General features: G+C 32.1%; 1 protein-coding gene across 1 annotated transcript; it reads left to right on the forward strand.

The window, feature by feature from the left end:
• The first annotated feature begins 40439 nt into the window (after nt 1–40439).
• Nucleotides 40440–45991, forward strand: LOC100819571 (putative copper amine oxidase). Its single transcript, NM_001358538.1, has 5 exons — nt 40440–41312; nt 42080–42458; nt 43277–43390; nt 44258–44796; nt 45649–45991. The coding sequence occupies exons 1-5, from the start codon at nt 40528–40530 to the stop codon at nt 45848–45850; spliced, it is 2019 nt and encodes a 672-aa protein (NP_001345467.1). The 5' UTR covers nt 40440–40527; the 3' UTR covers nt 45851–45991.
• The last annotated feature ends 6465 nt before the right edge of the window (nt 45992–52456 follow it).

The following is a 52456-nucleotide window of genomic DNA, read 5'->3' on the forward strand; positions in this document are numbered from 1 at the left end:
TTAGACCATATATACACACATGCATGCATATTTACTTGTCATTGATAATTTGTAAAACATTTAAACTAACAAACATACACAATATTTATTTAAATTTATGATAATATATATTATTAACATAATAATAATCGATTGTTGTGCATAAAATTATAAAACAACAAGTTATAACCATAAAAAATAAAAAATAAAAAATAAAAAATAAAATTATAAAAAATATTTTATATTATAATAATAAAATATTATTCTGACTATTAACTCCGTAACATGTTTTTATAATATATTACATCAAAGGTAATATTGTGTTTATACGTGGAAGAATAATTTATTTATTTTCTTGGGCAAACGACAATAGAACATTACAAGTGGGGTTAATTTTTGACCCAATGGTTGGAGGACATCCGTAATCTCTAACTCAAGACAAAAAAATATTTCATCAAGCATATTTATTATTACACCGTAAAAATATATTTTGGACAATTACAATTATTTAGATACTAACTTTATTTTTAATATTTTATTATAATTTGACTATACACATACATTGACTTGATTTAAAAAATATTATATTATATAATATTATATTAAAATAATATTATATTTAATTATTTTCCTTAAAATTATACAATATTATTTTAGATTTTAAAATGAGAGGGGTACAAATTTTCATGTTACTATCCGAACACCTACAACACTAAGATACATTTAGGGTATGTTTAAAAAATATTACTTCAAATAACATTTAAAAAAATACTAAAAACTACTAAAGAATTACTAAAAAAATATTTATGGAATTGTTAAACAAGTTTTTTATTTAATAAAAAAGTTAAAAGCTCACTAAAATACCTTACCACACATAACCTTATCAACAAAGTGAGGATTTCAAAGTTGGGTGAGAATCACAAAAAATAAACGAAAATAAACAAATAAAAAAAGTACCAGATGCCAATTTAGGATATTTTATATTAAAAATAAGTAAAATTATTATTTATTTATTTATTTATTAATTTCTCTTGATCTGTTTAAAATAATCTAAAAAAATACTTATTTTGTGTGGGTACTCTTTAATCAAGTAAGTTATATCCCTTCAATATGATAACGATAATCTATATTAAATATTGTCCCACGAATGTGGTTCGATTTTAAGAAAATGATTCTTGATACACTTCTTGTGTGTCTATACATTGAAAGATATAGGGAACAAAAAGGAAGGGAAAAAAGATTTATTTTATTGGTGATACAATATGAGAATACAAGAGAGAGAGAGAGAAAGTAAGAGATTGGTGGAGTGTTTATAATTTATGGATGCCCAAAAATATTATAACCTAAATTTTATTAGTTGAGTTATTTTGATACACTCTAGTAAGGAGAAAGAATGAGCTGTCTACTAGATCTGAATCTATAAACTCGTGTAATGCATTAAAGTAAAACATTAACAAATAAATAAAAAAAAATATCTCTATTTTAAGTGGCAAAAACAGTAGGTGCTTTGCAACTGTGCTGTACTGCACGAGTCGGAGCTTAGTTGGTGCGATAGTGATGGCTGTACGAGGTGCGACGCTTTTTGGTCTGGAGCTAGAAACAACTGCGCGGCTTGTTGGGAAGAACAGTCCCTGTGTGTAGGGCATACCAGTGGGTATGAACTCAACTCTATTCTATTCACTATTACTATTTATTTAAAACAAATGTCGTGTTATATACACGTGACACTTGCTGATAAAAACACTTTTTACTATTTATTTAAAACAAATGTCGTGTTATGGACACGAGACACTTGCTGATAAAACATTTTTTACTAAATTATTTTTCATTTCCCGCTCAAAAAAAATTCAAATAAAATATTAAAATTTATTTAAGGGATCAATTTTTATTAATAGATATTTTTTTATACATACAAACTAAGGATTGATATTAAACATTTACCCACACATATTTAAGAATCCAACAAGAATCTCTATTAATAGATGTTTTTCTATATATACATAGGAAGGATGGATATCATGTCAACATCGACAATGATAATCATGTTAAAGAACACGGAGACTGTGGTAGTGACAATGATAACACTCATAATCATGATAGTCATCAACTCATGGTGTGATGATTAATTTGAAATATATTTAAGATGTGATAATTTAGACCTTTTAGAGATTTGATTTTCTTATTAGATTTTATAATTACACAATGTTTTAATTTGATTTAAAAATATTTTAATTTAGATTTTTCATTTTAATCTAATGACTTATGTTAGACATTTTTATTTTTTTGTGTGAATATGTTAGACAATGTTTGACAAAGTATTTCAACTAATTTTTTTTATTAGTTGAAAAAAATTATTTGACTATTCAATAAATAAGTTTTTTTTAAGTGTTACTTGAAGGAACATTTTATCTATCTTTTTATATTTTATTTTGTTTTTAGGCTTAAAATATTTATGAAATTTCTTTACTACTATTTTTAAATAAAACAGGGTTTTAGTATTTATATATTTTTTCACTCATTCCTCCTAAATCTTTTTTATATTACACTATTTATTTTAACCATTATATTATTTATAATATTTAATTTATTACTTCAACACTATATTTCATAAAATTGACAATGATAAATATTGAAAAATAATATAGTCAAAGTATAATATATACTTAACTATATTTTTTTTATTTTAAATTTGATTAAAAATATTTTAAGATATAATATAAGATTAAATAGTGAAAAATAGTTGTAGTGAAATAAATGTTGAAGAACAATTTATTTATACATAAAGAATACAAGAGTTTAAAATTAATTAAAAAAAATAAAATTATAACACCTTAAAATATATTTTTATCCATAAAATAAAATTGATTTTTTAATAAAAATAACATATAAATATGTCCATTCAAAATAAGATATAATGTTCTAGCTTTATTTGTCTCAATGTCTATTTACTATAAAAAAATACTAATCCTTATTTAATGAATATAGAAAAGAAAAAGATAATATAAAAACATTAACTTTTTATTATTTGTTGAAAAAATAGGAAAAAAAATTGGGAACTAAAATACCTCCTCTCCTTGGGTAAGGTGGAAAGTACGGAGTAATGTAAGTCTTTTTGTTTTAACTTTCTTAAAAATTAAATATTTTTTATGTAACATAAAAATAAATAAATATTAACTATTTTATGCAAAAAAATATAATAAAAATTTTATATAAGAATTATTTTAAACTAAGTATACAATTAATAATTATGAGTATAATTACAGGAACATAATACATTTTATGAATAAATTAATTTAAGGTTAAATGATTATTTTGATCTTCTTTTTTTTATCTTATTTAAAAAGGTTCAAAATGGTCTTTTAACTATTTAAGTATATTCAAAATAGTCCTTTACCTTGAGTGTTATTGGAAAGACAAAGTTGTTGAATATATTTAAATAATTGAAGAATTATTTTAAATCTTTTATATAAGATAAGGTAGCAAAGTGGTTTTTTAAAAGATAAAAGATTATTTTGAACCTTTTGATGAACAAGATAAAGATTAAAGTAAATTTTTTAAAAGATAAAAAGATCATTTTGAACAAAATAAATGAGATAACATACTAAAATGATCATTTAGCCTAAATTTAAATATCTATTATAATTAAATTTGACAGGTAATTTCTTGTGGCTTTGGAATTTACTAAAAATATCATTTTTTGTATGGGACAATTTTAAAATTGAAAAAAAATGATTATACATTGATTAGTGGCAGAGCTTGACAAAATAATTTTAAAGGGACAAATATAATTAATTTTATAATATATAAATTAAATCTAATATTTTTTACGATATTATTTCTTAAGAGTAATTATTAAAATTTCGATGATTTTAAGTAAATATTAATTACTATTTTTATTAGTTATGCACTTATGCTTATGATATTTGTTTATCTTTTTTTACTCAATTAATAACACTCTTCAGTTTTTTTATGAATTTTATAACCTTGTATGCTACTAAATTAAAAAAATAGAGAAATTATTTTAAATAATTTATATAAAAAACCTGCAAGACAAATTAAGATATTTTATACAAAACAAAATTTGTAGGAGAATGCAGAGAAAATATTTTAACAACCTAATGGATTTGTCAACAAATTTAATCATATTTTTTGCCAAAATCATAGCATAATTTGAAGAAAAAGTTGGTAAGAAAATCATAAAATTTATAAAAAAGAAAAGAAAAAGAATTTGCATAAACAACTTACAAGAAAAATGCGCAAGCAAGAAAAATTTGCAATGTAAGTTATTTGTATAAAATTTTCTATACAAAATGAGAATATAAAAGTTTTGTTGAAAACTAATAAAATTTTCTATTCAATGACTTAAAATTATTAATACTTAGTAAACTAATAAATAGCTTTAAAAATAGTTTAAATTAATATAGAAATTTTTGTTGAAAATTATTAAAATATAGATATTAATGTATAGTTTAAAACACTATAATTTTTATTAAAAGAAATTAAATATAAATTTTTTTAATATATATGAGAAGGGATTAAATTACACTGATATAACTCTGATAACCGTTACACCATTTTTATACCTTGATATAGATATAATTTTTATTGAATCAACCGTTGAATTATATTTACATATTACCAAGATGGCTTGTGCTAAAATTTGTTAAAATTGAACAACAATAAGATAACCAAATGATCTATGTTTTAGTATATTTTAAAATGTTTATATTAAGTTAATTTTAATCTATATGAACAAGTAACAAATGATTTTAGATTAATATGAAATTTTGCATATGTAATCTATGTGAAAGAAATTTTCAATACAACGATAAATTTTAAGAAAAAATTATATATTAAAAATTATTAAATAATATAATAGTTGTCAAAATTATACCAATATAATTTAATCTCATATATATATATATATATATATATATATATATATATATATATATATATATATATATATATAAAAAGACAATTGTGAATATTTTAAAATGTTTGACGTCATTGACCGTGACAATATAAATTTTTTTATTTAATTATTCAATTATAATTTATTATATATGATAAATTTATTAATTTTTAAAATAATTATTTTAAAGTAATTCAAATAATTAATTTGTAATTGAATAATAACGTAAAACTGTGTTACATTAAATTATTTAAAATTATGAATTTTCCTTGTCTTTTAATTTGTCTAGTTTCCAAGTCTCATTATCCAAATAACACAAGTATAACTAATTTTAACAATAATAAGTTACCACTATGTAATCCAAACCATTGATTCGTTTTGTCTATTGTCATACAAAGTCTGGTGACCAACTGACCATTAGAAAGTCACCAAGCTAAAATCCACAATGACACATTGACTAATATTGATAACTACAAACTAAAGAGGGTCGAATCCTCCTAGGCCAATATATTCACAGTACCTATGGGCCATTGCACTCCTTTGTCACTTGGCATAGAAATGTAAATTTTGAGGTACTAGTAACACAATTTTAACACGTGTTCTAACATTTAGTATTTTTCATTATTTCTTAAAATTATTAAAAAAAATATAAAATTACTACTGTAGTCTTATTTACGTTTACGGTGAAACTTACTCACAATCTTATTAAATAAATTTAATCAATATATAAACAGTATATTAAAATAAAAGTCTTGTTAACCAATGCCTAAAGAGTACTAATTAAGATTTTTAATTTTTTTATTATTGAAATTCACATTAAGAATGTAAAAATATACATATACTGATCTAAACATGCAAATCAATTTAAACAGTATATTCAGATCAAACAACGGAAATTAAAAATATTACGAGCGTATCTCCAGCCATTGCAAATTAAACGCGAAGCGGCGCACACACGAACCTGAAAGACAGTTTTGTTCTTCCAGACCCTTACTCACTCTGAATAGATGGTGTATTTTTTTCTGAATAGAGAAGTGAGTTTGGTGATACAAAATTGAGAGCACCCCATCCTATTTATAGAGTTTGTCCATCACAGAGCTCAACTTGTTATCAGAACGTGAGATAGGAAGTTATCAGTATGTGAGATAAAGGATGGGTACGTGATTTGTTACTGAAGGTGGTTGCAAATATATTTGTAAAGATATTGATTGAATATGGATGAAAAATGGACCAGATTCAAAATAACTAAATGTTCCAAAATAATAAAATAAAATAAAATAAAAGACTTGGAACGTGAACGTGAGCGCTTCCAACATTCTCCCACTTGGTCCATTTAACCCAACATCAACCGTAACAAGAAACATAATATATGAGTCATGGTGATAGGTCCTCTGATGATGAGTAGTATCTTCCATGTATCACAATATATCAAGTCTCTCAACACTAGCTCTCAACTTAATGAATAAACCATATGTTTATTCTATATCTAAACCGAATGATTTTGGTGATACAAAATTGAGAGCACCCCATCCTATTTATAGAGTCTGTCCATCACAGAGCTCAACTTGTTATCAGAACGTGAGATGGGAAGTTATCAGTACGTGAGATAAAAGATGGGTACATGATTTGTTACTGAAGGTGGTTGCAAATATATTTGCAAAGATATTGGTTGAATATGGATGGAAAATGGACCAGATTCAAAATAACTAAATGTTCCAAAATAATAAAATAAAATAAAATAAAAGACTTGGAACGTGAACGTGAGCGCTTCCAACATTCTCCCACTTGGTCCATTTAACCCAACATCAACCGTAACAAGAAACATAATATATGAGTCATGGTGATAGGTCCTCTGATGATGAGTAGTATCTTCCATGTACCACAATATATCAAGTCTCTCAACACTAGCTCTCAACTTAATGAATAAACCATATGTTTATTCCATATCTAAACCGAATGATTTTTCTCGAAATAAATAAATATGTGCACAAAACCATATGAGAAAATATCTAACTGAATAAGAGTTTCATTGAAAATAACAAATGTACGTACAATGAAATTACATCATGGAACCAAGTCCCATTCGTACTACATGATCCTTAAAATTCTTTGGTGGCATGCCTTTAGTTAAAGGATCAACTATCATCAACTCAGTGTTAACGTGTTCAATGACCACTTTCTTTTCTTTAACACATTCTCTTATGGCTAAGTACTTGATGTCGATGTGCTTACTTCGACTTCCACTTTTGTTGTTTTTAGCCATAAACACCGCAACAAAGTTGTCACAATACAACTTTAATGGCCTAGAAATAGAGTCCACAACTCTAAGGCTAGACATGAAACTCTTCAACCATACACCATGCGAGGTAGCCTCAAAACAAGAAACGAACTCAGCCTCCATAGTGGAAGTAGCATACAAGGTTTGTTTGGCACTTCTCCAAGACACAGCTCCACTGGCTAACATAAAAATATAACCAGATGTTGATCTTTGTGAATCAACGCAACCAGCAAAGTCTGAGTCAGAGTAGCCAATCACTTCCAGACAATCTGTTTGTCTGTACATGAGCATGTAATCTTTTGTTCCTTGAAGATATCTCATCACTTTCTTTGCAGCTTTCCAGTGGTCAATACCTGGATTACTTTGATACCTTCCCAAGACTCCAACAGCGAATGCAATATTAGGTCTAGTGCAAACCTGAGCATACATAAGGCTTCCAACTGCTGAAGCATATGGAATATTTTTCATGTGTTCCCGCTCAAAATCATTTTTGGGGCATTGACTCAAAGCAAGTTTGTCACCCTTCACAATGGGAGTTACACTTGGTGAACAATCTTTCATATTAAATCTCTCTAAAACTTTGTTGATATAGGTTTCTTGAGACAAGCCTAAAATGCCTCGAGATCTTTCTCTATGGATATTTATGCCTATGACATAAGATGCCTCTCCCATATATTTCATATCAAAGTTCTTTGAGAGAAATTGTTTCACCTCATATAGCATACCCTTATCATTAGTCGCAAGTAAAATATCATCTACGTATAATACAAGGAAACAAATCTTACTCCCACTGACCTTCTGGTATATACAGTGATCCATGACATTCTCTTCAAAGCTGAATGAAGAAATGACTTCATGAAATTTTAAATACCACTGGCGGGAGGCTTGTTTCAATCCATAGATGGACTTATTAAGCTTGTAGACTAAGCGCTCACCAACACTAGATAAGAATCCCTCAGGTTGTTTCATGTAAACCTCTTCTTCTAGATCACCATTCAGGAACGTCGTTTTCACATCCATTTGATGCAACTCAAGATCAAAATGAGCTACTAATGCTAGAATTACTCGAAGAGAGTCTTTCTTAGATACAGGGGAAAAGGTCTCTCTGTAATCGATTCCTTCTCTTTGAGTGAATTCTTTAGCAACAAGTCTTGCCTTATGTCTCTCAATGTTGCCTTCTGAGTCTTTCTTTGTTTTGAAGACCCATCTACATCCCATGACTTTTACACCAACAGGAAACTCAACGAGATCCCAAAATTGGTTAGATGCCATAGAATCCATCTCATCCCTCATAGCATTATACCACAAATTTGATTCCTTAGAACTCATGGCTTGTGAAAACGTCTCAGGATCATTCTTGGCTCCAATGTTGTAGTCTGATTCTTGCAGGTACACTCCATAATCACTAGGAATTGCTGTCTTTTTTACTCTAGTAGATCTTCTTAATGTTGTTTGGTCATCTTGCTGAGAAACTTGTTCAACTGGTTCTTCACCAGTTTGTTCAATATCATCATGTTGTTCCTCACAAACAACTTGATCTACATGATCACTTTCAACAGCTTGTGGAACTTCAATCACTGGTTGTCTAACACCCATTTTAACTTGAGGGGTGGGAATGACTACCAACCTATTACTTGTCCCAGAAGGTTCAGCTTCATAGTGATCCCTTTCAGAAGAAATGTTCTGAAATAAGAAATGTTATGAAATTGATCACTCCCACTAATCAAGTTATTTTCAAGAAACTTTGCATTCCTTGATTCCACAATCCTAGTGTTGTGGGATGGACAATAGAACCTATACCCTTTAGACCTTTCAGCATATCCAATGAAATACCCAGTAATAGTCTTAGGGTCTAGTTTCTTCTCTTGTGGATTATAAATTCTTACTTCAGACGGGCATCCCCAAACGCGTATATGTCGCAAACTTGGTTTCCAACCCTTGAATAACTCAAAAGGTGTCTTTGAGACAGCCTTGGTTGGAACTCGGTTTAATATATACGCAGCCGTCTTAAGAGCATCAATCCACAAAAATTGAGGAAGCTTTACATTACTCCTCATGCTTCTCACCACGTCTAATAAGGTTTGATTTCTTCGTTCTGCCACACCATTCTGATCCGGAGAACCAGACATAGTGTATTGGGCAACAATCCCATGTTCTTGAAAAAAATTTGCAAATGAACCTGGTGCTTGTCCATCCTCTGTGTATCTACCATAGTACTCCCCACCTCTATCTGATCTCACGATCTTAATTTGTTTTCCACATTGTTTCTCAACTTCAGCCTTAAAAACTTTAAAGGCATCTAAAGCTTCATTCTTAGAATGAAGTAAGTAGAGATACATATATCGTGAATAATCATCTATAAAGGTTATGAAGTATTCCAGACTATTTGCATCCATGTCTGGACAACATATGTCTGTATGTATGATTTCTAATAAATTAGAACTTCTCTTTGCACCCTTTTTAGACTTGTTAGTTTGCTTACCCTTAATGCGATCTACACAAGTCTCAAAATCAATGAAATCCAAAGTACTAAGTACTCCTTCATTTACTAATTGCTTGATTCTCTCAATAGAGATATGTCCTAATCTCCGGTGCCACAACATAGAGGATTCTTCATTCACAATACATCGTTTTAACCCAACAAAAACGTGCATAGAAGTAGCGTCATTTTTCAATTCAATCGAATAAAGACCATAAACCAATTGACCACAACCAATAATTTCAGATTTATTTAGTAAATTAAAACCAAAGTCTGTAAAATTAAAATAAAATCCCAAAGGTGCAAGTTTAGAAACAGAAATTAAGTTTTTACAGAAACTAGGAACATAAAAAACTTTCTCCAAATGTAATTTAAAGCCACTACTTAAAACTAAGACGCACGTTCCAATGGCCTCTACATGCGAGCTCATTCTACTCCCTGAGTAGATGCACTGCTCACTTCCCACTGGCTTCCTTAGGCTTTCCATACCCTTTCTTCTCAAACCAACTTTTAAATTTGGGGCAGTCCTTCTTCATGTGTCCTTTCTTTTTACAGAAGAAACACTTTGACTCCTTTTTAATTGTTGGTTGAGTCGGAATCCTTCCTTTATTGATGCCTACAGACTTCTTCCTATCCTTTCCAGAAGTAGAAGTAGTCAAATTTACCTTCTCACCCTCTTCCATCATCAATCTCTCCTCTTCTTGAACACACATGGTCATCAATTCATTAATAGACCATTTATCCTTATGTGTGTTGTAGGAGATTTTGAAGGGTGTATACTGTTGAGGTAGGGTGCACAAAATGAAATGTACCAGGAAGGATTCAGACATGGTAACTTCCAGGGTTTTCAATTGAGCCACTATGTCCCTTAAGCGCATGATATGTTCACGCACACCCCTCGTTCCAGTAAGCTTAATGGAAGAGAATTGCATAATGAGTGTGCTAGCAAGCGACTTCTCAGAGGTCGTAAACTGTTCATCAATGGCTTTCAACAGATCTCTGACCTTATCATGTTGGTCAACTGAACCCCAGATACTAGTGGATATGTTGGTTTTTATGAACATAACGGAGAGACGATTAGATCTCTCCCACTTTTCATAAAGATCAACAACATCAGGTTCGCTAGTTTCAGTAATAACCGGTGGCTCATCCTTCCTTATAGCATAGTCAATATCCATCCAGCCCAAATGAAGGAGAACTCTTTCCTTCCAAACCTTATAATTATCACCTTTCAAAATAGGAAGGTCACAAGAAATATTCATAGATTGTGAAACTGCAAACAAACACACATGCTCATTAAGAAAATTTGAGACTAAACAAATGCCATGTTTTGCCAATGTAAATCATGTCTCAATATATGAATCTAGTGACACAAAACTTGTCTGTTGGCTAAAGTCCTACTCAATTAGATTCATCATGCAACTTTATGATAAAACTATTAAATCATGTTCTTTTCCTTAATTCCTGTGGATAAATTAAGAAATATAATTTAATATTTTATCCTAATTAATCATACAAATATAACAAAATTCTTGGGGGTAGATTTCATCACATTACATATGATTAATCACAATTAATATTTCTAATGTGATTATAAATTTAGCATATAATTTTACTCAATTAAAGATGTTGTGGCTATTCTCTAATTTAATAAAATTATATTAATCACTTAACATTCAAAAATAATCTTTGCATAAACATACTTAATAATGCAAATGTGCTCAATATTGAATCATAAAAATTACATTTATACCAATTCAAAATAACATTGTACGTATATTCATTCAACATGTAATAAACTTTAAAGGATCAAATCCAATGCATACCAGTATTTAACATAATATTGCATGTTCAGCATAACTTAGAGACACACAATTTTAAACAATTTGTGCATAAATGATTTATCCTTCAGAAGTTATAAATATAAGTGAACTGCATCTAATACAAAATTAAATTGTAGTAGCCTAGCTGCAAAGGGAGTCATTTCATGCTTGCAAGGCAAGGGTTCAAAACAAGCCCAAAATGTTTTCGCGTTCCTTTTAATTAATTAAAAACGAAAACAAGGAAGAAAAAACTTCCATTGAGATTTGAACCCACAACAAAGAGGTAATATAAACCACATCTACCACTGAATCAAGTTACACTTTATTTAATATTGTTAGTTTATAATGTAGATTAACAATTCCAAGACAGTAAACAAAACCCGCAATACTTCGTCTTCAACCTCCAGCCGGGGTCATAAAAAAAATAAAAATTATTACCTCAATTTCGAAAAACCCACACCATTATATACAATTTAGACACCCAAAAATACATTTTAAATCATAGAAAAATTAGAAAACTCATATCATTCCTAATTTTGATGTTATTTTGAATTAACGAGGCTTAAAACATAACATCCATATACTCAGAAAATAAACTCCGTATAGGAATGACCCAATAAGCAAGACAAAGGTACAAATAGGCTCTGATACCAAATGTAAAAATATACATATACTGATCTAAACATGCAAATCAATCTAAACAGCATATTCAGATCAAACAGCGGAAATTAAAAATATTACGAGCGTACCTCCAGCTATTGCAAATTGAACGCGAAACGGCGCACACACGAACTTGAAAGACAGTTTTGTTCTTCCAGACCCTTACTCACTCTGAATAGATGGTGTATTTTTTTTTTCTGAATAGAGAAGTGGGTTTAGTGATACAAAACTCAGAGCACCGCATCCTATTTAGAGAGAGTCTGAACTGAAATAAAGGATGAGTACGTGATTTGTTAGTGAAGGTGGTTGCAAATATATTTGCAAAGATATGAGTTAAATATGATGAAAAATGGACCAGATTGAAAATAACTAAATATTTCAAAATAATAAAATAAAAGACTTGGAACGTAAAGGTGGGCGCGGAACGTGATCGTGAGCGCTTCCAACAAAGAATACATTAATAATCATAGCAAAATCCCTCAAAAAAAAAATCATAGCAAAAATGTATTAATGACACTTTTTAATAAAAAAAATCTATTTTAAACTCTTAAACAATGTTTTTATGAAGGATAAATGAATATCTCCTATGAATGGAATAAGATTCTCGTACGAAAACAAATGTTACGTCTGTTGAACTTTAAGAACTCCAAAAACACAAAAACACAGGTCTATTTGTCCAAATTCCAATAGGCTTTTGTATTCCTCGTGATCTTTCTCGTTTTGACCGTACAAATTGCTAGTATAATATCCAACATAAAAACAAAGATAAGGACAAATTAAATATCAATATAACTCTTCAAAAGATTTCAAACTGAAATTGAAGGATCTTTTATTGTTGCCACCAAGGTCTTCATCCTTATCCTTAGTTCCTTACCCGCGCGTGAATAATATTAGGAGGTTTTGAATCAAATCATAGTTGCGATGACACACTTTTCAAGCATCACGTTGGCTATTACAAAAACGAAACATAATCTTTAGGACCCCTCCTTAATTAAAAGGACCATTGCTGACACCACAAGTAGGAGACAAGACAAGTAGGAGCTGGGGTGACATTCCAATTCATTTTTTAATTTTTAAATGATTGTAAATAATTTTTCATACACAAAGATATATTTTTTAGTATATCATTTAATTATTTTGGTGTCCACAGAATATTCGATCAAGATGTAGTACCACACTAACTAGGATGACTATCCAAAACAATGCATTAAAGAAAGTTGAATGTCTAAACTTTGAGACTGAAAAAAAAGTTTTATATTATTAATTAATCATAAATTATATGACTTTTAAGATAATTATGATAAAAATTAATAAATTTTATTTTATATGTCAATTTTTTATTGGATAGTGATAATATAAAAGTTCTTTATTACAAACGTTAGTACATTTACTATTTTATGATTAAAATATAATATAATAATATATAGATAAATTTATAGAATAAAAAAAATCATATTGACTTTTAAAAATGGAAGGCTAACCACATGTTTAGTTTTACGTCAAGGCTTCCACAATCTCGTTGAAATACCAGCTAATATAAGTTTAGCTAAATGTTTACGTATTAAAGAATTGATTTTGGGTAGAAAATTAATTTTGGCTTGAGCAATTTCAGATATTTTTTGTTTTAGATAAAAAAAAATTAATAAATTTTACTACTGATTAAGTTTTAGAATAAAAATATCCAAACATAAATCAATTCATTTTGAAATCCATTTTAATGAGAATTAATTTTGTAAAATCAATTGCATTCAAAATTAATTTTGTAAATACTCATCCAAATACATACTAATGATGTATTTGGTTTAACTCCAAGGTTGGTCGAGTGAGACAAGACAAGATTTTGTATCTAATTAGTAATAAGTTTGAGTTTTTATTTTATTTTTTTTATTTAGGAAAGATCCAAAGGATCATCTATAAAAAGTGAGATAAGATAAATATAAGTATTTTTTGAACTTGGAATCATTTATTGTCATGGAACAAAGGATTATCCACTCCTCCTAAATTTTACTTTTTATAAAAAAAAAATGTTTGATTGCACAGCACATTTAACTCAGATGGATTAAATTTTCCCATTCACCTTGAAGCAACTCCTTGAGGCCGACTTTTTCTGTTTCTTTTTTATTAATATGATTTCTCAAAGTACAACACTAAACCAAACACAACATATAACTATCTCTAACTTTCATTGTTAGAGAGTGGCTTTTGTAACTACTGAGTGTATGAGATAATTAATATAAAATTATTTCAGGTTAATCAATAATATCGAATTTGAGTTTTAAATATATAAAAAGATGATGCTTGTGTTTTAGATAAAATTAAAAGATGATGATTTTGGTTGGATACAAAGAAGGCAGGTTGTTGTGTAGAGGAGCGGTACTTTTTAATTGATTAATGGGACATGACTATATTTATATATTAAAATATTAGTATATATTTATTTATAAAATCTAGTTGCTATAAACATTTAAGATGATTATTAATTGTTAGTTTATATTTATTTATATTTTAATAGTATGGTTTCAATATTTTTATTTTCATTTTTTATAAATAAATATATTTATTTAATATCTTTCAAGCTTATTTTTCGCATTTTAAATTTCAAAGTGAAATATTTTTCATGTTTTATTGGTCACTTTTGATTCTCTGTTAACCCATCATTTTAGACTATCACTATAATTAAATAAGTAGTTTAATGTCAACACATTTTGTAGTATAGTACCTTTTCTACCGCTATAATAATACAGACATAAAATGGTTTAAAAAAACATTAGTTTTTTATATATATATAAAACACTCATGATAAGATGGGATGAATCCTCTTTATGTTGAAAAATTGGAAAAATGGTAAATTTAACCCTCTCTTTTATTCAGTGTGTAATCATAATTAAAAATTAAACTTAAATATTATTTTGGTCTCTCAAAATATAGCCATAAAAAAGTGAACCTCTTACTACTGTCTTTAATTTTCATATTACTAGTTCAAAAATTTATTTGATTGTTTGATAAATAATTCTTTTTAGTAGTTTTTAAAAATACTAGCATACAACTTTTAGTTTTCTATATTTTTTTTTCAATTTTTATCTTTAATATATTTATGAAATTTCCTAATTACGCTTTTTAAATAAATAATAATTTATTATTTTTCTGTCATTTTACACTTTTTAACTATTTTAACAACTAATTTTACTAAACACTTATAATTTGATAAGTTAGTTTTTCAACTTTTAGCTACTAGCTAACTTTCGACTATGACTATGTTTTACAAGATATTTTAACTAACTTCTAACTTGTTCTACTAGCTCAAAAGTTTGTTCCATTTTTATATTTTGTTCCAATTAACTTCCAACTTTTTATATTTTGTTCTATTTTTATCAACAATACATTTATTTAATTTTCTTATCACCTTTTTAAAATAATCATAATTTTATTATTTTTCTATCATTTTTCATTTTTCAACTACTTCATACACCTAGTTTTATTAAACATTTATAATTTAAAAAGTTAGTTTTTCAGCTTTTAACTATACCAGCTACCTTTCCAGTTTTCAGTTAGTTTTTTCAACTTCCAGCAAGTTTTGTCGAACATACTCTATGTTGGGCAATGCATTTAAGCTAGCTTTTGACTTTTTTTTACTAGCTAAAAAGGTTGTTTGACTATTTGTAAACAAGTTTTTTTAGTAGTTTCTATCATTTTTTAAAATGATACTTGAAGTAACATTTTTCACTACTACAATTTTTAGATATAACATCAGACGGTTAACATCAGTTATTCACAAAACCGCGGTGACATTTTTGTAAATAAGTAGACTTAGTTAACATCGGTTTTTCCGAAACCGATGTTAACTACTCGATATTAACATCGGTTATTTTAATAACCGATGTTACTATGGAGTAGTTAACATCGGTTTTAGAAAAACCGATGTTAGTATCTCGTTGTTAACATCGGTTTTTCCAAAACCGATGTTATCGAGTTGATGTTAACATCGGTTTTAAGAAAACCGATGTTTCGTAGTTGATGTTAACATCGGTTATTTTTAAAAAACCGATGTTGTTATCATTATATATTAAAAATATAAAATTGCACAACCCGTGCGCTTGAACCCTATCGTTCTTCTTCTTTCTCCTTCTGCCTGAGTTCGTCTTTGTCGCAAACTGGCCTGCGCTTCCGTGACTGCAACCACATTGTGGAGTTCGTCTTTGTGGAGTTCGTCTCTGCCACTTATCGATTGAGGTACGTCCTTTCGTTTTAACATTAGGCGTTCCTCGTTTTAACATTTGCTCACTTTCACAGGTCGAAGAAAACTAGGAAAGGAAAGAGTCCCGGAAAGGGTACTCCCAGGGCATTCTTCTTCTTTCTCCTTCTGCCTAAGTTCATCTTTGTCGCAAACTGGGTTGCGCTTCCGTGACTGCAACCACATTGTCCATTGTTCAATGGTTTGTCTCTGCTGTGATGTTTCGAAACCTTAGTTAGACTAACTAATATGATTGATATTTAACTAAGCTGAGACTAGGCAATATGATTATTTTTCCAAACAATAGGTTTTGTTACCCGTTCATGTTACTGTGAATTTGGAGATTTAAATTAGACTAAGACGATACTAAGTCATTATAGTTGCTTACAAGTGCTATGAGACATGCTGGAGGGATTTCAAAATGGGGTCCCATTCTCCTGTCCAGTGTGGTGCCTTGTCTGATAAAGAGTGTGGTGGTTTAAGCTATGATGATGCTTGGAATGCATGTAGTAATCAAAACCGGAACCATTTCATCATTTGGTTGGTTTCCTCAAGTTGAGTCACAAGGCAAAGCATCTATGGTGATGTTTGGCCTGTCTTTACTTGTCAAGGAAGCTGCAAAAATTTGTCAAGGTTATAAGATTGTTGTGCTGTTCTAGAAGTTGCACTGCATCAATTTGGTGGCTTTGATACTAGTTCTATTAATCAATTTACATCCTTTTCATATTACAAAAATGAATTTAATCATTAACTTTTAAAATTTTCAATTTAGTTTGAGAAATTAATATTTAGGTAAATTTATCCTTAATATTGAAAAATAAAGTTCTGAACCAGTCAATTTGGTTGCCTAATACACACCAACTTGAAGACCAAATTGCTTAAGTTAGTTACCAAATTTGATTGATATTTATTTGTGATGATAATAACATTTTTACTTGCAGCTGCGTTCAATATTGTCATAAAAAATTAAACTGAACTCAAATGGGTATAATTATTTATTGCTTTACTGATAGCTTCTTTGTTCATAGGTTACAACCACTGGAATATCTTAACCTCTATCAGCGTCAGAAGTAAGATTGAATCCTTTAGCCTTCGTACAATCTGTTCCTTCTAGTGAAAAAGTGAGGTGAGTTTATATTTCCTTTTTTTTGTCTTTATCTTTGTTAGTTTGTTATATATTTTATATTTTATATGTTTGAGTTTTAAACGTGTAAAAAATAGAAATAGAAAGGTTTGTTGATTGCTTATTAAATACAAAGTAGGATATTTTGCTTGTAGAGTTTTTTTTAAGGCAGAAAATATAATATATTATTAAGATAATGTAAGCAATACAAGGGGTACTGAACGAAAGGAAATACAAAGCACCTCTGGTGTTGCCCTCCAAAAGAAAACCCAAACTAACCCAACAGGAAAGGCAACCCCACATAGATTAACCAAAGGAGTCCGATATGTTGGAAGACCAGTGGTTAAAACTAGTGTTGAAGCCTTTCTCTCTAACTTTTAGCCAAGACTAAACTAGAAACATAGCCTCTTCCATGACTTTAGAGGAATCAAAAGGATTTCCTTGAAAGATCAGGAGGTTCCTATGCTGCCATATAGCACTAGTTAGAGCAACCCACCACCCACACCATCTGCTATGATTTATTTCTGCACCAAACCCATCACAAAATTGGGCAAAATGGCTTGCTGGGGAAGCTGGAAGAGGTCCTACAGCCTGAATCCATCTCGTGGATTTCCACCACAGGCCTATTGTCCTTTTACAATTAAAGAGGAGATGACCCACTTCCTCCTGCACTTGACCACAGAGAGGACAAACAGCCTCTTGGATAGCCACATTTCTTCTTATGAGATTACCCTTAGTGGGGAGCCTGTCCTTGAGGAGCCTCCAAGTGAAGACATAGCCATATTTCTTGGATAGCCACATTTCTGATGATAAAGCTTCCTCAGGTCCCTCCACCAGTAGGAAAATCCCCTTTTGTCTCATCCAAACTGGAACTCTGTCCAACCTCCATATTTGGAGTTAATGATTCTAGCCCATAAATGTTGCTGATCAGAAGCTAAGGCCCATATCCATTTGCCCAGCAAAGCTACATTGAATTTAGATATTTCTTTAATCCCCAGACCCCCTTCAGCCTTAGGAAGGAAAATAACCTCCCATTTTACCCACGGAATTTTCTTGTAATCCTTATCTCCCCCCTCCCCCCCCCCCCCCATAAAAAATTCCTTTGCAATGCTACCAATCTATGAGCTACCTTTTGAGGAATCTTGAAGAAGGATAAGAGGTAAATTGGTAAAGCATTGAGGATAGAATTTATCAGAGTGACCTTCCCTGCCATGGATATATTTTTCTTTGCCCACTTGGATAATTTAGATTCACATTTTTTGATCAAAGGCTCCCACACCAACCTGCTTGAGGGTTTAGCCCCAATAGGGATACCCAGATAATAGAAAGGAGTTTCCAATTGCCTACAATTTAGGATTTGGGCTGCTTCATTGGCCCAATTAACCATACCTCCTATAATCCAAAACTGGCTTTTAGCATAATTAATCTTCAGACCTGAGGCCAATTCAAAGCCTCTAAGCAGAGCCTTCAAAACAAAAACATTCTCCCAAGCAGCCTCTCCCACAAAAACTGTGTCATCTGCATACTGCAAAATATTAGTGGGTTCTTTTTTCTATCCAACCATGTAACTTCTATACAAGTTTTTCTAAACTGCTTCCCTCATCAATCCTGTGATGCCTTCTCCAACTATGTTAAAAAGCAGAGGGGCTAAAGGATTCCCTTGCCTCAAACCTCTAGTAGGAGCAAACTCCTTTGTAGGACTGCCATTAACAAGAATTGATATGGTTGCTGAGTTGAGGCAAACAAAAATCCATTTTCTCCATTTGGGACAGAAGCCCATTCTTTGCAGCATATAATCCAAGAAAGACCATGAGACTGAGTCATAGGCCTTTTCAAAGTCCACCTTGAAGACCATAACTGGCTTCTTGCTTCTACAAGCTTCCTCAATCACCTCATTGAGAAATAATATGCCATGAAGGATATGTCTGTCTTTGATGAAAGTTGTTTGTCTCTCATCAATAAGGACAAATATAACATGCCTCAATCTATTTGCTAAAAACTTGGCTATCACCTTGTACATACAACCAATCAAGGAGATTGGTCTGTAATCATCAAAGGACTGAGTGTGTTTTACTTTGGGAATTAGAGCCAGAAAGGAAGCATTACTGCCTCTAGGGAAGCTGCCATGCACATGGAACTCATCCACAAATCTTCTAAAGTCAGGTTTCACCACTCCCTAAAATTCTTTAATAAAATTGAAATTAAAACCATCAGGCCCAGGACATTTGTCCCCACCACAGCTCCACACAGCTTCCTTGATCTCATGATTTGAGAAAGGAGCAATCAAGTCCTCCCTCTGCCTCTAATTAATTGAGGGGAATTGAACTCCATCAAGGGTAGGTCTGAAATAGTGTTGTTCAGTGAATCTCTTGAGGAAAAAATTCACAGCTTCATTCTTGACTACATTGGGGTTCTGAACCCACACACCATCAATGAGAATTCCTTGTAGACCATTATAATTTCTTCTTAAATTTATGACTTTGTGGAAATAAGCTGAATTGCAGTCACCTTCTTTTAACCACTTTGCTCTAGATTTCTGCCTCAAAAGAGATTCATAGGCATTTGAGGCCTCCCACAGATCTTGCTGTAAGGCTCTCTTAGCCTTAATCTCATCCTCAGATAGACTTCTATTAGAGGCTAGATCTTCCACTTCATTTAGCTTCTGCTGAATTTTCTAAATCCCCTTGGCACTAATGAACCCATAATCTTTACTCCACTGCTTTATGACATCTTTTAAGTACCTCAGGTTGTTTTTGAGCACAAATCCCCCCCAGCCCCCCTGCTCAGCACTACTCCAAGCCTCCCTCACCAATCTTTGATACCCTTTATGATGAAGGCACCAATCAACTACCCGAAAAGGCTTAGGACACCAGTCCACCATCTTAGTTTGCAAAATGATTGGGTAATGATCAGAAAAGTCCCTTGGGAGGACATGTTGACAACTATCAGGCCAAATAGACAACCACTGGTCTGAAACCAGGAATCTGTCAAGCCTGCTCTTGACACTTCCATTGGGCCTAATCCAAGTAAAACTGCTACCAGCACACTTAATCTCTTGGAGCTCCATCTCGGATATCCATTGATTGAAGTCTGAGATACCCGAGAGATCAGCAGTTCTTTGAGAGGAACTAATTCTTTCCTCTTGGCTTCTAATACTGTTAAAATCCCCCAGAAAACACCAGACACTAGGAGGATTAGAGGCCCTCAGTTGCTTCAATTCATCCCAAAGAACTCTCTTCCCAGCAAGGTCACAAGGGGCATAAACATTAACAAGAAACATTCTCTGCTTATTATTGACCCACCTACCTTCAAGCATTAGAAAGTTTCTACCTTTCTCCCTCCTTTCCACCTCATAAACAGAATTATTCCATAAACATAACAACCCACCAGCAGCCTGAACTGAAGGTACATTGTCCCAGGAGGCAGATGAATCCCCCCATATGGACTGACATATACCTTTATTAAAGCTCTTTTTCTTAGTTTCTTGAATACAAAAAATATCCACCTTATGCTTTGAGATGAGCCTTCTAATGGCTGGCCATTTGGCACCAGACAAGACCACCAAGTCTTTTTGCTTCTGATCCATTTCTGCCACCTCGATAACTTCTTCTTTCTGCTCCTCCACTGCACCCCTTGGGCTCAGACTAACTTTTTCCATTTGCATGTCTACATAGCTCCCACTGCACCCCTTGTTTACCTACAATCGGATTATGTGGTACCTTTTGTTCATGCTCCCCCTCCCCCCAGTTAGTGGATGCTTGTTGAACAAATCTCAATATAGAATCCAATTAGTAATTGCAGTAAACAAAAGGACAAGAACCCATTTTTTGTTTTGGGATTGTCTTCTAACGAAATGCTTGTCCTTGAATGAATTCAATAAAAACTGATGCATTTGGGGAAATGAAAAAATGCTTGTCTAGGACTAAATTGAACCAAAAACCCAGAGTTCGAGTCAAGTGTGATAGGACTATAGGAGTGTATGCCAAATCCAAATCGGGGTTGGGGGGTTTGAAAATTTAACTGCGGTGGAGAGTGATTAGGGGTGAAGTGGCATGATATGGACAAATTTTTATTCTAGGATATTAGAAAGACAAATTTCTCTTCCTCGCGCCAGAATTCTCCTACAAGATAATTATGATAAATGTAATCAATCATATAAAGAAATATGGGAGAAACAAGATTACATTTTAATTCTACGGTTTAATTCATAATTACAACATTTATAAACAATAGACAGTAAATTTAGAAGAACCTGGATAGGAAGAAGACATTAGATCCATTCACTTGATGGTGATTCACTAGAGCTGGCAGCAGGGATATGATTCCCTGATTGAAAGTGTGATAGGGAAGCATACACAGCAACAGAAAAATAGAAACAAAGAAGCAGAACCAGAGGTGCAAGCAGGGGTGCAAATGGTGAAGCCCAAAAGAAAGATTACGAAACTAGCATACCTCAGGGATTTTGTATAGAAGATTGGTTGTGCTAGGATCATGATCTTGCTAGGAATAAAAGTTGTCTATTATCAGGGGACATCCCTAACAGATTTGGGCATTTTGTAATATTCCTATAATCACAAAGAGACAAATTCTGTTAGTAAGGAATCATAATAAATAGCCATGTAATTAAGCAAGTGGGAAATCAATGAAAAACACAGAATTCCTCTCCTTCTTAGTTCTTCTCCTTCTTCTTCTTCTTGGGGGAGCAGGCCCTCGAAGCCAGTAGCCCTGCTGGTTCTATCAAAGTGCCTCTAGCGTCTTGTCAAATTCTATAGGGAGAGGAACATGCTTGGGAACTGGTGCATCATTCTCAATCACCTCACATCTGTAATCATCTGGAACACCCCAAGGATCCCACTCTGCACTCCAAAATATACATTGAATATATGCTAATAAATTTTCTAATAATTGATGCAAATACATTCCAAGGTATGCATTGAACAATTGTCTTTCTTTTCATAAATATTTGTATGAATGCAGAATGCAAGACAAATAAAGGACTGTTTGTTGTGAGCAAGTGAGGATTTTTTGTTTTCACTTTTACTACAAAAATGTTACTCTGTGTCCTATCCTCAAAAATTTGAATTAGAGTGAAAACGATGTTGTCAAAAAAGAATCCAAAAAGGTTACAATTTATTATTCAAAAACAGAGGATCTAGTGAAAACAATTTATCTCCTATAACACAACTCGAAACAACACTGCCATCGTTCTGATTTAGCAATCTTAAGATACCATCTATTCCGCCAACAGCTAATGTTGATGTGTCACTATGCATGTGCTGTAAGGAGTATATAACATTAGAACTCACTCGGTTGCTCCACAGCAGTTTCCTAGTTCTGCATGAAGTGAATAAACAAGTTTGAGAAACTCATAAATCAAAAGGATTTAATATTTTGTAGTGATTAAACAGAAACAGATCACTACTGGTTTCTACTTGCAGTAGAAATCATTTTTGTTCCAAATCAAAATGACTTACTGACACTGCCCTCAACTGAGTGTTGTGGTTACCTTCCTAAGAGGGAATGGGATTTTTTTTAAAACTCTTACCTTGTCTAGAAGACATAAAGGTTCCAGCACCTTATTGCCCATTAGAAGATATTAAAAGAAGAATGTAATTTTCTAAATTTTTGGTAATGATACAACCGGGCCAGAGTTAGAGGAACATATAATACAGAATAATTTGTTATTTCCTACCATTTTAGCATGTTCGTAAACATTATATCGGCTTCAGATAATTTTCTTTTTGTAATAAGTCATTACAAAATTCTTCCTATTATTATTATGATAAGATTTATTGTGCTTCTGTTGACTTTGAAATTATCCTATGGTGATAGGCATTGTTGAGAAGCCAGAGGTCATTGTTGTTTCGAAATTAATTAAAACTGGTCTTGCGGTCATTGCTGGAAAGTGAATTGTGCTGAAGCCTTAAACTCAGGTATTTATATGTTTTATTCGAAAACTACTGTCAAATTGTTTGTATGCATTACAGGTATACTTTTAGAATTGTTTGATATATTGCTGTAACAAATAATGAATTTGTAAGCCCAATACCATTGTTTGGTAGATAAATTGTTGTATTTGTTTGACTAACTTATCTAACATCTAATGAGTATCTATGAATAGTCCCCCCCTAAAGCTATCTTTGAAATGCAGGTTGTACTGTTCACACACACACACACCCACATACACACACACACACACAACAGAAAGTTGAAAATACACAAAAAAATTTGAAGTTAGAGCAAAGCACAGGTAAAATCAGTTAATCTATCTATACGATAGATATTCATGGGGAGGGGAAGAGGACAACAATCCAATTACAACCTTAAGCTGTGGAAATAAACATACACGTCAATTTAATTACATTCCATTTAACTAATGTAGTAAATAGAAGGATATGATATGTATCCATCTTCAATATTATTACCTTGAAGAGTTTCTTGCACTCCTCTTGATTGACTCGATTCTCTGAAGCCTTGGTTGCTCTATAAACTTAGCAATGAACTCATTAGCCTTCTTATCCACATCTGGTCCTTCATCACCATCTGTTTTTGAACTTTCTCCACCAATAACAGGTGGACCCTTTCCCCTGTCATTGTTCTGAGCAACGGTTCTTCCTCCTTCAATGTCTTGGTCCTTGGTTTCTGTGTCATCGTCATCATCATCATCGTCAGATTCCACAAGAAGGCTTTCTTTCTCAGCTGGCTGTGACATAAGACGCACACTTGCATGCCCCATGAACTTGTTACTTCTAAACAATGTGCCTTGCATGGATTTATTTTCTTCATGACTTTTCTTTCCCACTGGTGTGGTTCTCTCACTTGTGAAGCTTCTCTTCAACTCCTTATTGAAGGAAGGTGCTTCGTTGGATGAACCATCGAACCTTGGCTTCATGAACACTGATTTCTGAAACATTGTTGGTGGCGGTGGTGGAGGACAAGACTTGTAGAAGCCTTTCTTCCTCACTGAATCCTCTGTGTTTAAAGACAACATTATAACATAAGTGTTTGAAGACAACATTATAACTTCAGTTTTTCTATTGGAATTGCTTGAAAATCCTTGAGAAATTGTTGACCTATTTAGAGATTAAACATTTGTATCAACACCATCAGCTTCAACTTCTGCATTTCTATTTGAATTGCTTGAAAACCTTTTGAAGGTTGTTGACCTATTTAGATATTGAACATCAACATCAACATCAACATCAACAACTTCAACTTCTGCTTTTCTATTTGAATAGCTTGAAAATCTTTTAGAACTCATTGACATGTTCAGAGATTGAACATCAATATCTTCTTCAGATGAGCGAGATTTCAAGCTTTGAATGGGCAAAAGCAGAGGCTTCTCCCCACTCTGGTCATCAAAACTAGAATACTTTTGCAACCGTGGAGCAGCAACAACAACCACAGCTTCGTTCCTGTAGTGTTGGCTGCTCCAAGTTTGGACTTTTGTTTCATCAGACTCAACGGGGCTCTCACCCTCGTCCTCGAAAAAAGAAGAAACCTGAAGGAACCTTGACACAAGAGTTTGTGCAGTGTCAAACCTGAAGGAACCACAGACACACCCACACACACACATATACCCAACTACAATAATAAATCATAAGCACCCTTCAAACCCAACATTTTAAATTAGTTACATAATCAACTGCTGATGTCTATATTTGTCTGTAATTGAATTTTACCTTTTGTATGTTCTTGTATGTGATCAATGTAATTTGCTATATAAACAACTGTTGTTCATGTTGAGTGAACCTTAGATTCCCGTTTGAGACTGAATGCAATGACTCTTGCGGACAGTTTGCATTAGTCATTGTATTTAGTCTTGATTTGTCCGTTTGGACAGTTTGGGGAGACTGGTATTTTTATGTTAGATTCGTTCGTGAAGGTTATTATTATTTTCATTAATTTGATTAAATTTCGATTCAATGCATTTCATATTGTTCTCTGAGTGCATACTTGATTATCGGGAAATTCATTTCACCGATGTCATGTCGTGTACTTAGAGACCAATGCGAAATACTGTCGAAATTTAGTCAAATTTTTGTAAATAATGGTAACCCTGACGTTTGAAGCTAACATAAAAGACAGTTTTCCTAAATGGGATAAGACCACACCTATAAATAAAAAAGTGAGATTTTCATGCATGGAATTGCTTAGATGGATCGAAGTTGGATGAATAAAAGTCGCATGAGCCAAGAATATGAGGATGGCGTCGAACAGTTCTTGCAATTTGCTTCAGAAAGAGGTCGACCAAATGAAGAAGGAAAATATTATTGTCCTTGCATCAACTGTTTGAATGGAAGACGACAATTACTCGATGACATACGAGACCATCTATTGTGTGATGGGATTAAGAAGAATTACACGACGTGGATATGGCATAGTGAAGTCATAGACATGCAGAGTGGGTCCCAATCTGAAACGTTTGATGTAGAAATGGGAGATCGGTTAGAGGACATGATTTGTGACCTTGGACAAGAGTCTTTCCAGCAAGCACACACCCCTGTGTATGAAGGATTGCAGAGTGATTCTAAGAAGCCTTTGTATGCAGGGTGCAAGTCTGATGTGTTAAGTCTGGTTAATGTGAAGGCCAGGTATGGGTGGAGTGACAAAAGTTTCACCTCACTGCTTGAGGTAGTGCACAATCTGCTTCCAGAGGACAACACGTTGCCTAAAAGTTACAATAAGACGAAAAATATATTGTGTCCAATGGGTATGGAGTATCAGAAGATTCATGCTTGCCCCAATGATTGCATACTGTACAGGCATGAATTCCAAGAAATGTCCAAATGCCCTATCTGTGGGACTTCACGGTACAAAGTGAAGAATGAAGAAGAAAGCAGTTCTGATGAAAACTCGAACAAGGGCCCCCCAGCGAAGGTTTTGTGGTATCTTCCAATCATTCCAAGGTTTAAGCGTCTTTTTTCTAATGAGGATGACACAAAAGACCTTACATGGCATGCAAATGGAAGGATTTCTGATGTAATGGTCTGTCATCCGGCTGATTGCTTGCGGTGGAAGAAGATTGATGGTTTGTATCCAGATTTCGGGAAAGAGCCAAGAAATCTTAGAGTTGGACTAGCCAGTGATGGAATGAATCCATATGGCACCTTAAGCACTCAACACAGTTCATGGCCAGTTCTACTAGTAATTTACAATTTGTCTCCTTGGTTGTGCATGAAGTGAAAATACATGATGTTGTTTATGATGATATCGGGCCCAAGACAGCCAGGAAATGATATTGATGTTTATCTAAGTCCGTTGGTTGAAGATCTGAGAAAGTTGTGGGACGAGGGGGTTGTAGTGTTTGATGCATTTCGCAAGGAGACCTTTGAAATGCGTGCAATGCTTTTTTGTACCATTAATGACTTTCCAGCATATGGGAATCTCAGCGGTTACAGTGTTAAGGGTCATCATGCATGCCCCATCTGTGAAGAAAATACAAGTTACATACAACTTAAACATAGGAGAAAAACTGTCTACAGTAGGCATCACCGCTTTCTAACACTCAATCATCCTTACAGATGACTGAAAAAAGCTTTTAATGGAAGTCAAGAGCATGATATTGTGCCGATACCGTTGACTGGTGAGCAGGTATATCAGCGGGTTCAACACTTGAATACTGTATTTGGGAAGACCCAAAAGAAGGATAAAAGTCAGAGCTGCATATGGAAGAAGAGGTCCATTTTCTTTTATCTTCCGTACTGGTGTGATCTTGACGTTAGACATTGTACTGATGTTATGCATGTGGAGAAAAATGTTTGTGACAGTGTGATTGGGACGCTCCTTAACATTCAAGGCAAGACGAAGGATGGCTTGAATACCCGTCAAGATCTAGCTGATATGGGTATACGATCACAGTTGCATCCAAGGTCTGATGGGAAGAAAATTTACTTGCCTCATCCTGCCATACTTTGTCCAAGAAGGAGAAGATAAGTTTTTGTCAGTGTCTTCGTCGGGTGAAGGTTCCACAAGGATACTCTTCAAATATTAAGAGCCTTGTGCAGTTGAAGGAGCTTAAGCTTGTAGGGTTAAAGTCTCACGATTGTCACGTGCTCATGCAACAATTGTTAGCCGTGGCTATACGAGACATCTTGCCAAACAAAGTCAGGTTAGCGATAACTCGCCTGTGCTTTTTCTTCCATGCTATATGTAGCAAAGTCATTGATCCAGTCAAGTTTGATGAGATGGAAAATGAGGCCGCAATTATATTGTGCCAGTTGGAGATGTATTTTCCCCCTGCTTTTTTTGACATCATGATTCACTTGATTGTGCATCTGGTCAGAGAAATCAAATGTTGTGGTCCTATTTATCTATGGTGGATGTACCCGATTAAGCGATGCATGAAGATCTTAAAAGGGTATACAAAGAATATATATCGTCCAAAAGCATCTATTGTTGAGAGGTACATTGTAGAAGAAGCCATTGAATTTTGTTCAGAATACTTAGAGAAGGCTAAACCTGTTGGGCTTCCTGAGTCTCGGCATGATGACAGAGTGGGTGGTAAGGGTTCAAGAGGACTGCATGTGATCACTCCAAGTGTAGAAGATTTGTTACAAGCTCACTTGTATGTCTTGAACAACAGTAATGAAGTTTTGCCATACATAGTTAAGCATGAAACTTTAGTCAAACAGAATAATCAGAAAATGTCAAAGAATTGGGTGTTGAAAAAGCATAACAAGACTTTCTGTGATTAATTTAAAGATACAATCTTTGAAGATGAGAATGCTTCAGAAACATTAAGAAAGCTAGCAGATGGACCTAAAAGAAATGTTATAACCTGGCAAGGATACGACATAAACAGGTATTCATTTTACACAAAAGCACAAGATGACAAAAGTACAATGCAGAACAGCAGGGTCACCCTAAGGGTTGAATCTCAACACTTTGCAAGTGTCAATGACGCCAATCCCTGTGTAGCTTTCATCCCTTACTTTGGGTTCATTGATGAAATTTGGGAGCTTAACTATGTGAAATTTACGGTATGTGTTTTCAAATGTAAATGGGTTGACAGCAACACTGGTGTGCGCACCGATGATATAGGATTTACGTTGGTAGACCTAAAGAAACTTGGTTACCACAATGACCCTTTCATCATGGCAGAACAAGCTAGACAAGTATTTTACGTGCAAAACCCTTGTGATGAAAGGTGGTGCATGGTTTTGCAGGGCAAAACAATTGGTGTTAATGTAGAAGATGATGATTCATACATGGACACCTATGTTAGTCCTTTGACCGCTCAAATCACTCCTAACGTTGTCGGAGAAGAAGAAGCTAACGATGTTCATGCTAATCGAAATGATCATGATGAAGGAGAATTGATTAACATCGTCTAATGTAATTTTCTGCAGAGACAGAGGTCACCAAAGCAAGTAAGTGACAGCTACATTTTTCTCTGATTGAGGCATCAGTATTTTGTTTTAGATGGTATCCTTAGGACTTCATACAACTCATGTTTGTCGTCAGTTTCATCATCCACCACCCTTTTCTTCTCTGTCTTCTCATGTTTATTGTTGTTAAACCCATATTTATGCTTTCTTCCCTTCATGTCTTGTTTTATCACAACTTTAGCCGAATCTCCTATAATCAGCACAGTTGAATCTCCTGTCTTATTCTCCAATGACACACTTTGATGGCCTGTATCTCTTTTCTTCGTATGTTCTAGTACTTCAGCATCAGAATGCATAAAGCAATCTGAATTTTCCATTGATCACTAAAGGCTTCTGCATCAGCATTGACACTCTCCACCCTCTTTGGTTTATGCTTCTGTGCTACATTTCGTGCTTCCTCCTTATAAATCTCAGATTTATTAGAGGTTGCACTAGAACGATCAGCACCAATCTGTGCTTCTTCCTCGTCTACCAGCTCAATATCTTTCCTTTCAACTTTTGTTTTGTAAATTACAGTGTAGTCCTAAGGATGCCATGTACATGTGTATTTCTGAAGATATAGTATTTATATTCCATCAAGCATACATTGATTGTTGATTACATGTAATAGACTTTTTATAACATGGTTGCCCCAAATCACAATTAAAAAGCACAACTAAATCACTTTCAGGGCACCCCTTTTGACCCTCCCAAAGTCATGGATGATGCTTTATTTCTTGCTTGGTCTTGGTTAAAAGCTAGTGAGAAAGGTTTCAATACTTTATTTAACCATTGGTCTACCAATCTTTCGGAGTCATTTGGTTAATTTGTCTTGTCTCCTTCTGCGCTGGGGTTTTGTTGGGTTTTTTGTTTTTGGAAGGTGGCACCTTGGGTGTCTTGTATTTGATGTCCTCAGTACCTCTGGTATTATTATGTTTTATTAATAATATTATACTTTTGCCTTCCAAAAAAAAACTTATGACTAATTCTCTTTTGATTAATCCTATTTTATATGTTGTTGTATGTTATTGTATAAAAGATCATGGGTTCTCCACCTGCCTCCACTCCTCCTCCTCCTCCTTCGAACGCATCGGCTTCGCCGTCTGCCATGAAGCGGACACGCAAAGCCTCACGTCTACGATCGTTGTCCACTAGACCACCTGGTGCTGAGAGACCAGTGGTGCATGTTGATCCTGCTACCGGGAAGGCCGACAGTCCCCACAGGAAGAAATTAAGAACATATTTGGGGATTGTGGCGCGTGATAAGGTGGACGTCACCTACGAGAACTGGAAGGAGGTCCCTACTGCTCAGAAGGACCTGATTTGGGAGGATATTCAGGTATTTTTCTTTTCTTATTTGATTTTGTTTCATTAATAGCCAAAAAGTACATTATTGTAATGAATAAACTTTATTTGATGTTGTCAGGCGGAATTTGATATCCCAGAGGCTTCTAACAGTAGGACGAAAAGGAAGTTACTACAGACCGTCGGGGAGAGATGGAGGTAGTTTAAATCAGACCTCACGAGGAAATGGGCCCTTGCAGCCGATCAGGACGGTGTTGAGGACACTGTCTGTGAGAAATACGACATAAGCAAGGAAAAGTGGGCCCAGTTTTGCCAGACTCGCAAAGACCCTTCTTGGGAGATATGTTCCTTGCCATTTAAGTTGTTTTTCAAAAAACATGATGTTGTTATACTTCATTCTACCAATTTCAAACATTTAAGTTATTTTTCAAGAAGGCACATGCCATCCAGAATCAGAATACTGCCCCCCACATTTTGTCTCGTGGGGGTTATGATTATTTGGAGCAGAAGCTCCTGGATGAGAAGACGAAGAAGAAGCTGGAGGAAGCTGCACAGTCAGGAAGCGTTGATGGCGTCATCGACCCTCCATCCCCGGTCAGACGCCACGTGAAGTGGAAGATGGCCCGCACGAAGAAAACAGGGGAGATGACGACTGAGGCCGCAAAGGAAATCGCTGAGAAGATTGTAAGTCATTTTCAACTAACCATTACAATTATATTTCAATATTTTGTGAATGTCATGTACCACTGTGTGTTTTCTGTGCAAGATTCCTTTGAGGAGCAGGCCACACAGGGATCCTTCGTCCCCCATGGACGTCAAGATGTTATCGCCGCTACTATTGGACGTCCAGAGCACCCTAGACGTGTCCGTGCTGCTGGAGCCGGTGTCACCATCAAGCAATACTTTGGATCGGCTCCACGGACGTCCCGCAGTGCTTCCTCTCTGCCTCCTGATGAATTGCAGCAGCTGACCCAGCAAATCAGGGACCAGCTAGAGGAGTCCATCACAGAGAAAGTGACGCGGCAGGTCATGGCATCCTTCAGCCACATGCAGTCCCAGCTTCAGTCGCAGATGCAATCTCAGGGACTTGTAGTGCCTCCTGACCCTTTGGTTGGTCCCTCCGGTCCTCAAGTGAGCACAAAGGGGAGTTGCGTTGATCCCTCAGGAAACGATCCTGAGACGGGTGACTTTGACAAGTGCGGCTTGTACATAGAAGCAGATCCTGCCCGCCTGGTTGTCATGGGGAGAGTTTATAAGGGATCCATTGTTATTCATAACACTCCTTTGTTGCCTGGCCAAGTAAAGGTGAGTGTGGAGGAGGTTACAGATGTAGAGGCTCCAGTTCTTGTACCTACTGATGATGTTTCCTTAGTGGGGCAGGCACTTCACACCTTCCTTGCTTGGCCGACACATCTGGTCAAGTCTTTATCACAGCAGGTACTTATTGTCCTTACTATATGTTTCTTATTTTTAAATTAATTCATTAAGCGTGCCTCAAATTAGGTTATTTAACTTTGTTTCATGAATAGGTAGCTGTGTCTCCGGCAAAACCACTTCCAAAGCCTGATTCGGAGGTCGATGATTTGCTTTATTTGATGACATTGGTCATCCCAGAGCTTTTCTTGAGGCCTTATTAGGTTAGATGGGATGCCACCGTGTCCGGGGTCTTTAATCCAGATTTCCCCCTCTTCATAAAGCACGAAGACCTCTCCGAAATCGCACACGGTGGTCAATGTCTCAGCATATCAGTGTTACAGTTGTGGATTCTGTAAGTTATTTTATATTACTTTTAATTACCTAAGTTATTGCTTTCAATTCATAAATATTTAACTTTGACTTAACATAAACAGGCATCTCACTGAAACATGTATGTGAGTGGGGAATTCTGATATCTATGGATTCCTCAAGCCACAGTCCATTCAGAGGTCTGGGCAATCGCAGTTTGAGTCTGAAAGTTACATAAAGAGTTGGATGCAGAGTTCACAATGCAATGTCTATCTTGGAGCCTACCTAAATGGGTAAGTCACAAAATAACTAAATTTAATTAATGTTTACTAATGTACTAACCCATTTTAGGTTCCACTGCAGCGGACACTGGCAGATGGTGGTCATCCTGCCCAAGGAACACCTAGTTGTCTGGTTTTGTTCATTGCATAACAGGCCAGACAACTACCTTAAGGGGATTATTAATAGGTTAGTGTTCTTTTCAATACATTTGCATTGTAATACCTCAATGTACAACACCAGTTTTTAATTGTTACTCATCTGGAACAGTGCTTTAAAAGGTCTTGATGATGCTCCACAGCCTAAATCAAAGGCTTCTGCTAGGTGGATTGTCGTCAAGGTACGTCATTTACATAAAACTTCCACTTATATATATTTCTTTATGTGTCTGTACACTAGTTGTTTAATTAATATCCAAATTTCATTATGTATTTAGTGTAATAGACAAAAAGGAAGTACTGAGTGCGGCTACTATGTGATGCACTGGATGTCCACCATCATTTTAGGAACTTTTAAGAATAATTGTGAAGCGGTAAGTTTATTTCAAACAAAATCGATTTATTTATAATTTGTATTACATTATTAACTTATTATGATTTATTTCATCATGCAGTATTTTAACGATCCTAAACCATTGGAGCCAGAGAGATTAAAGGCATTGCGGATCCAGTGGGCACAATTTTATCTTCGAGTTAGAGATCAGGCCTAGGATTTAGGGACATTATCTTTAGCTTTAGTTTACTTTGGTTTAACATTTTTGACATTTTCTATGTAATGTGAACATTGAATTCATTTGATGATTGTTCTTTATGATAAATAAATTATTTGATGTTTATTATCATTAAAACCGCTTGAAAGCATAATAAAATATTTATTTGCTGTGAATTGGGCTTGAAATTGCATTTAACAGGTACAATTTTGAATTTACTGTAAAAACATAAAGTATATATAAAAAAAAACTTGAAAACAACATCGGTTATTAACAAAAACCGATGTTAATATGATAAACAACATCGGTTATTTACAAAAACCAATGTCGACATGAACCTTAACATCAGTTGTAATAGAAAACCGATGTTAACGTTTGTATATTAATATCGGTTATTTGTGTATAACCGATGTCAGCGTTTGTATTTTAACATCGGTCATCTGTAGATAACTGATGTCAACGCCTGTATATTAACATCGGTTATTTATAAATAACCGATGTGAACATTTGTATATTAACATCGATTATCTACACATAACCAATGTTATACACAAAGAACTACACCAAATAAGTGTATGCATCATCAACGTTGACATCGTTTTTCTAGAAAAACCGATGTTAATGGAATATATTAACATCGGTTATCGTAAGAAACCGATGCTAATATATTACATTAACATCGGTTTTTCTAGGAAACCGATGTTAATATAACATATTAACATCGGTTTTACTGCAAAATCGATGTCAACGTTCATCATGCGTACACTTTTTTTTTATTGTTGTTCATTGTGTTTAACATCGGGTATTTACAGAACCAATGTTGTCATATATATGTTAACATCAGTTTAATCGATGTTAACATTGATACATTCAACATTGACACTTTCAACATCGGTTTTAGAACCGATGTAGAATGTTCTAAATAACCGATGTTGAAAGTGTATTTTCTAATAGTGTTTTAAAATGTTAACTTCTAGTTTTTTATATTTTCTTCCGTTTTATCTTCAATATATTTATTTAATTTCCTAATTACATTTCTTAAATAAATATTAATTTTATTATTTTTCTGTTATTTTATTCCTTTCAGCTACTTCAATAGCTAATTTTATCGAACATTTATAATCTAATAAGTTAACTTTCGGTTACCAGCTTTCAGCTTTTAGCTACTAGCTAGCTTTTCAGTTAGTTTTGTCGAATGTAACATTCCAACTTTCAACTAACTTTCTAGTTTTTACAAATTGATGGTTTATTGTTAACAATGAAGATTGATTGTGTTGAGAAAAGAAGGACTAAAAGTTCTCTACAAGTTTATAAGGGTTTAATAATAAAAATTGCTATATTTTAATTTTTAGGAACAAAAACGTGTTTAATCCTAAAATTTATAAAAATATATATTATTCAAACAATTAATATACAAATATATTAAATTTAAGATTAATAATCTATCTATTGTAAGTTACATTTAAGATGATTTTTTTTAACAACATTTAAGGTGATTCTTAATTGCTTAACAATGTAAAAATCTTAACATCCATAATGTGGAAAATAAGTTTATTTTCAATTTTACTAGATTTTATGACGCAAGGGTTTCTTTAAATTATACAAACTTTTTTATTATATTTAATATATTTTTTAAAATATATGTGCATAAATAAATTAAAATTTTAAAATATTTAATAGCATAAATAAAATTATACTTAATTAAATAATAATTAATATTATTCAAATGAAAATATATTTATCTTTAAATTCACAAAAAATAATACATTAATAATATTATTGTTTTCTTTTGTTCATTTCTCTATTTTTAATTTAATGAACAATTTACATGATTTATTCATCGGTAGACATTAATTTTTTTTATTTATGTGCCCAAAAAAGTTACATTTTTAAAAAAATCATATTTCCTTTTCTAATTTATTTATAAATATTTATTTTTTAAATAAATTTACATTACCTGTTTTTCATTTACTTAGTTGTTTTTCAATAACAACAATAAATACAATTGACCGTGTGTCGAATTTGTTTGTAGATATTAAGGAAAAAAGTATATTTCGTATTAATATTTGAATTTGGAGGAGATATTAAGATTTTTTTTGTGTGTGATTCGAAAAAGCTAATTTTAAATTAAAAAATAATTAACAATCAAACATGTTATGATGTTACATGAAATTAATGAATAAAACAAATTGTTGAAATATATTGAGATAATTAATTTGATATTTAATTTTGAAATTTCATTTTTTAAGTAATTTCATTTTTTTAAAAAAAGTATTTAACAACAATATATGTCATGCTTTTGATGAGAATAAATTGAGGGATTTCAAAGTTAAAATAAAATCTAATTCTTATTATATAGTTTAAAATCGAAAACGACATTGATTATTATATATACATTTGGAACCATCTTGATTTTTAAAGTTCCTTTTGACGATTCAAAGTTCAAATCATTTGTATGACTCTTCATTCATTTGTATGATTCTTCATTCATTTTCAACTTATAAAAGCTCTTTTTCGATTCTTTTCGTATGGTTCTTTTTCTTGTGATTAATTACATACTAAAAGAAGGAAGTATAAAAAATAAAGGTTATATTTCATAATGAGTAAAGTACCAAATTAGGCCCTCACTTTTGGAGGGGTTGTCAATTTGGTCCTTGAGATTTAAAAAATGTCAAAATGATCTTCAACTTTATATTCCGTTTGCCACGTTAGTTTCTGTCGTTAATAGTCTCTTAACACCGTTAGTAAATGTGTGATTTGACACGTTAAATGTCACTTGAACGCACACGTGGAACTTCCACATCAATTTCTTCTACTTACCACGTAAGGAGGGACTAAATTAACATTAAAGAGACTAAAATGACATAATTTAGGTGATAATCTTTTTCTCCAAAATGTTAAAACCCTAACTTCTCTTTGCAGAATCTTCCGTCTCAACCTTAGACCAAAGTCTGGTATTGGTTCTATTCTACCTATTTCAGTTGCACCAACATCAATGTCTTCATCAACCCACGAAAAGAACAAAATACCCATGTTCAATCTTGCACAAAAAACACCATTAACATTACTTACTTGTGGTAATGGACAAGCATAAAAGAGTCTCCCATTATTCCTTGTCGTCCTTCCTGTTTGAATGGTAACTCTTCTACGACAATAGCAAAGACGGTTTGACGTGACATTCCCCTTTGTGCTTGAATTAGCAGACATGGTAGACCACAAAATAATAGAAGAAGAACTACAAAGATGGAGAAAGATGAATAGGAGAAGAATAAGAATTGGATAAGAGTATGAGTAGGAGGAAAAATAGAATGAAAGCATGAATGTTAAAGTAGTCGTTAAGGTTTTAACATTTTGGGGAAAAAGATGATCACCTAAATTATGTCATTTTAACGTGACAAGTAGAAGAAACTGATATAGAAATTTCACGTATGCGTTCAGGTGGCATGTTAACGTGCCACATCACACATTTATTAACGGTGTTAAGAGATTACTAATGACAGAGACTAACGTGACAATCGGAATGTAATGTCAATGATCATTTTAATATTTTTTAAATCTCAGGAACCAAATTGACAGCATCTCCAAAAGTGACGAACTAATTTGATACTTTACTCATTTTATAATTGTAGTTTCAAGGTGCATTGAAAATTGCTATATACACCATACCTTAATCTTCTTCTGAGTAAATTTGATGTCTCATTAGTTGGAGCTATTGTTTCTTGATCATTGTTGTAAGTAGTTCTTATTGACCATTATTGAAAGTAACTATTGTATCTTGCTAGCTGTTTGAAGTACTCATTATTTACTAACCCGGATGTTCTGTCAAAAGAATAAAAAACTATCACGGGTGTATTGAAAATCTGTTAGAAACTAAATTCTATTGATAGCTTGTTTGGGGTATTTATAAAGTTCAAGCAGTAAGTAATTATTTGAGTTGTTTATGATTACAATTATTATTTGAGTGTTAGGATATATTAATTCCTATTAATAAGAAAATGAAAACCGGTGTGAATATATATATAAAAAAACTTGAATAAATTAATTAATAAGGTTCATTTATCTTAGAGGACGTTTTTTTTAAAGAATGAAAAATACAGAAGATCAAAGAAAAGAAAAAGGATGCGAAATAAAGGAGATGAGTTTTTTTAGTACTCGTTCCTGGCCAATTTCTAACCTTTCATAGGTCTAATAAATTGCTCATCAACTTTTTTGCCTAAACTACGGTCATTATAGTCATCAAATTAAAGTTGCCGTGAAAAAATAACGTCAAAGTTATTGTTAGTTTTCTTTATTTTTATAAGATAATGATTAAAATATAATAGAATCTTAAAAAGTATATAATTTCTATTAACTTATAATTGTTCAAATTCCTTTTTTAATTCACCTATTTATGTCTTTTCCAAAATCATTTTTATTAAATTTCGATGCCAATTCAGTAATTTGTTTTTTACTAACGTTTTAGCCTAATCAGATTTAATGAATTTAATGATATTAAAAATAATAATGAATTTGATATCATAATTAAAAATATATTGTAGAAATATGTAATTCAATTATTTTATAATGATTTTATAACAGATGTAATAAAATCAACTCCTAATAAACCAATTCAGTAATTTTTTAATAAAATTTAAAATTTTTAAATCAATACTACATTAGTGTATTAACGTCTCATATATGATTTAAATTTTTTTAATTATTAATGTATAGTTATAAATTATTTTAGAATTAATTACATTTGTTATAAAATCATTTTAAAATAATTTAGCTACATACTAATAAAATATATTTTTAATAATAAAATAAATTCATTATCATTTTTAATATCATTAATTAAAAAAAATTAATATAATAAAATTCATTAAATCTGATTAGGCAAAGACGTTAGTAAACAAAAATTTATTCTGCATTTCTTTTTTGTTTTGAAAGACGTTGGTAAATTAGCGTCTCATAGGATTTAAAATTTAATCGTTATTTATAAATTATAAGTTGAGAATTAATTACATTTGTTATAAAATCATTTTAAAATAATTTAATTACATATTTATAAAATATATTTTTAATTATAAAATCATATTCATTATTATTTTTAATATCATTAATTAAATACAAATTTAATATAATTAAATTCATTAAATCTGATTAGGTAAAGACGTTAGTAAAAAACAAATTTATTGTGCATTTTTTTTGTTCTGAAAGACGTTGGTGAATTATCGTCTCATATGATTTAAAATTTAATAGTTATTTATAAATTACTGTAAATTTGATTATTTTTTTATAAAATGATTTAAAATATCATTTAATTACATATAGATAATTATAAATATATATTGTGATATACTTTTTATGAATAATAGAATAATTATTTTAAAAAAAATATGAATTTGGTCAATTTAATCTTTCATTTATTCAGATATGATGAAATTCCAATCTAACATCTTACAATTATGGAAGCCTCATTTACATATAGATAAATAGATAGATAGAAAAAAAATACAATGATTCTAAAACGTTCAAGCACTGTTGAAAAATTAATAAAACAAATCTAATGATTTTAAAATGTTTAAACATTTTTTTACAATTCTTTTTGCATTGAATCAAATCAATTATTATTCACAAATTAATAAAAAATCTAATAATTATAAAATGGTCAAGCATTTTTTTACAAAAAAATTGTTAGTAAAATTAATGATTATTATTAAATTAGAATTTTGATCCAACAATTAATAAAATTTTAAACTTCCTTTACTTATAGTATATGGATAATTTTATGTATAAATTATTAAAAATAAAATAAACTAAAATTAACACAACAGTTTGTAGTTATCTATGAAAAAAATAAAAAAGGAAAGTCAAAGTATGAGTTCAAACTTTGTTAAATTAGTATCCAATGACAAAGATAAGAATATGGTGTCAACTTCAAATCCGTTCACACCTCAAATTCAAATATCCGTCACTTAAATCAAGTGTTGCTACAGTAAAAAGATCTTTTCTGCTTTTCTTTAGCATCACTCAATATTTTATTATTTTCCTAAACTGCACGTTTTCTCTACCTAGCTATTCGAGCCAGAAGTATCTTTTCACTGATGTGACTTATGTTTAAGGATGGGAACAGGTGATGCTAGGTTTTGAAAGTTTAGTTTACCATAAATTTTGGAAGCGTCAACATTACTTATAATTTATCAAAGACTTTTATTTTGACTCGACTTGACTTCTTTAAAAATTTAGTCGGACTTGATAGCCTTTTTTACATTAAATTTTTAATATTCTTTGTTCTGAAATAGGCACGTAATAGTAAAGTTAGAGGAAAATGAAACGTTAACAGAAATAGGAAACCCAATAAAAATGATGAAAAATATAAAATGGCACAAGACTCACACCAATTATAATTAAAATCTTACTTGATTATAGGAATAAAAGTTATAGAACATTAATGTGTAATCAAAATCTGATAGTTTTAAAAAAAATTAATTATATGCAAAAAAATAATATAAGTAATATATATATATAGGCCGATTTATCAGGCTTATAGGCTTTTTAATAAGCTTAAGCCTGATCTATTTAATTTAATAGACTTTTAAAAAAGTCTGAGGCTAATCTTTTAATTAAATAGACCAATTTAAGTCTATGTAGGTAAGATCATAGACCCCAGTAGACCAGTCTAACCTATTCTCACCCACTTATGTTGTCCTTTTTGTTAATTGTTACTGTGCTGAATAGAGAACTTTTCACCATTTCATGAGCTCTCCCGCTCTCAAATATTTCATCATGTTCAAAACATTAATGACTCCCGCTCTCAAATATTTCATCAGGTTCAAAACATTAATGACGGCTTTTACGGTGTTACTAATAATTAAGAGGATTTTGGTAGTGCTAATTTTTTAATTAATTAAATTATATGTCATATTTTTATTAATTATTTTTTTGTTTTTTCAAATTATTTAATTATTATTTCTTTAAAAATTTTAAAATTATAACTTTTTTAAATTAGAAAATCTGATCAAAGATAATTTTAGAAATATAAATCCTATTTTTTAATTACTTTCAATACATTTTATAAAAAATATTTTGGGGTTTAAGGTTTAAAAATTTCTTGTTATTTTTTCTTTAAGTATATGTTTTATAAAAAGTGTTAAAAGCAATTAAAAAATTTTCAGGGTTTAAATTTCTAAAATTATCTTTAATCATATAATTTATTTAAAAAATTATAATTAAGGACTAATTTTGAAAAATAAAAAAAATAATTGTTAAGAACATATAATTTGATTGATTAAAAAAATTAACATAAACTCTCTATTCATATATTTTCTAGGTCATAAGAAAATATAATAAATAGATAAAAAGAAATAATAACTTTATAAAATTAATCTTATATAATCACTAATTTATTTTTAGATTTTATTATTCATCATTAATATAAATAAAAAATATATAATTAATATCCCATTATAAAAAAACTAAAATCACAAAAATAAATATATTTTTCTCTCACACACAGTAATTATAACCACACGTTGAAGGAATAAAACAAAACCCAGAAAGGTTGTGTGTAAAGAATCAATCACTTTGATCTCTATATAAAGAGAGTAGTAGGGTTAGTTGATTATTGCAGGACTGAAGAAGTGAGGGCAAGAACTTTGCAGCATACCAGCATGAGCATGAAGCTCTTCCAGCTCTTCTCCCTACTCCCATTCTTCCTCTACTTCTACACAATAGAAGCAGCCGTTGGCCCATTGCAACTGACACACCCACTGGACCCCTTAACTCAGCAAGAAATCACCCTCGTCAAAACCATAGTCCTAAAAAAGTACCCCAAGCCAGCCAACCGCGTCTTCTTCCACTACGTCGGCCTCGACGATCCTGACAAGGCCGCCGTCCTCAAATGGCTCTCCTCCGGCGCCCGGACGCCGCGCAACGCCTTTTCCATCGCCCTCATCAATGGCCAAATCCACGAGCTCACCGTCAACCTTCTCTCCCCGCGAAACGTTGTCTTGGACAAAATCCACACAGGGAACGGGTTCCCCACCTTAACGGAGGAGGAACAAACCGAAGCCCTAGAGCTTCTTCCCAAGTACGGTCCCTTTCTTGAGTCCTTGAAGAAGAGGGGCTTCAACGTGTCGCAGGTGGCTTGCACCACCTTCTCCGTTGGGTGGTTTGGGGAGACCAAGAGCACAAGGACTGTGAAAATGGAGTGCTTTTTGCAGGATGGGAGCCCCAACATCTACGTGAGGCCAATCAGTGGGATAACCATTGTCGCTGATCTTGAAACAATGAAGATTGTTGAGTACCATGATGAGCTTATTACGACTGTTCCTAAGGCGGAGAACACCGAATACCGGGCTTCGCATTTGAAGCCTCCCTTCGGTCCCAAGCTTCATTCTTGGTCCTCCCGTCAACCGGATGGACCAGGCTACACTCTCGATGGACACAGTATCAGGTATAGTTCATAGCTTATTCGTAATGTAAAAAAAATTTACATTATCAATTAATGGATGTAAATGTTTATAACCTCTTCAGTAATATAATTTAAGTCATTTGAATTTTATTGATGAATAATTTATAAATATTTTTATTAGCATTCTTTTGAGTCTTATTATCTCAGTTAACTTTTCGGCCGACATATTTAATTCACCTATTTTTTTTTCTTTTTTTTATTATAAAAAAACGCCTAAAATTCCTCTAAATAGATTAATAGAATAAAATGAGTAATTTAAGTAGTTCATAAAAAAAATCAATAACTGATATTCCAACTCATCAAAACATGAAACAAGTGAAATTAAACTGCGGAAAAGTGAAACCCGGTACTTTTTAAAAACATAAAAAGAATTCATAAACTCTCCCCTTTCGGTGGAAGGGCAAGCTTATGATATCTCCTTTGATTAACGAGATCCCGCAATTAATATGATTTTATCTGGTCTTTCTTGTTAAAGCTGAGTTGTTAGAAGCATAAATTAATTAATTATTTTTTTGTTAAATTTTTTTTCCAGGTAATAAGTTGCAGTTTTGCTATATAGTTGAACTATAAACTTAAATTAGCTTTAGTTAATTCAATATTTATAACTTAAAGATAGAACAATTCATTTAGCGACTATGAAGGCTCAAATTAAAAATTATTCAAAGGAATTTCGTATTAGGTTATAAGTTATTAACTTTCACATTCTTATTGTTCATTCATACTTGTTATTAATGGTTCGTGTTGTTCAGCTGGGCCAATTGGAAGTTCCACATAGGTTTTGATGAACGAGCTGGTGCGGTAATTTCAACTGCATCAATTTACGACCCTGAGCTGCATAAATCACGTTCAGTACTATACAGAGGGTACATTTCTGAACTATTCGTGCCATATCAAGACCCAACTGAGGAATGGTACTACAAGACTTTCTTTGATGCTGGTGAATTTGCATTCGGTAAATCTATGGTTTCTTTGGTGCCTTTGGAAGATTGTCCACCACACGCACAGTTCCTAGATGCATATTTTGCTGCAACTGATGGTAGCCCACAACACTTGGAGAATGCAATTTGTGTGTTTGAACAATACGGTGGTATCAGTTGGCGTCACACTGAAACAGGCCTTGATGAGATAGTAAGTATAAGTTGCCTTTTCTTTGGTAATTCTTGTCTGGTTTCACAATGGAAAATACAAGGATGGCTTTTTCACTTTTCAGAATTTTATAGTTTGGTAATATTAGGTTGAACCTAGAATGATTGAAGTTATGAAAAACATTAATTTATGTTTGAGAATAATACTTTAAAGCAAGTATATAAAATAGTGTCATCAAATTATAAATTATTATGGATGATGAAGTTGTTGATTTTTACTATAGTTATTTTTAGAATTTGATTCAAATACATTGTCAATGTAAATGTTTTTTTATAAATTTTATAATAATTATTTTTTAAATTAATGTTTATGGTAATTTTTAACATATAATAAATTTTAATTAGTTGATAGTATAATTTTTTTTACATTGAAAGTACATGAAAATTATGCTATTAATGTATAAAAACTAAACTCAAACTTAAATGTATTTTATAAGTTTTAGGCTGAGTCAATTTTTCCCAACAAAAATAGCTAAAATTCTCTTTTTTGCCAAAATTAAATATTTGTACAGAAAACTCACTTTTATTTACTGAAAAAATTCGTTAAATACAATTTCACCATTATGAGTATTTTTTCATCAATGCAAAATATGTTGCTGAGCTAAATCGTCAAATGCAAAATATGTTGCTGAGCTAAATCGTCAAATGCAAAATTAATTACTCGACTATTTGTAGCTACGTTTAACATTAACAATTTGTCCCTTTTTCACGTGTTTGTTCAATTTTTTTTTAAAAAAATTTATGTGATATTTTAATTTATTATTGTCAAAATTGAAACTAAACATGCATGGCTTTTTTCAGTTTACAGAAGTCAGAACAGATGTGAGTCTAATTGTTAGATCAATTGTTACCGTCGGCAACTACGACAATATAGTAGATTGGGAGTTCAAGACAAGTGGTTCAATCAAGCCCTCGGTATGTTCTGTTTCGTTATGCTGTGTGCCACTTTAATGATAAACGTGTAGTGTAAGGGATAAATATTATCAAACTCTGAAATTAATTAAAAGGAACTAGCTTAGTGTTAATTTTTACCCTAACTAACTTTGCACGTGCTAAATTATGTTTTTGTATAATTAGTTTATATATAACAAAAGTAAGTATTAGTTATAATTCAGATATTAATATATTTTATGAAAACAAGTACTGATTTAGATGTAAATTGAATATATGGTAATAAAAGTAGTAATATATAGTACTTTTTTTTGTTTTTCTGTAAGTAATATATAGTATACTATCTATAGCGTGAGCACGTGTTACTCTATTCATGTACTCTTACTCGAGATGGATGTTCCCAAAATAATAGAATTGGTTATTGTACTTAAAAAAAATATAACAGTAGTAATATAAAATAAGAAAAGCTCTGTAATAACAAAAGCAGTATAAAATGGTGCGAAAAAGATGGATAGAATGGACAAAAAAATAGCTGGCTAGCTAGGTTTTGAAATGACCAAAAGCTGGCAAGGTAATTTAGTAAGATAAGAATGATGACAGTAGAATCTTAATGATTAATGTGAATCATAACTTTAATAATTTATAAACGTGTGAGTTAGTATAAGTAACTGACAACCCATTATCTGAACATGTTGTACAATAATTAAAAAAAATAATAGATGAATTATTTTTTATTTTAAATATTTTATTTATTTTTTAATTATATCATAAATCTTATCTTATTTATATATATTTTTTGTTTCTTTCTCTATATATTGAATAGAAGATAGGATGTCTATGAAACATTTTCTTAATTAAAATTTTGACTCAATTTTCTACATGTTCCCACAGATATCACTATCAGGCATTTTGGAAGTTAAGCCAGTGGACATTACTCACACAGACCAAATAAAGGAAGACCAACATGGCACATTGGTCTCAGCAAACAGCATTGGTGTTTACCATGACCATTTCTACATATTCCATCTTGATTTTGACATTGATGGTGTGGAAAATTCCTTTGTGAAGACCAGTCTCAAGACTCTACAAGTCACAGACAACAGTTCCAAGAGAAAGAGCTATTGGACAACTAGTAATGAAGTTGTTAAGACTGAATCTGATGCAAAGACAAAACTAGGGTTCAGTCCAGCTGAGATAGTAATTGTGAACCCTAATAAGAAGACTTCCACTGGAAATGAAGTAGGGTACCGTTTGGTTTCAAATGCAGCGGTTCATCCTCTTCTCACAGATGATGATTACCCTCAAACACGTGGTGCTTTCACCAGTTACAATGTTTGGGTTACACCTTACAACAAGACTGAGAAATGGGCTGGTGGACTTTATGTTGATCAGAGCCGTGGAGATGATACTTTGGCTGTTTGGACTAAGCAGTAAGATACTTAACTTTGGCACCAAATTAATGTGTTTCACTTTATGCTAAATCAATTGAAAGACTAACTAACCTATTAAAATTAAAAGAGTTTAATGGTTATACACCCTAGTCTAATCATTATTCGCTGAATTTTTAAAATAATTATCAACAAATTTAATATACATGGTGGGTACAAATTGGTTGGATGATGACGTAAATTTTTTTATATTGATTGTATAATTATTTTTTTTCAAATTAAAAAAAAACATGAGAGAAAGTGGTATTTTTAGAAGAATAAAGATTCTTTAATTGGATATAACTATAATTAGTTATAGTTCTTTTGTTCTGCCGCTTTAGTTGTGGACACCGGTTTCTAGTTCTTAATTAATTTATAACCTCATGAACCTTTATTATGATAGGTGTGAGTGGGTGAATATTAACCTATCTCCACTAAAGATAGGAGTTAAGTAGTGTTTATAAAATTTGGACAATCTTTACTATATATAAATTGATTTTGAGGAATTGATTTAGGCTTCAAGTTTAAATTTTAATATGTTTTCATTTTAAGTTTTAATCCTTTTTCTTATTCTTGAAAACTGTAAGTTTTACCTAGTCTCTGTGTATGCATTAAAATTAAGTTTGGTGGTAATAAACTTCCACAAAAATCTGTTGAGAAACTAAAACTTATAATTCTTTTGTACAAGACTATCACTTAACCAAATAAATGATTTAACCATTTTAATCTAATTGAGAAGAAAACGAAGGGAACAAGTAGTGATTTCAGTCCTTAATTTAGTTTCGTGGGTATATGAGCTAAAGCTTTCTTGATGTTGTATGATTAACACTTGTTTTGAAATTGTAAAAATTGCAGGAATAGGGGGATTGAGAACAAGGATATTGTGATGTGGTACGTGGTGGGAATCCACCATGTTCCGTGCCAGGAAGATTTTCCAATAATGCCCTTGTTGAGCACCGGATTTGAATTGAGGCCAACTAATTTCTTTGAGAGAAATCCAGTCCTTAAGACCCTTTCTCCTGGCATTGTTAAATTTCCAGGTTGTGAGAAACCCTAGATTTGCTTTTGAGCTTTGTCACTTTAAGTACAATATTGTTGATCGATAGATCCGGAGAAACATTATCTTTTTACTAATATCGGTCATATGTGCTAAGGTGAGAAAATAATAATTTTGAATAATGATTCCTCTATATCATTGTATTTTTTTCTTATCCTTTCCCTACCGTTCTAATAATTTTAGTGTATGATTATTTTTTCGTTAAGAGATCCCACCAACTATTGTTGAATAAAAAATTTTAAATTTTTACTTTTTACAAAACATATATAAAAATGTGTGCTCGTTCAATTTAATATTCAACCAAATACATCCTTTAAGTTAATTGTGCATGGATTAGCAGAAATAATGTTTTTAAGTATCATACGAGAGAAATTTAAACAATATTTTAAAGAAAACTACCGATAGTTTTAACGACGAAAATGTTTTAATATTAATAATAAAAAAGTACTAACACATCAATTATGTTCATTGTTCAGAACTGTACTTGATGCTTTGCAGCGACCCAGGTTCCACTCTGGATGGGTAAAGTCGTTTGTCTAGTTTTAGTACGTCTGGATAAAACACAATGATTAATTTATCTAGTAATAAAGTTACGGTGATATTATAAAAAAATAGAAATGATTATTTATTATTTTATCTTCATCATAAAAATAATAATTAATTATTTCTCACCCTAAAATTAATTCAAACACATTGTTTGTATCTTTAAAAACTTACTTGTGTGATGCAAATTCGGCAAATTTCCTCAGATGGGGTGTTTTTACAAAGTATTTCTCCAAATGGGGTCGTTTTCAAAAATTTTACGTGGGGGGTTGTTTTTTTACGTAAACTGCATGGGCTCTTTAGCAAACCGCCATTGACAATGGCGAGTTTGCTGTGCGAAAGCCACGTGGCCTGGAAACCGTCAGTGGTGATGGAGATTTGGTAGCAGGTGCAAGTTGCCAGTTCCTCTAGCGAGTCTGGTCACAGGTAAGTAAACCGCCAGTTTGACTGGCGGTTTTGCTTTTGCAGGTTTCCAGTTTCACTTTTCAGAGGGAGGCACGTGGTTGCAGCTTTTTCAGAAGGAACGTTTTTCAAGTAAGGGAGTTGTAACTCCCACCAGCGAGTTAGGGCACAAGAATTAGCCACTTCTGGTGGCGATTTAGGGCCTATATATACCCTAAATTCATCTCAACGTTGCTGCGTGCTCAAATTTCAGTTTTTAAAATTGTGATTGTTTAGGAATTGCGCTTATTTGCTTCTTCAACGTTGCTGTGTACTCAAATTTAAGGGCTTTATATACGCGAAATTCATCTCAACGTTGCTGTGTACTGAGATTTCAGTTTTTAAAATTGTGAGTGTTTAGGAATTCCGTATAAAATTTTGTATTTGCTTGTTTAGTTTTAAATATTTGAATGAGGCTATAATTTGTGTTATAATTTTTTTTTTCAAAACTATGAGTGTTTAGGGATTTATCTGCATAAGGTTTGATATTTGAGGCTTAAAGATAAATCCTTTGTTTGAAATTTGGAGATGCCCTTGTTTGATTTTGCGCTCAACTTCACACAGTTACTATTCATGTTTGCATTATTTTAAAATTTTCATAATAAATTCATTTATTGTGTTATTCACAAGGAGGAAAAAAAAACAATAATACTTACCATACAACAAATTTTAGTATCATTAATATAGATTATGTTTGACTAGAATAAAAACGTGCATTATGAAATTATGTTAAATTTAAACATACTACTTTATTTATAGGTTACTAAAGTTTTTTTAATAAAATAAATATGAAAACATGATCAATGTAAATTATTTATATTATTAGTTAAAAAATAATACGTTCCTTTTTTGGAAGTAAAAATGACATGTTCTTATATATATACAAAAAATTATAATTGATAATACGTTCCTTTTTTTGAAGTCAAAATAATATGTTCCATTTTCGAAATTAATAATTTGTGTTATAATTTTATGTAAGTAATTATTTATAGCAGTTTGAATGTATAGTTTTTATTAATTTTATAATTAAATTAGATTTATATTTTATTTTGTAGTTTCCAGTAAAATAATTTATATGATATTTTTTATTAAATAATCTTTAATTAGAAGTAGATTTTTGCTTTAAAGAAATTTTTTTTAAGTAATTTTTTTTATTTCTTAGTTTGCAGTAAAATAATTTGTATCATAATTTTTTTATAGTAATTTTTAATTAAAACTAGATTTCAGCTTTCAAGTAATTTTTTTTAAGTAATTTTTTTTATTTCTTAGTTTCCAGTAAAATAATTTGTATTTGTATTATAATTTTTGTAAAGTAATTTTTAATTAAAACTAGATTTCAGCTTTCAAGTTATTTTTTTAAGTAATTTTTTTTATTTCTTAGTTTCCGGTAAAATAATTTGTATGATAATGTTTTTGAAGTAATTTTTAACTAAAAGTAAATTTCAGCTTTCAAGTAATTTTTTTAAGTAACTTTTTTTATTTCTTAGTTTCCAGTAAAATAATTTGTATGATAATTTTTTTTAAGTAATTTTTAATTAAAAGTAGATTTCAGCTTTAAAGTAATTTTTTTGAAGAATTTTTTTTTATTTCTTAGTTTGCAGTAAAATAATTTGTATCATAATTTTTTTTAAGTAATTTTTAATTAAAACTAGATTTCAGCTTTCAAGTAATTTTTTTTATTTGTTAGTTTGCAGTAAAATAATTTGTATTATAATTTTTTAAGTAATTTTTAATTAAAACTAGATTTCAGCTTTCAAGTAATTTTTTAAGTAATTTTTCTTTATTTCTTAGTTTGCAGTAAAATATATAGTATTATAATTTTTTTTATTTCTTACATTTTACTATTTTGAATTTATTATGAATAATTAATTAAAATATTGTTTTTGTAGGTACACGATGAATTCGGTTATAACAGTGTTGTATTTCAATGGAAGGGTATATGAAGATAATGATGATGTAATATTTGAAGACAGTAAAAAAGTGATTCAGATTAAACGTGGAATTAGTTTCAATGCTTTGTAGAAAAAAATTAGAGACAAGGTAAAGTTAGAAAATAATGAAATTATTTCTGCTATTAGTTGTAGATTTTTAGTGTCAGGAAAATATATTGCCTTGCAAATTTGCGATGACGAAGACGTTGAAACGATGCTGGAAAGTTTTAAACAACAACAAGAAATGTCAGTTCTAGAATTGTACATAGAAAATGATGTGGCTGGTGGTTCAATGTTTCATTCTGCAAATTCCCTTACATCATGTGGAAATTATGTATCTAATGATGACACACAACCGCCAACAAATATGAGCAATTTAAATCTTGACGAAGATGATGATCATGATGATGATGATTATCTTGTGTCTAACTCATACGTTGAAGAGTCGTTAGACGAAGATGACAGTGTTGACGGTATATCAGATACAGACAATGAAGTCCCCGAGATGATTCCACCAGTAAGAATTGTTCACCCAGCAGAAGGTATGATTTCCTCTTAAAAAATACTTCACTCAATACATTTATTATTTCACGACAATTGTATTTAATGCCAAATAAGTATGATTTGAATTTTTTTTTGGACTATAAGGTGTACAAGGAATTCAGAATCCATTTTGGAATGATGCTTTGCATTATAATAATATCAACTGGAGTCATCCTGATGAGGAGGACATTTGTGGTTTGGAGATGCCATCCACTTTTAATGTTGGCCAAGAATTATATGTTGGCATGGAATTTAATAGTAAAGATGCGGTCAAGAATGCGGTCAAACAATATGTTATGAGGGTGCATCAAAGTTTCAAAGTGGTTGAAAGCAAATGGGACAAATATGTGGCTTGTTGCTTGAATAGAAATGCAGATTGTCCTTGCCCTTTCTACATAAGGGCAATTCTATCTAAAAAGACTGATTCATGGAAAGTCACTCAATGGGGTGGACCACACCCATGTCTCAATATGACCATGACCCAAGATAACGAGAAACTTGATTCAGATTTAATTGCCACTTGTGTAGTAGGTACGTATTTTATGTTCATATTATGTTATTGTTTAGCCTTAATTGTCATTTAAATTTGTTATTCTATTGACAGGCATGATCAGAGAAGATCCATCGATAAAAATTTCATTGATTCAAGAGAGGATTAACAGTCAATTTGCGTACAAGGTGTCGTACAAAAAAGCTTGGTTGGCGAAACAGAAAGCCATTGTTATTGAATATGGCGATTGGGATGAGTCATATGCGAAACTTTTGTCGTGGCTAACACACATGCAAAATCATTCTCCTGGATCGTATTTTCAAATACTACATGACGATTTTATCGTTGGAAATACGGTTAGTCGCGAACACCGCCAATTTCATAGAGTTTTCTGGACTTTTGGCCAATGTAAAGAGGCTTTCAAGTACTGTAAGCCAATCATACAAGTTGACGGCACACATTTGTACGGCAAATATCGTGGGACCCTCTTAATGGCCACATCACAAGATGGAAATGGGGGTGTCCTTTCTCTAGCATTCGCCGTGGTCGAAGGTGAGACGTTGACAGCGTGGTCATGGGTTTTGGCACACTTGCGTGAACATGTCACAGATAAAAATGGTATTTGTCTGATATCTGATCAACACGCGAGTATAAAGTCCGTTGTCGCTAACGAAACACTTGGCTGGCAACCTCCCCACGGTTACCATGTCTACTGCGTGCGACACATAGCAAGCAACTTCAATCGAAAATTCAATAATGCCAAACAAAAAGAAATGTTGAAGAAATTGGGTAAGATTTCATATTTGATGGTCACATTTATTTTACTTTCATTTATACTTAAAATTGTTATTCATAACTAATTTTATGCAGCCTACACTCCTTGCAAGCACATTTTTGATCAAAATTTAGAAAAATTTCGTGAACTGAGTCCAGCCATAGCAACATGGATTGATCGCATCTCAAAGGAAAAATGGACGATGGCTTACGATAGAGAAGGACGTCGATATGGCCACATGACAACGAACCTCTCAGAATGTATCAATAAGGTTTTAAAGGATTGTCGCAACATTCCCATAACAGCATTGGTGAAATCAACGTACAGTAGGTGTCAAAAGTACTTTGTTGAGCGTGGCCGCCAAGCCCAAAGACAGTTAAATGAAGGCCAAGTATATTGTTCAAAGTTTGTTAAAGAACTGAGGAAAAATCAAGAACAAGCTTGTACGCACATCGTTCGCGTGTATGATATCCACTCCACAAGGTTTGAAGTAGAGGAGAGCTTCAACCCTATAACACAACGTGGCAGACAAAAGTGGGTAGTAAACTTGAATGGTCGTCATTGTCAATGCGGAAGGTATTCTGCGCTTCACTATCCATGTTCACACATTATTGCTGCTTGTGGTTACGTGAGCATGAACTACTACCAATATATAGATTTTGTTTATACAAACGAGCACATCTTAAAAGCTTACTCCGCACAATGGTGGCCTCTTGGGAATGAAGCGGCTATTCCTCCTTCTAATGACGCATGGACACTTATCCCTGACCCAACTACAATTCGTGCGAAAGGTCGGCCAAAATCAACAAGGATAAGAAATGAGATGGATTGGGTTGAACCATCTGAGCACCGAACAAAATGCAGTAGATGTGGAGCCGAAGGGCATAACAGGCGTCGTTGTCCAATACAATCTGAGCGTGGGAGTTGTTCAAATCCTTGATTTATGTATGTTAGTCGAGTGACTTGTATTTGTTTCCGTTCTGTTCAATGTATTGAATTTTTGGGGTTCAATGAATTCAGTAGTTAAAAACATTTTGCCTTTTGTACATGACTTATTTGTGGGGTTCAATGAATTCGTTAGTTAAAACCATAAGCATAAACCCTAAAGCTAAACCACTAATTTTGACCCTCAACCACTAAACCTAAACCCTAACCACTAACCATAAACCCTAACCCCTAACCCTTAACCTCAACCACTACCCCTAAACCCTAAACCCTCCCCCTCAACCACTACACCTAAACCCTAACCCATCCCCCTAAAACCTAATCTCTAACCCTAAACCCAAACCCCTACCCATAAACCCTAACCTCTAACCCTAAACCCTTATTTTTTATTACTTCCATTACTTATTTTGATTTATCTACTTTAATTTTTCTTTATGATTTTATTTATTATTCTAGTTTGATGCGCGACATAAAAATAGTCATTATGATTACTTAACCATAACCCTAACCCTAACTCATATCCCTAACCATAACTCATAAACCCTAAGTCATAAAAGTAACTCAAAAATCCTAAACATATCTCATAACCCTAACCCTAACTCATAAAACTAACCCATAACCCCTAAACCCCACTCATAAACCCTAAGTCCTAAAACTAACCCATAACCCCTAAACCTAACTCACAAACCCTAAGTAGTAAAACTAACTTATAAACCCTAAACATATCACATAACCCTAACCCTACCTCATAAAACTAACCCATAACCCCTAAACCACACTCATAAACCCTAAGTCCTAAAACTAACCCATAACCCCTAAACCTAACTCACAAACCCTAAGTAGTAAAACTAACTCATAAACCCTAAACTTGTCCCAATACCTGAACCCTACCGCATAATACTGGAAGGAATGCCCTAAACTAGATTCAAGGACCCTAC

This window comes from Glycine max, chromosome 1 (genome assembly GCF_000004515.6).
Source record: "Glycine max cultivar Williams 82 chromosome 1, Glycine_max_v4.0, whole genome shotgun sequence".
NCBI classification, from domain to species: domain Eukaryota; kingdom Viridiplantae; phylum Streptophyta; class Magnoliopsida; order Fabales; family Fabaceae; genus Glycine; species Glycine max.

What these genes read in the sequence shown, in the direction of transcription:
- LOC100819571 (NM_001358538.1), top strand. Translation starts at nt 40,528, where the DNA reads ATGAGCATGAAGCTCTTCCAGCTCTTCTCCCTACTCCCATTCTTCCTC. An exon ending in CTCGATGGACACAGTATCAG is followed by an intron (nt 41,313 to 42,079) that starts GTATAGTTCATA and finishes CGTGTTGTTCAG; the next exon opens with CTGGGCCAATTGGAAGTTCC. An exon ending in AAACAGGCCTTGATGAGATA is followed by an intron (nt 42,459 to 43,276) that starts GTAAGTATAAGT and finishes GGCTTTTTTCAG; the next exon opens with TTTACAGAAGTCAGAACAGA.